Source organism: Notamacropus eugenii, chromosome 4, assembly GCF_028372415.1.
Source record: "Notamacropus eugenii isolate mMacEug1 chromosome 4, mMacEug1.pri_v2, whole genome shotgun sequence".
NCBI classification, from domain to species: Eukaryota; Metazoa; Chordata; class Mammalia; order Diprotodontia; family Macropodidae; genus Notamacropus; species Notamacropus eugenii.
The window spans coordinates 163,957,410-164,018,357 of record NC_092875.1 but is presented as its reverse complement, the minus strand read 5'-3'; the positions used below and the strand labels follow the sequence as shown (position 1 = coordinate 164,018,357).

Below are 60,948 nucleotides of genomic sequence, written 5' to 3'. Positions count from 1 at the left end.
AGAAATGATTGTCTTAAATTAATTAGTTGGTGTTGACATCACATCTGGCTGTGTTGGATCATTTGGAATACTGAATCATTTGAAATTTACCATATTGGCCAAAGTTCTAATAGAAGAGTCTATGATGCAGGTGTTCTTAATCTGGATCCCATCAACTCCCCCTTCAATCTCCTCTGCCCAGTATCTGTACATAGATTTCAGCGGATTTGTGAACTTACGTGGGGGAAAAATGTACGTCCTTATTTTCACTAATTTTTAACTGAAATTTATCATTTACTTCGATTAGGAATGAAAAATTATTCTGAGGACTCTTGGTTTCACTGGAGTGCTGAAAGGGTCCATGACACGAAAAAAACACCCTGGTGTAATGGATAGATCCCATAGCATCATTGCAGTAGAATTGCAAGGGTTCTCAGAGACCACCAAGTTCCATTTTTATTTTACAGATGATGAAACTGACCTAAACTTGCTGTAAAATCCCACCTTCTGCAAGAATCCTTTCCTGATTCCCCTTAATGTCATTGCCTTCCCTCTGAGATTATATTCAATTTATCCTGTATATAAGGTTACTAGTTACTATATATCTACTTTGTAAATGGTTGTTTGTATGATGTCTTCTCCATTAGATGTGAGCTCCTTATGACAGGGACTGTTTTTGCCTTTCTATCTCCAGCCCTTTGCATAGGTGCTTGATAAATGCTTGTTGACTTGCCTGTAATTAGAGAAGTACTAAGTGGCAGAGGTGGGATTTGAAGCTGGGTCCATTGCTCTTTCTACCTTAACATATTGCCCACCTGGTTTTCCCAGAAAACTGATTAAGTATCAGTCCTCTAATTTTCTTAACAGTTACAATGCCTGAGGTTTTTAACAAGAGTGTTTTGGTTGAGGGCTGGAATAAAAATAGTCCATTTGTAGTACTCTGGAGAAGATACTATTTTAATACATCATTTTGAAATGACATTTCCAGCTTGGATTGGTGAAATTTCTTTCCTGTAAATCTTCATAGTATCCATTCATTCTATGAACATATAGTAGAGATTTTAGTTCATTTAAATCTTTTGAGCTAAAGAAGTAAAACATCTTAGTTTGGATAGGTCATAGAAAATCAGACACTTTATAGAAGGAACAAAAAACTACAAGGTGAAGCCATTTCCCCCCTTTATTTGCTCTTAATAATTAAAATCAGCCTAAATTCAGTGTGTTCATATACACACTAAGAACAAAACTTATCTACAATTCATTTAAACAGTTTGGTGAATGATATCTCTTAGTAGATCTCGTTACCTTTCATTAAACACACCCATTTTTGCCTCATTTAGGTAAAGGGAAGAAATAATCAGTTGAAATATATGGAATTCAGAGCCATCATTGACTGTCTTCTCTGCACATAAATAGCTCTTTTTATCCTTTCAGTATATCTGTCTCATGATTAGAGAATCAAAAGGCTGTTAAGGTCCAACAGTAACCACCAGAATTGGTCCAGTTAGTGTTATGTGATATTGTAAACCAGTTACGGGTAAAAGAATATGCTAGTAAAGATCATCTTGTTAATAAGGTAATTGAAAGGAAATAAATCTTCCCTTCAGATAACAATATTTTTAACTCCTTTTAAGCACAATATACAAATAGAACCAGACTATTTTGAATGCTGATTTCACAAGATGGAATATAGAGTTCATGGCATAAACCAGAATATTGACAAGTTAACATTTAACCATTTTTTAAAACATGAATCTTTAAAATTCAGTTACTTAGTGGAATAATTGTTAGAGCTAGGAAATATTTTCAGAGGCAACAGAGACATTTATTGAAGATGATGCCACCTTTAGATGAAGAAAATACAGAATATATGGAAAACTAGACACCAACGTACTTAGTATATTAAATTTAATTACAAGTTTCACAGACTATGATGTAAAAACAGCAGTTTACTAGAATAGTTATAATCTGCAACATGTGAAAATAGTTTAGAAAATGGATTAGGTTCATCTTCTTTGATGGCAGGCTTGGTGAGACATACATTTACAGAATGAGACGGATCCATGTTTCTACCCAAGTGCCAACTTTTTTCACCTCATCACCAAATTAATTAGGACCAAGAGTTTGATGAAGAAAGCTTTATGTGGTTGGGTATTTCAGAACAGTGTACATAGAGGGTTCAGTCCAGTAGATTGTAAACTCCTTGAGGCAAAGACCATTTTTCATTTTGTATTTTTATCACTAGCACCTAACAGTGCTTGGCACAAGCTCCTCCACTGTAAGCTCCTGAAGGGCAGTGACTGTCTTTTGCCTCTCTTTACATTCCCAGCACCTAGCACAGTGCCTGGTACATAGTAGGTACTTTATAAATATTTATTGATTGATTTTTAAAAATTTTTGTTAAGTGCTAATTGTTCTGAATAAATGCAGTGTTGTCATGGATTCTATTCCACAGAGTAGATGTGTTGATTGATTTCTTTCTTGCTGTGACTTCATAGGCAAAAGTAATTAATTTTCCTAGATATTTATGTTTCAGTGAATGATTTAGCTCTAACAGCATTCTTCTGCCTATGACTGTGGATATGTTATATAAATGCTTTGGGTGTCAGACCTGTGATCCCTCCTAAAATAAGACTTGCTGGTCCTTTGTATGCAATGCTTCTAATTGGGGAGAAACATGAATTGAAATGGCAGAGGATAATTTTCACAGAATAGCCCTAAACAGCTTTTTTTTTCTTTTTGAAATCTTGTCTAGCTATATTTCAGAAAGCAAGAACAATTTTAGGTGGTTTTATTGAATTTACAGACTGACCCAGACAGAGACATTCTTCTTATCGATTGATCATAGAGTTACAAAAACTGTACATTACAAACAGTATAGAAACAAACTGAAAAGAATGTGCCACACATCCTGGATAATCATCTATATGCAGGTAAATTTACAGATATAAAAGAAAGTACAGCCTACTCCCTTAATAGTGCACAGTTATTGTATAGATACAATGTATCACTAGTGAATAGATATAGTTGTGGATCTCTAATTATCACCAGCACAGAGGATGAGAGCCAGATCTGTTCGGTACAGCTTGCCACCATCTGACAAAGCCATGATGCTTTTTTTGTATGTTGAAATGCTGTTAACATCCAGATCCTGTTCAGGGAACAGATACTTCTTTATCAATCTCAAAGCCAATGAAGTTAATGAAAAGTGAAGACAACCTTTTTTTTTTTTTTTTAACATCAATCCATTTAAAGGGAAGTTATACTCCATCCTTATACAAATAGAATCAACAAGAATTATTTCTCTAAACCAGTGATTCTCAAACTTTTAAATCTCGATTCTCCTTTACATTTTTTAAAAAAAAATTATTGAGGTCTCCATTATTGAGCTTTTGTTTTCTGTGTTATATCTGTCTATAATTATCATCAGATGAAAACTCTTGGCTTTGCAGACCCTCTAAAAGGGTCTCAGGGACAATAGGCACTGAGGAGGGGTTCTTGGAAGACCACTGTACTAAGCTATTAATGAACCCGTGTTGGTTCAGAGCAACAGCTCAATATATTTAGAACAGAAACCTATGTCTAGGACTCATCTCCAAATCTGTAAATATATCTCCAGTAATGATGCTTATCTAACAGCTGCATCTTGGTGCTTTGTTTTAACTGAGTGGACTTGAAAAAGTCTTTAAAAAGCCAGGATAATCAATGGATAAATTACCTGCTTATTCTTTTCACAGAGGTCTTTCAGTAAAGCATCTAATTCATTTTCGTCTATGTATCCATTGCCATCCTGAAAGGGGTCAAACAGCAAAAATACAGTCAACGATAGATTACTCACAATTACATGAACTGAGGTTTACCAAGACAATTGAAATTGATAGTCTTACGAGGTCAGTATGGTAGGTAGAACTGATACAAAACTGACATGGGGATTAAATCTTTCATCTCCATAGTATAATGGGAGAATTAGCACTAGGAAGAACTAGAAGGGAGGAAATGAGAAAACAAAAACCAAAGGACCAGAATAAAAACCCTTGAATAACAAAGAGTAGGCTACGTTCATTTTTTGTCTTTATACTTTTTTAATCTGTGAATCACTATTTCCTAACATACATTTTCAAAATGTCTCTCAACAATCAAATGAATAAGGAAGACAAGTTACCTGATCGTATAACTCAAAAGCTTTATTGAACTCTTTCCCACACATTTTGATTCCCTATAAAACATGGAAAAGGTTAGATTGAAAATTACATTAAAATGCCAGATTATTGCACTACTGCTATGCATGTTGATATCTTTCATTTGAGAACTCTATAGATTTTATCTTTAATAAGACAAATACTATTTGAAAGTTATATACCTGAAATTTAAGCAGGAAATTCTCTTGTACTGGTAGCAACCTTTAGGTTAAAAAAATTGTAGTGTTAGTTTTTTTTTAAGTGAAAGTTGATATGAAACTACATTTGCAGAGTTCTTAAACTTACCTGGCCATTTCAGTTAATTCCAGTTTTCCATCATTGTTTGAGTCAAACATTTTCAGCTGAAAGACAGTGTCATGATTGTAACTGTTAAATAGCAAATTTGTTGCACTGAGAAAAATAAAATTCCAAGTAGAGTAAAAGCTGAGTTGCAGCCACTTCATCAGCTGCAAAGGTCTAGAAATCAGCATATTTCTGAAATCTTTCAATACAAACACATTTCAGACACTGGTATGGATCTGAAGCTAACAGAAAGAGACTAATGAAATAAATAGTAGAGTATTATATAAAGAGAGTGCCCTGGCTCTTAGGTTAGAGGCCAGAGGCCTGGATTCCAGTCTCAGCTTAACTACTTTTTACCTATTTGGCCTTGAACAAGTCACTTTTTTTGCTAAGTCTCATTTTTCTGTGAAATTAGATTTGTTTAGGATAGAGTTAACCTTTGACAGTCTGGTAAAACTTATAGATACTTTCTCAGAATACTGCTTTGTTGCCTACATGCATAATTGAAGGAAATGATAAATTTCATTTAGCAATTCATGAAAATAATGATTTTGTTTACACAAGTTAATCCTCTTCCTTCCAGGTTAAAAACCTTTTGTGATGGTTGTTTTCTGAAGTTCTTCATAGATCTAAATCTAAGATTTACTATTTAGTATTCTTGCTATTCTGGTGTATAGAAGTTTATTTATTTATTCTTTTAGGGGGGAGAGAGGGAAAGGAAGGGAGGGTTAGATATTTATCCCCAGGGCTTTCCTATATAATGGTATGTCAGTAAATATTGATTTACCCTTTCATGAAGAGGAGTGAGGATAGTAGTTAGAGGAGCAGTATGAATTATGAATATGTATAAGTATATATTTAGAGTTTGGAACATTGTGCAAAAGGTATTGCTGTATTTGCGTTTAAGGGAAGGGAAATAATTAGGATTGGACTGAGACAATCACCTCTCTTACCACATTTTACGGAGATAAGAAAGGACAAGCTGTAATTAAGCTGGGGTTATTTTTAAATGTAACAGGGCCACTAGCAGTGATCCTTGATTGGTGTCATACCTCTAGCAGGGGATCTTAATCCTTTTTTTCGTGTATCATAGATCCCTTTGGAGATCTGGTGAACCTATTGACCTTTTCTTAGAATAATATTTTTAAATGCATAAAATAAAATACATGGAATTACAGAGAAAACCATTTGAATTGAGATATTTATCAAAATATATTTTTAAAAAAAAATTTCCATGGACCCCAGGTTAAGAACTGGAATTAATGAAATGGAATGGAATTAATTAAGAAATGGTATTAATATCTGACTTTCAAGAATTTCTTTAAAACATTATCTTTGTTGTATTTTTACGAATTTTGTTAAAGACTTCCCAATTGCATTTTAATCTGGTTCAGGTCACACTCAGGAGTTTTGTGGGCTGGAGTTTGATACCTTTCTTTTAAGATGTGTTGGGGTGTGTGTATAGAGACAGACAGAGAAACTTTTCATTTTGCTTTTAATTCTTTTATATTCATGAACCACAATTTATCTAATCATTCCCCCAAATAATCAGCACCTACTTTTGTTTCTAGTTCTCTGCTACCACAGAACAAGTACTATAAATATGTGTATGGAACTCTGAGAAAGGCTACTTGTTTCCTACTAATACCCTCATTAAGGATACCCTTGATTCATGTATAGATGATTCTCAAAGATTTTGTATATATGAGAGAGTAAGCAAATTGATCAGTAACTGACGTATTGTTAGTTGCATTGTTCTGAAATTAGTAAGGTCTGAGATTTTTTTTGGCATACTTTGTATCTTCCATTTCTTTAAATATCTTTTACATCAATCTTTTATAATTATCTTACTTCTAGTATGGATCATAAGCACTTGGTGTAATCTGGCTGCTCTCCCCATCTTTGGAAAATTTTCTTCCCCCTTCCTCCCATTTTTTATCTTCCTAGCACAGGACTATGATGAGATCATTTTTTAAAAACTTCAATCCAGTTTACATTTATCAAGTGTATACTACCTGCAGTATGCTATGCTTGGTACCTGGGATAGAAAAATGAAGCCATGCATGCATGGCCCCTGCCTGTAAGCAGCATACAATCTAGTAGGAGGAAAAGATTAGATAAGTTACAGTATGCTAAGTATATAGGAGAGGTTCAAACAGATTGCCTTGGGAGATGTAAGGAGGGGAAAAAAGCTATTGCTGTGGGGGAATCTAGGGAGGTTTCTTGGAGGAGATTATTCCTGAACTTGCCCTTGAAAAAAGAGAGGATTTCAGCAGATGGCGATGTGTAGGGAGACGATTCTGATCATGGAAAAGTCTTAACAAAACTATAGAAATAGGACAAGACAAGCCCTCTAATCTGATTTGCTTAGGACATGTAGATGTGAAAGGAAGTACTATGTGAAAAGAGCATAAAATGTAGGCCAGCCCCCAGAATGAACGTCAGACTAATTTTTTTTTTAAGCTTCTATTTTTTACAGCTCCTTGAAAGATTTCTAATAACGGTCACAGTCTCCTACATTGGACAAGTAGATCAGTTTATTGTCCACAGGGAAATATTTCCCCAAATATGCATTTGTTTTAATTAGTTCTTGATTAATTTTGCTTACTGAATCTGAACTGGTTTATGACACTAAATAAGATATCCCAGGCCCATTACAGCAGGGAAAAAAAATCCCATTTGTATGATTTTTTTCTTTTTTAAAGGCCAACTTCAGATTCTACCTGGCAAGGAGTCCTTACTTTAAATAGACTTCACTTAAAACTGGAACAAAATGGGAAATTAATAATTTTAGGTATTTGATATTAGCTGTTACCCATAGAGCAAATTTACCCATCATGACACCAAAAAAGATAATTTTCCCTATTTGAATTTGAGTGGGTCATGCTTAATGAAGGTAGAAAAAAGATTTATTTTTTTCCTCTGGGTTCAGTGAAACTCTCTTATATTAAGAAACACATTTTTTATGCAGGAACCTACTTTACAAGTAATTTCACGGTGAACAGTATTAGAGTAGGTCCCAAATGAGTGCAAATAATGACTCCCTCAAAGTAATTCCATGTTTTAAAATATGCTCTATTCAAAGTTATAATTATGTCAAATATGGTAAAGGTTCCAGCCCAAGGAAACTATGCTGGGTGAATTAGAATAATGCAGCCACTTTAGAGGAGTCATTATTAGAACTAATTGAGACCTAGTTAAAGTTTTCTTGACGTTAGACAGGCCAAAACAGGACATTTACTTACAGCAGATATAAATGGAACCCCTTTTAAAAGACAAATGTTAGGGACCTATATAGGGCATCAGGAGTAACACCTGCCTAAAAGGCTAACTTGTACTAGAGAGCCATGGTGTAGCAAAGAATCTCTAGTCTGAAGACCTGGGTTTTCTTTCTTGCCACTGCTGCTAAGGGCTATATAAACTTGGATAAATCCCTTAACCTTTCTTTGCCTCAGCTTCCTCATATGTAAAATGGGGTCTATCTCACAGAAGTATTGTGATGAATAATGTATGGAATGTTTTTGGAAATCATAAAACCCCTTATAAAGGGCAGCTAATCTATATTCTTTTTATGTATCCAGGAACACATATTGATATCCATGTAATTAAGAGCGATATGTTAGGGGCAGCCAGGTGGCAGAGTAGATAGAGTGCTGTACCTGGAGTTAGGAAGACCTGAATTCAAATTTAGCCTCAGACATTTCTGAGCTATGTGACCATGGGCAAGTCACTTAACCTTCATTTGTCTCAATTTCTTCAACTCTAAAAAGGGGATAATAATAGCAGCTAAATCCCAGAGTTGTTTTTAGGATCAAATGAAATATTTGTAAAGCACTTAACACAGTGCCTGGCACATAGCAGGAGTTATTATATTATTATTAGCTATTATTATTATTATTAGAGGTCTAACAATATGATGTACCTCAGTTGCCTATAACTTTAAATTTATAAAGATTTACACAGGAGCTCTCTTATAAGTCAGAACTTTGCATTTGGGAAAATAGCTATTGTGAAGAGGATGAGAATTTAAATCAACAAACATTTATTAGGTACCTAAATATGCAAGTTCCTAGAGATACAAAAAAGAAATAAAAGGAAAAAAGAAGCAGTCTCTGCCTTTAAAGAAGTTACATTCTACTGGAAATAGGGTAGGGAAGAAGAGGGAAGATGTATATTGTAATATCTATCCATCTATCTATCTATCTATCCATCTATCTATCTATCTATCTATCTATCCATCTATCTATTTATCTATCTAATACACAAGCAAATTTAAATTATATAGAGAAGTCAAGGCTAGTAAACTGTCTATTATAGCAAATTATCTTCTGAACCAAATGCCTGTTAGCCAGTTACATTTTTTCAGAGGTCCAAACAATGTCCTGTTTAATAGAAGATTTAATAGATCTCCATGGTCCACTTACCTGGGTCAGTTTATCTTTGGCTCTCTTTACCCAGAACTGAAAAGCAGCTATTTCTAAGTAACCCATCAGAATCATTGCATAGCTGTCAAGACTAATGTGATGTAGTGTATAATGAAGTGTAATAGTGTAGAATGAAGGAGAAGGAAAGATGGAGAGCATATTCAGTCTTATATAATTTTAAAAAGTGGTACCTAGAATGCCTCTTCTGACTCTAAAATTCTAGTATTCCTAACCCAAAATCTGATTAGGAAACTCTTAAATAATTTACATAACTTTTCTGACATAGTTATAGTGATTTAAAAATAACAATTGACCTTTTTTTTAGTTTTCTGAAAGAAAAAGTTCTTTTAGAGCAGAAGTTTTTTGGGTTTTTTTTTGGTGGGTTATAGACCCCTCTAGCTATCTGAAAAAACCTATGGACCCCTGTCCCTGACTAATATTTTTAAATGCATAAAATAAAACATGTGGGATTAGAAAAAAGTCAGTTATATTGAAATGAAGATGACATTTTTTTCCATCCAAATTCATGAATACCCAGAATTATTTAGGGGTCCACGTATCCCAGGAAAAGAATTCTTATTTTAGCAGCAATGCTGCTACTCCTCTGGTTTGCTTGGAATCAAATGAGGAAGAAGAAACTCACTGAACTTTGGGGCCACTACTTAGAGAAGGGCCCTTATATGTTCATTGCTGAATGCTTTGGGTGTGACTGTGAATTCACCAAAAACAAATAATGTAAACTCAATGACATTTCACATCCTCGGGGATGTAATATTTTGGAAGTCCATCTTACCATCAAGTCTGTATATTCAGCTAATTTCGTGTCATCAAAAGTCTTGTTTGCTTTCTCTAGCAAGTCCTTTAGAAAGTTCTGTTAAGAAAAAAGGGACCCAGGTAAAGTAAGCCAGTAACAAACACCTTACATGTCAATATTTCTGAAAGTTGAATATAGTTGTCCTAGTATGGTGTTGAAAGGACAGGTGAAGAAGCAAAGGAATAGGGAGGCATTTCATAGCTTGAGATCAACTCATTCTGATGTTTTGGAATTTCAGTGTAAACTCTCCTAGCTGAATGGAGTTCAAGACTTGCCTTATGCTATAGCATAGGAATTATTGTGGAATAGTGGAAAGAGTACAGTTTCTTGAGTTGGAGGACTTGCATTCAAATCCCATTTTGGCACTACCTGTGTGACCTTGAAAAAAATCACCCTACATTTCATGACCTCAGTTTCCTTATCTGTAAAATGGAGAAGATATCCTCTTAGGTCCATTCCAGTCATATATCTATAATTCTGTGAAATCTAGAACAATTAGTATTCTTGTTTTTTCCTATTTTCTCTGAATAATTACTTCAATGAATGATTTCATTCATTGATTTCAATGATTTCATCCAGTTTAGATACTGATGTATCTAAATTTTATTTTGAAAGTCTGAGGGGGAAATATCTTTTGGTCTAATCTAATGATAACTATAGTGCTACATAGTGAGAGCTCTATAAATATTTGTATTTTCCTTCTAAATGAGACACAGGAACATCTCAGTGCCATATTTAATATCTTTTTTTGCCTAAGGGAACCATTATTAATACTTACAAGAAGATAGGAACAAACACCCCCAGATTTGCCTATGTTTAGCTAGTTCTACAAAGACCTGGAGTTGCCAGGATGATCCCCTATGAACCCACACCAGCCAATTTATAATTGCCCTCATCCAAGGGTCGCCTCTGTTCCAACATCACCGTGTCCCTCACTACCAGGATAATGGCAAATTTCTCAACAGATAAAGTCAGGTTAGATTGACACAAGCCCCTCCCTGGCAGTAGCACACAGCAGAATGTTCAACAGAATTCATTACATATGAGGCAGCTTTATGCTTGAAGAATATATGAATCATAATCAAATAGATATTAATGTGGGAAAGATGAAAGAACATGATTATTAAATTGACAGTTGGAGTGAGGGAGTATCTATTTTTTGAAAATGGGATATGAAGGCTTTATAGAAGCTTGCCATAGTCAGGATGAGGCAAGTATTTAAAGATATAATAAGCTTCCATTCCCTTTAATGATGTTTATTCCCAGGATCTTAGTTTTATTTCTTGAAATTAATGAATCAATGACAAATACAGGTGAAACGTGCATTTATAGTGCATGCAGATAAGTGTTCCAGTTGTCCTATGCATTTATGGAATTCTTTACTGCCCTCAAAAACTCCCTGATTCTGTTGGTTATCTTGATTTTATCCTGTCAGGGCAGAAAGGCACTTCACCTAGTTTCAGAAGTTTATTCTTATCTTTAAATTCCTCTATAGAAACCAACAGGCATGAAAAGCTCAAAGGCGTCTGCTCGAAATAAATTTGTATTTTTCTCAGTGGAGTTTTGGTGCAAGATTAATTGGGTTAAGGAGTCTCATCAGAGCTAATATAGTCGTCCCAAGAATAGCCTGGGAGAAAACTTGGGACTCTTTGCAAAAGTTAGAGATAGATAAAGCCCTGGCCATTGCAGAACTTAAAATGAGCTTTCTAGAGATATTCTCTCTCTGTCTCTCTCTCTCTCTTTCTCTGTCTCTCTCTGTCTTTGTCTCTCTCTCATTCTCTCTCTCTTAATGTCATAGATTCTTAGACATTGAAGAGGTCTCAATATTCATGTAGTCTAACTCATACCACCCAAACTGAAACTCAACATACTCAATAAGTAGTCATCCAGTCTTTGTTTATTGACTATCAATTTAGAGGAATCCATCATTTTCTGTGGCAGCCCATTCAATTTCTGGATATCTCTAAATGTTAGGAAGTTTTTCTCTGACATCAAGTCCAAATTTGCCCTTTCGCAACATCCATGTTCTCCAGTGAAGACAACTCCTGTTTAACATCTTTTTCTAAGGATAAGACTTAAGGCAACAGATCTTTGTTTTCATTGCTGTTCAGTTGTGTCTAACTCTTCAAGACCCCGTCTAATGTTTTTTCAGCAGAGATACTGCAGTGGTTTGCCGTTTCCTTCTTCATTTTACAGCTTATTTTACAGACAAGGAAACTGTAGCAAACAGGGTTAAGTGACTTGACCAGGGTCATATGTAGTCATATGCAGATTTGAACTTGGGTCTTCCTGACTGTACCACCTAGCTGCCCTTAGCAGATCTTTAGGATACTACAAAGTCAGGAATGGGTATGAGTTAAGAGTGAACTTGAATATATAGTTTTGAGACCCAATGGAAAGAAAGGTAGAAAATGGGAAAGACTATTTCATTAGGCCTATTGGCCTTGTGATCTGCCTCTCTGGGCCTTGACTTGTCTGTCAAATGAGGACATCCATTTTTTCAATGAGTAAAGGACAACATAATGGAGTAGACAGAGCACTGGACCTGGGAGTTAGGAGGAGCTGGCTTTGAATCTCACTTCTGATATTTACTTGCTAGGTGACCCTCTCTGAGCCCCAGTTTCCTTATCTTTGAAATGAGCTGGTCTAGATGGTCTCTAAGGTCCCTTCTAGCTAAAAATCTATAATCCTATAAGCACTTATTAAGTGCCTATAATATACTGGGCTCTGTGTGGGATGCTAAGGATACATCAGCCAAAACAAAAACAGACCTAATCCTCATAAAGCTTGAATTCCACTGGTCAAAGTAGAGAGATGGAGAATATGTACACAGCTAAATTAATGTAAAGTGTATTCTAAAAATACATATGTCTTAGGGTAGTGGTGGTGGAAGGAAAGACCCTAATTACTAAGAGTTCAGAAAAAGTTTCTTGAAGGAGGTGGCATGAGCTAAGCCTTGAAGGAATTTAGTTATCCTAAGAGGAAGATATAAAGAGGGACTGTGTTCCAGGCATGAAGTGTCTACAAAGGCAGAGAGGTGGGAGGTGGATCCCATCTCTAAAGTCCCTTTCAGCTTGAAAAACCTATCAGTCTATATAGGGCAGAAAACATAAAACCTATTTTTCTTGGATGATTTATAATAAAAAAGCTTCCTTACTGCATTTCTACATAATAAGAAAAGTTCACTATATTATCACATCTTTTCAGATGTGAAGTCCCTTTCTGATTCTTTTTAAAAAATTATTTTAATGTTTAATTAATAAGAATTTATTTTTTCTCCGTACCCCCTCCCTCCACAATTGTTGAAAAGAAAAGAAATACAAAGCCCTTGTAACAAATAGAGATAGTTAAGTAAAATAAATTCCCCCACTGGCCCTATTCAGAAATTTATGCCTTGTTCTGCATCTTGAATGGATGACCTTGATGTCAGGAGGTAGGCAAAATAGTTCATCATCAGTCCCCTGGAATCATGGTTGGCCATTGTGTTCATTAGAATTCTTATGGCTCTAAGGTTCCTCAACCACAGCAAAATTGGAAGAAAATAATATTGGATGATCATACTCCTCTCCCCCCACAATAGAAATGGGCCATCATTAATCATTCTTGAAGATTTTCTTAGTCAAAAGATAAAGAAAACATGATCATCTAGACTGAGAACTCGATATCCATAGAACTATTCAAAAGAATAATTCTTCCATACTTTTCAATTCTTAGTAAATGATTGCATTTTGTATAACTATAAGATCTGTGTTAATAAATTTATTAAAAAGGGACAATTCTCCTAAAGTTTGGCCCAAATTTTAGAGATTTCTTTCTTGGGGAAGGGAGAAAAAATGTTAAGTACATAATAATGTAAGTATGTAAGTTCTCAAGTTACAGATACAATATTAATAAGTGTGGCCTAGTGGGTTCACATATGTCATTCAGATGTATTGCTAGTCTGAGTATAGGACCTGTGCAAAACATTCAGTTCTTACAGTTTTTAATTTGGTTTGAGAAACAACACACTAAAAACAACAGTTTTTATCCTCGCAATAAGGGGAAAGGGGGACCTCAGGAAAAGACTTTCATTTCTATTCTCTAGCACTTATTGCAGATGTGAAAGTCTAGGTTAAAATAAGGGTTCTTCACCGTATTTGTGTCATTGGCCTATTTTTTACTCTGGTGAAACCTATGGACCCCTTCTCAGAGTAAAGCTTTTAAATGCATAAGGCAAAGTGCATAGGGTTACGAAGGAAACCAATTATAAATGATTTTTAAAAACAAGTTCCTAGACTTCAGGTTAGGAACTCTTGGGAGAAAAAAATGCACCATTGACTGGAAGCAGTTGATACATGGATTGCCCCACCCCACCCCCACCCCATAGCAAGTCCTTAGCCTTTTAGAATTCTGTTAGAAAAGAAAACGAGTTCACATTTTCATCACTTACCTTCAGTTCCTCAGTTTCTATGAAGCCACTATGATCAGTGTCATACTTTCTCCATGTCTGAAAACAAGGACATACAACCATTTGAATAAAATAATTATAATCATATTGCTTGACATTTATATCACACTTTGAGATTTACAAAGTGCATTCTTTCATGTACCATTTCCTTTGCTCCTTAGAACAACCAATCATTAGAGCTGGAAGAGAACTTGGAGGTGCAACCCCTTCATTGTACAGAGATTCAGAGAGATCAAATGACTTTCTCAAGGTCACACAGTAAATATAGGGAGCAGAAATTGCCTCTACTTAGCACCCTGGCATATAGTGTGTTCTAAAACGTTTATTGATTCTTGATCTTGGCAATTTCCCCTGAAGGAGCTTTTCCTGCCTCCCAGTACCTGCATGAATTCCTCACATGACTTCAGCTGCTGACATCTAAAGAGAAGCAGGAAATTCTCCTCCGTTGGTAATACATGAGCCAACTGTAAAAGATCAGAAAAGAAGTCATGATGGTTTTGAGAAACTTGAGAGTAACGATCTTGCTTGAGTTACTAGAATAATAATTTGCACCTACATGGCATTTTAAGCTGTGCAAAGCATGCTCTCACAGCAACAAGGTAGGTGATGCAAACATCATCCCTGTTTTATCGATAAGGAAACTTGCCTGGAATACACATAGCTAAAATGGTTCGGAGTCAGTATGGCAACCAAGGCTCCTCTTTTTTTTAGGTTAAATATTCTCTCCAATATGCCTGATATTTTTCTTTCCAGAATTAGTCTTACTAGACAGAAATACAAGAGATGAAAAAATTGTTAATAGCTGCTTCTTTTTTAGTGTCTTGTTCTAGGAATATTATTGGTATGTGGAGTGTTTGCCCATGTCACCAGCAATTTAATTCCAAACCTTTTCTTTTCAATGCTTTAAAATAAGTGGTCTATACAAAAAGCATTTTTCTGCCTAGCCATATACACTATATGTTTTCTCCTTATTCTTTTAAATGATGATAGGTGTGGGGTAGGAAAAGAGAAACAGAAAAAGACAGAGATAAAAAAGAGATGGAGAGTTAGAAAAGATAAGCCTTCTACTTTACTGTATTTTATTATTAATCATCTGGTACACAAACCAATAGGTACCATTAGAGACATTCTATACCTTTTGTGCTGGAAGTGTTATACTGCCAACATCATCTTCCCTCTTTCTTTTTCCTCCCCAATACAATCTGCGCCATGTTTCTGACAAGTCAAGAGGTAGAGTGAGACACAACAAAATAATTTTCCTTCATATGTGAAGATGAGACACCAAAGCCTCTACCTAAAGTTAATGAATACTTTCTTCAAGAGGAAAGTTAAGAATCATCGGACATGGCAAGCACCAAATGGCACAGGAAAAAAAAAATCGATTATACTTTAATAGGCCAGAAATGATCATTTACCTAGGTCACAGTCATTTCCAAATCAGCTAGCTGTGTACTATTGAACCATTGACTTGTTAGAACCAAGTAAAAAAGTCATATTGGAAAAATGGATAAAAATTTAGGAGGAAGATATTGTTTATGATTGAAGCAACTTTAACTTAACCTATTTAAACAACTTGTTAAAAACAAAAATGGGAAAGAGATAAAAGAACAGAATTGAAACAGACTTTTATCATTTCCTCAGGAAGTTTAACCAATGTCAATATAAATAAACAAACAAACAAACAAACAATAATGAGGACAAAAAGACTTAGCTACTGCCTCCACTAGCAGACATTGATTTCTTTGTCAAGACTTGGCAACACTGATTTATAACACAGACTTTTTTGTAAAGGCATATAGAGGACAATAGTGGAAGTCCATGAGCAGTATCACCTCATGAAACAGTGAGAATCAGTGGAGAGAAAAACAAGTTTACAGAAAAGATGTTGAGAGATCCAAGTTAGACTAAATTATCCTGAAGGAGATGAAACTAGAAGGAGGACAATGAACATACCTCAAATGAGAAGATATATAAAGATTTCTTTAATGAACTCTTTTTTCCATTGATGACAGTGGACTACAACATCACAATCTATAACATATTCTATGAGGAAGGAGAATTGGCAATAAAGATAATAAAAATAGGAAAAGTAGCCAAAACTATCCAATAAAAGTGGTGGGTAGAGGTAGGTCAAACTGGGAGTGATAGAGACATCATTTTGAGGACACTGAAATATTAATTCTCAAGTTATTTGGAAGAAGAGAGGATCCTAAATTCTTAGGGAAAATGATGGGGTTTATGAAAAAAAGATACCAAGAAAATATCAACAACTACTAATCATATACCCATTTTATTTAGGGTAACCAACATTGAGGGTATCTTTGATGAAGTTATGTAAAGGAAATAGGAAGACTTTTTCAGATGGTAATCTATAGTTCACCACAACTTACAGTCATATAACTGACTGAAAAGTGTAGGGAATACAGGATCCCACTGTGCTTGTGGTTTGTTGACTATCAAAACAAATTTGATTTGGCATAGCAAAATAGTGCCTTAAATACTCTCCCACAAGATGTCTCATGAATATATAAAATGCATATAAGAAACAACATTTTAAAAACCATCTTATGGTTATTAATATTAAATGAAGTGCCAAATAGAGAGATGTATGCTTACCACAGATGTGAAAAATATTTCAGTCAGTCAGCCAAGCATGCAAGCACTTAGTACATGCCAGGAACCATGCTAACCACCACAAGTACAAAGAAAAGCAAAAACATGGTCTCTGACCTCAAGAAATTAACATTCTGATGGGGGAAAAACAAAATGCGAACAACTAGGTATATAAAGATATATGCAGAGTAGACAGATGGCAAACTCAGAGGGGAAACGCTAGCATATGTCTGTCACAGAGTCCAAATGTAAGAGGGACTCTAATAAATGAAAAAAAATTATTATCCAGAGCTCTGTTTGCAGAACATCAGCAAGAATTCATCATCTACTAGAAATTCCTCTCCTATTTGGAATCTGTATGAGACATGAGATTGCATAAAACCTCTTAAATGAGATAAACAATTGCTCAAAGGAGTTTGTGACATACATACATACATATACTTATCTATCTCTATATCATCTATGTCTATGACTATGTCTGTCTATCTATCTATCTGTCTGTCTCTCTCTCTATCTATCTATCTGTATCCTCAAGTGGATTGATAACCCATAGTTCCGGTCCATCACATTTCTTGGCCAGACATTGTAGACAGAAAATTAGTTGGGTCCAGAAATGAACAGAAGGAAAAGTAAGTTGGATTGTCTTTGGGAATTTGTTCAGTACTTTTAAGAATCCTGAGTTTCTTCTTGAAACAAAGGCTAATCTTGACATCAGAATTCTTCTGGTAATATTGTATGATTGCTAGTCTTTTAACAGTTTACCCCAAAATGTCTCATTAGCAAGACTTTCCCCTGTCTCTAGTACCTCCTTGGCCATATTAGAGGTGACACAATTTTATTACCTCCGTGTCTGAAAAATTAAGATTGAGTGTCACCCAAAGGGTAATAGAGAGATACGTGGGGATTATGAGTAGGTTATAATGTATTACTAGTGAGCAGTGATGTAGCTGAAGCAGCATAAAATATTTCTTTAGAGAGCTATGTGATGTAAAAAGAGGCTGGCTGATCATGTAATGAAAATGAGGGATAACCGATAGACATTCCATTCCATTGGTATCAATACCATTTCAGGAGATCTAGAGAAAAGAGCCTAAAAAGGCGGAAGGAAATCTCTATGAAGGACTATATGTTCTATATGAGAACATATACAAAAGGTTTGCAGGTTGGGAAAACATGTATATATTGTGATAATTACTGTGAAAAAGAGTATCCACATGGATGAAATCACTGTCTTACTGAACATGATACTACTGAATATATTCTTGACCCAGTTTCTCACTATTAAGGTAAGAGTTCATTAAGTTAGGAGAAAGAAAGTAGAAATGACAAAGAAATCCCAAATCTCTAAAAGACAAAATGGGTCATGGGGGGAAGGAAGGAGGAGGAGTATGTGGAGGTAATAAAAAAACACACAGACGGGTTAAGTCATTAGAAAGAGATGTAAAAGTCAATTGAGGATATCATTCCTGCTCTAGTCTTCTATGATTCCCTATTATCTCTGCAGTAAGGTTACAAGTCCCTAACTTTTCAGACTTCAATTTCCCCTTCATACACTCTGTAGTTTATTTTAAATGAACAATTATCTACTCTCTGTAATCTGCACACTCATGCCCCTGTGATTTTGCTTCAGTTGTTCCCTTGGTCTGAAACGTTCTCTTTCTTTTTACCTGTTGAAGTCCTATCCTCTGTCAACATGAACATAGTAGGTGCTTAGTATATACTTGCTGAATCAATTTAACTCACCACTGGATTTCAAGGAATTTAAGAATTTAGTAAAAGGATGAGACAAAACTACAGACAAAATTAATAATATCCAATGTTGGTCATTCAGTCAACAAAGATTTAATATGTACTTTCTATGTAATGTACATTTGAGAATTATAAAACAAGGAAATATTGCTTCCTTCATGGTGATTAATGAAAACTTCCTGAAAGAGGTGGCATTTGAGTCAGGCTAAAAGATAGGTCTCTGTCTGTCATTCAAACCTCTTCACAACTTGGGTCTTCCCTAACTTTCCAGTGTCCTTCCACTTTATTTCCCACCACACACTCTTTCATCTAGCTACATCCATCTAATTGTTATTCCTTGTACATGTCCTGGCTGTCCTCCATGCTTGGAATACTCTTCCTCCTTCCCTCTACCTTTGATTTCCTACCAGACTCAATTGAAATCCCACCTCCTATGGAAGATATTTCCTAGTTCCTCCATTTACTAGTAGCTCCTCCTCTGAGATTACCTTTACTCTATACTGTATTTATACCATATGTACTTATTTATATGTGGGCACTGTTCTTGCCTTTCTTTGTATCTCCAGTTCTTAGAACAGTGCCTGGAACATAGGAGGGAACTACGTGACAAAGTGCATAGAATGCTGGACTCGGAGTCAAGAAAACCTGAGTTAAAAATGTGCAGCAGAAACTTAAGGCATTATTCTGAAACTGTCCCTCATTAATTAACTAGCTGTGTTACCCTGGGAAAATTGTTTAAAAATCTTTGTGCCACAGTTCCTTAGCTGTAAAATGGGGATGAAAAATAACACCTACTTCATAGGGATGGTGTGAGGGTTCAATGAGAAAAGAAAGCTCTGTAAATGTGGTGTTATATTAATGCTAGCTACTGTTGTTATAGCAAGTGCTTAATGAATGTTTGTTGATGGATTGATTGGCTTTAATTTATCTTACTTCCCAAATAACTGAGGAGTTTCTCAGACTGGAAGAGTTCTGTTCTTGGTTGAGTGTATGAGCATAGAATTAGAGGGAAGGGCTAAATAACTCTTGTCATAACCCACTTCCCACACTGTTACCACTGATTGCCTAGGTTAATTTTCCATTTTGCTTGCATTATAACTTTAGTTATAATGGAGAGGACAAAAATAAAAATGTCACTATATCTTAAAGCCAGTGATTGAGAAAAAGCAAGATACGTTTTATGTGTGCACACATGTATGTGTGCGTATGATGGTGCTGGGTTGATTGGGAGAATGGGTATTAGAATAAGAGCATCCCTGATGAGGATGTGGGCCATTGATCAAAGTGTTTGAGAGCTCTTTCAGTACAGGGAGATGTTACAGACTGATGATGTCCTCACAAAATAACTTATAGGAGTCATTTTCTAATTGAGAATTATACAGAAAATTATACTTGTATAGTCTCAAATTTATTATGTCCTTGCTGAATTATTTAAATACCAGCTTGGTAAGATTCAGTTTGAGCTTTTCCCCAACGTTGTGGGAAATAATTCCAAAAATGTGCCTGGTAGATACAATATTCAAGTTACAGAGTTCTGGGAATGGTCATATTAAGTTTGTCATTCATTTCATACAAACAGCTTCTGTTCCCTATGTGAGGAATACCCAGAACTGCACTGACTGGAAGTTCTTTAAATAAAAGATTTCATGTTTGCATAACATTGTATAATTGTATAATTTTAAAAGTACAAGGTATTTTTATATTTATTTACTTTTATTAGAGAAATTATATATATATATACATATACATATATATAAACCTATTTGTGTCTAATGGAAGCCATCTCTAGGATGGGGGGGTGGGAAGAAAAAATATACAAGATTATTTTGTTGTATATTTGAAAGGAATTACAAGTTGTGTATAGTAGGTTTGCAGTAGATTGCAGTACAATCATCTTTTTTATCGCATTATTGTTGTGGAAATGCTTGTTTTATTCCATAAATTAAAAAAAATATTTTTATATCTGTGGCCTTTGCATTTCATTAATACAAATTTTGCACTTACTATTTCTTTAATTACTATACCTTGTGGTGAGCTAATGCAGAAACACATTTGCTGATCATTGAAGTCTTATGGGCACAGAACTTGACTCAAGTATCTTTCATATTAATTTTCTCTAACCTGCACTCCAAATCAACTTGGATATATTGGATTATTGATTTTTAAACTGGCATTATCAGATAGATATTGCTAACTAGGCCAAATTAGCTTTTTGTTCACTAAATAAAAGTACTCTAACTTTATATAAAACAACACATTTCAGTTTCAGAGTGGTAGCATAGAGTATTAGACTTGGAGTCAGGAAGACTTGTAACATTTATTAGCTGAGTGACATCGGACAAGTCTAATTCCCTAGGACTTATCTATTAAGATATAATTGTCATCTGGTTTCAAGTGGTAGACTGGGTTCCCACACTGCTGAGATCATAGATCCTAGACCTATTATCTTACTCCATTTCATATCATAATTTGATCTGCCGATGAAAAGAGGCTGCCATTTATTTTTGTCTTTAAAGGAGCCAGATTTGTGATAAACCAATATGTGACCTGAGGAATAAGCCTGTTCAGTCCAGTGCCTGTTTGGGCACACTCCTTTCCTGCTATACTAGCCTATTTGCTATCCTCCATATTCCATCTCAAATGACTTTCACAAGCCATCCCCATCTCTGGAATGTTCTCGCTCCTCATCTCTCTATCTTATAATTCCTCCCTGTCTTCAGGGGCCACCTTCTATCTGAGGCCCATCCTTACTTGTTAAGGATCCTTCCTAAAATTATGTGGTATTTACTTTGTGTATATTTTGTACTTATTATGCACTTGCCACTTCTTTCAGTAGAGTACAAACTCCTTAACAGGTTGTTTGTCTTTATATTCTCAGTGCCTAGTGCATAGTTGGCTGAACTGACTTGACACATGGTCATCCACTCTCTGCTTAAGCACTTTCAGGGACAGACAAATCACTTTTTCACAAGGCTTTCCATTTCATTTTTAGACAGAGCTGTTAGAAAACCATTCCTTATATGAATCTCAGATCTGCTTCCCTATGCTTTGTCATTGACTGTGCGGTAATTGTGCCTTCTGGAGCTGCAGAGAATGTCAGCTCCCTCTTCCAGATGACAGCTCTTCAAACATTTGAAGGCAGCTTCGTGTCCCACTTAGTATGCCTTTTTATGTCTCTACTACACGTTTTGTAGTTCCCCAAATGCTCTCTCTTCTGTTATATAGGGATGAGAGAGTCAGGGAATCCATTTTCCTGATTCTCTAGGGCATCTCTAAATTTTTTGATCATGTGCCCTTAATTTTTTGTGCATGTAACTCATATTTAGACATATATAGATCTGTATGTATGTATGTGTATATGCACACACATATACATAACACACATGTATATATACACACATGTATGTGTACATATTGTATATGTATACATATGCTCCAGTACTAATCATTTTGTATATTATAAAACACAAAAATAGAAAAGGAAAAAGTATGAGATAAATTTGAAATGATATTTAATTACAGAGTCAATAGGAGTCACTAGAGTTCATTGGGTAGGGGAGAGGTGATGTGGTCAGATCTATGCTTTAGGAAAATGACTTTGGCAGTTGAGTAAAGGGTATAATGGAATGGAGAGAAACTTGAGGAAAGGAGACCAATTGGTAGGGTATTGCAATAGTCCAGAGTGAGAGATGATGAAGCCCTAACTAGGGTGATGGCTGTGTAAGTAAGAAGGAAGGGAGATATAGGAGAAACATTATAGAGTTGAAATGACAAGATTTGTCAAATGACTGGATATGTGGGGTGAGAGAGTGAAGGATATGGAATAATGCTAAAGTTAAGAACATAGTTACTAAAAGAATGTTGATATCTTACAGAAATAGGGAATTTCAGAAAAGGAGTAGGTTTGGGGACAAAAGTAATGAGTCCAATTTTGGACACGCTAAATTTATTTGCCTATGGAAAAATCTGGTTGAAGTGTCTAATAGTTTGTGAGGTTGGAGTGGAGCACAAGACAGATTAAGGATGCATATGTAGATCTGGGAATTATTTGTATGGAGATAATAATTAAACCCATGAGAACTAATTGTCATCAAGCGAGAAAGGCCAAGGAAACCTTTGGGAAACTCACAGTTACATGGCATGATGTGGATGATGATCCAGCAAAGAAGACTGAGAAGGGGTAATCAGACAGGTAGGAAAACCAAGTGTGTCATGACAACTTGGAGAGGAGAGATCATTTAGGTGGTCAACAGCATTAAATGCTACAGAGAGGTCAAGAAGGATGAAGATGGAGAAAAGACAATCAGTTTTGGAAATAAATAAATTATTAGTAATTTTGAAGAGAATATCTCCAGTTAAATGAGGAGTCAAGGCTAAAGGAGAAAGTTGAGAACCTGGAAGACTGGAAGAATGATGGTGCCCTCTCAAGAAACAGGGAAATTTAGAAGAGGTATCAAATTTAGGGAAAAGAGAATATAATATGATACTAGAATGTAACATATCCATGACTGCTCCTCCTGTACTACTCATTCTTTCCCACCAAAAAACTAAAATGTTTATGGGATATATGTATGTGTACATATGTGTCTGTGCATGTGTGTGTGTGTGTGTGTGTGTGTGTGTTTTGGGAAGGCTTACTCACTGGTCATTTCTTTAAGGTAATAGACTGATACTGTGGTGATCTGGTAGACATGGAATGTGGATGCTGTTGGGCATGGGCAGTTGAAATTTGCTTGAGCAGCTACTGCAGGTATCAAGCCAATACCTAAGGAGCCTATGCCCAATGTAGCTATAAAAGTCCAGTTATGGAGAAGGCAAAATGAATGAGTATTGAAAAGAGTGATATCAATTATGTTGGAGACAAATCCATGTTTGATAAAGGGGGAGAGGGTGGGATGAGACCCATCATTCTACCCTTTGGTTAATAACATACTACTTGGGGGTCAAGTCATGGTACCCCAGGGTTTCTAGTCCCCACTTTGGAGATCACTGTTCTAGACAAGAAAGACATGGCAACAACATGAGTGGAATTAGGATGAGAAGGTTGACTGAGGAAAAAAAAGAATATAGTATTTGTTTATTAATTTTTAATTAATTTATTATTTTTCATAAGGATATGATATCCAAGATATTTAGGAAAATATTTAGGCAAATAATAGAAAGAACAAAAGCCACATATCTATAGGCAAATGTTGAAAGAATATGAACAAGTAAATAAAAAAAGGAAATTGATTATTAACAACCATGGGGAAGACTGCTCCAAATGACTAACAATAGGAGAAATGAAAATCCAAATAACTCTGAGGTTTCATATCACACCCAGCAAACCGACAAAAATGACAAAGGATGAGAATATTTTATATTGGAGGAGATATGGAAGGATAGATACATTATGGTATGGCTGTAAATTGGTCCAACCATTCTGGAAAGCAATTTGAAATTATGTCTAAACTCTTTAATATAGAGAGCCCGATGCTAGGCACATACTCCAAGGAGGTCAGCACAAAAAGAAAAGTCTCATATATACAGCAATATTTATAGCAAAACTCTGTGTTAATCAAGAACTGGAAACAAAGCAGGTGCCCATCGATTAAGGAATGGCTAAACAAGTTGTAGTACATGAATGTAATTAAATATTACTGAGATCTAAGAAACAATGTAAATGAATACAGAGAAGCATGGAAAGATATGTTAATTAATACTAAGTGATGTAAGCAAAACCAGGAAAAAAACATTGATAATGACTCCAACAATGTGAATAGAAGGAACAACCTCCAAATTGAAACAGAATGCTATGAAATTATAATGGTCATGTTTGGCCCCCAAAAGATGTGAGAAAACACCTCTTCCTCTTCTTTGCAGAAGTGGGGGACTCTAGGCATGAGGCACTCCAGATACTGGCAAGCTTTTAATGTGTTGGTTAATTTTGCTGAACTTTTTCCCCCTTTCCTTTTTATTCTTTGGTATAAGGGATGGCTCTTGGAGGGTGAAGGGATGGGCAAAATGAAATATGTTGATGCATTCATTTTAATAAACTCATGAGTGGCATAGAAATACCTCAATTGGCTCCAATGGATCAAAAAGAACTGTGATATTGTGCTCCTTCTTGGTGAAGACAGTAAATTTGATACTGGACAAATGTGTTTCTTTGTACATGCCATTTACTCAGTGACAACAATGAGGGTTGCATCATAATAACAATAATAATTATGAAGTTTACGTAGCACTTCAAAGTTTGTAAAGATTGCTCATACGTTGTCTCATTTGAGTTTTAGGACAACTGTGTAAGGCAGGTAGCACAAATTTTATTTATCCCCATTTTGTAGATGAGGGTACAGAAGTTCAGCAGGGTTAAGTGACTTGCTTGATCACATGCATGGTCATACAACTAGCTAAATGTCAGAGGCAGGATTTGCATTCAGATCTTCTTGACTCCAATTTTGTCATATTAGTTATTATACTACACTCCAATTCACTAATCAAACTGCCAACTCTCCTTTCTTTTGGTCACATTGAAATGTCTATGTTAAATGTATAAGGCAGCACAGAGCAATCAGTAATGCCATATAATCACTAAAATGGAATCTTTTAAAAAATTGAAAGAAAACTCACATTTACTGAATATTATATTGGTTGAACTATGTCACATTTAAGATCTCTTCCAGATTTGACATTCTAAGAACATTTAACAAGAAAGTATATAGGGTATGGCTATGATGACCCAAGAAAATCATTGAGTTCCTTTCAAGTTCACTACACAAGAATGAGAGTAACCAGCATTTATCTAATATTTGAAGATTCATAAAAGGCTTTAGATATGCTATCTCATAAATGATTTTGTGATCATTTTAACAATAAACAATCTTCTTATCTCTTCTCTGTCTACATGTATGAAAAGCACACTTACTTGCATTTAATAGATTTAATGATTATCCCAATACGATTATTCCCATTTTAGAAACTGAGGGCAGCCAGACTTTCCTCCCTTAAGGCCCTTAGCTCCCTCATCTTTGAAGTACAAGAGTGACTTCATATTCCCTGAGGGTGGAGTTGTTAAAACTTTTTTGACTTCCCTAACAAAAGGTTCCTGAGACATAATCAACTTCTTTCTTTGTGTATTCCTGTAAAGGTTCTGTTCCATGGGTTCCCTTAACTGAAGGGTGGAGCCAGATGACTCTTCTTTCTTCTGCTTAAATCATGTCTAGAAGCTTTAAGAGGCCTTGGAGCCTCCAAGAATGGAATATAGAATTTCATAACTGCTCTTGAGTTATAGGACCTTGTATATGGAGTTGAAAAGGATTTCAGAGGTCATTTTATCCAACCTTGTTCTTCAGCAGATGAAGAGACTGAGGCCTGGAGAGGTTAAATGATTTGCTCAAGGTCACACAGGTAGTTAAGTGGCAAAGCCAGGACCTGTGCCTACTCCTTCTGATTCCAATTTGAGATCTTTTTCACAGACTGTCCATTCTACTTCTTTGGGAGCTTCTTGTACTTCAGGACTTCTCACACCCTTGCATTTTGACTTCTGACCTCATCATTCAACTAGCATTGCTCTTTCCAATATTACCAATGACCTAAGTCATTGCCAAATCTGATGGGCTAATCCTTGTTGATTCTGTGGTATTTGATGTTGTTAAAAGTCCCCTCTTCTTCCAACTTTTTCTTACATTACTCTTTTCTGGTTCTTCTCCTACCCTTTGGACCAATCTTCAGTCCCTTTTGTTTGATCATTGTCTTTGTCTCCAATCCTATGGGTGGGTGTACCTCAGGATTTTGTCTTGGACCCTCTACTCTCTATACATTCCCTCTGAATAATCTCAGCCGTTCCTATGGATTCCACTATCACTTCTTTATAGTCTTTCTTCTGAACTCCATTTCCACATCTCCAATTGCCTGTTGGAGATCTCTACCTAGATGTTACATAGGCATCTCAAACTCAAATTGTTCAGAACAAAACACAACCCATGTCTCCATTGGTGAGATTTTCCTGAGGCCTCTATTTTGCTGGGGGGTCTAAGACAGACTTCATTCTTTTCCTGGCCTTATTCCTTACTTCTGGATTTTAAAACCATACTTCTGCTACTATCTCATCCTAGGAATTCTCCAGCACCTGTGATCTCTTCTCCCTGAAACTATCTCTGTGGCCTTTTTAACCTAAAATATCCTTCTGCAAGACCTAACTCCCTTTCCCACTGGTAAGTCCCTCTTGGGCCTCCAGGCCTTATTATTCACTTCCATACTTCAAAACCCTTCTAGGATCCTTCATTTCCCCATCTTCCTGCCTTTCAACTCCCATTTAGATGTTGTCTTCCCCCATTAGAACATCAGCAACTTGAGCAGAGGAATTGTCTTTCTTTTTACTTTTATTGACATTTTCATTGCTTAGAACAGCGTCCTTCACATAGTAAGCACATGGTAAATGTTTCTTTTCCTTCCTCCCTTCCTCCCTCCCTTCCTTCCTTCCTTCCTTCCTTCCTTCCTTCCTTCCCTCCTTCCTTCCTTCCTTCCTTCCTTCCTTCCTTCCTTCCTTCCTTCCTTCTTTCCTTCCTTCCTTCTTTCCTTCCTTCCTTCCCTCCTTCCCTACTTCCTTCCTTCCTTTCTTCCTTCTTTCCACTGTGTTTCTCCCAATGCCCTCTATTTTCTTAGTTTTCCCTATTCTGTCAAGGGTAACCATCATTCTCCCAGTAATCTTTGAACTCTTCCTTTTCTCTGCCCTCTCACATCCAAACAATTGCTAATTTTTGCTGATACCACCTCCCAAATATACCTTGTCTCCTTATCGCCACCCACAAAACTACCCTCCTTTATTTCTACTCACATAACTATCATCCAAGCTCAGGCCAACTCTCAGTTGGACTATTATAATAGTGGGGAAGAGGAGGGAATAAACATTTATTAAGCACCTACTATGTGTCAGATGTTATGCTGAATGCTTTACAAATATAATCTCATTTGATCTTAACAACACTGGGAAGTAGGTGCCATCATTATTCCCATTTTACAGTTGAGGAAACTAAGGCAGACAAAAGTTAAGTGACCTGCTCAAAGTCATGTAGCTAGTAAGTGTTTGAGGCTGGATTTGAACTCAGGTCTTCCTGACTTGGACAGTACTCTATCCACTGTGCTACCTCGCTACCCAATTGGTCTCCCTGCCTCCATTCTTTCAATTTTCTAATCTGTGTTCCACAGAGCTACCAAAAATGACATCCTAAAATTTAGGTTTGATCATATTGCCATCTGCTCAAAAATTCTAGTGACTTTCTTTTGCCTCTGGACTAAAATACAAACTCAGTTATTTGCCTTTTAAAAAAAAATCTCTTTGAAGCCTCAACTTCAGTTGACATTCCTAGGTGAATTGTACATTGCTTTCCTTAATACGCTATATTTTAGCCAAATTGACCTGCTCGCTGTTATTTCTATACAACATTCCCTCTCTCCTCTCTGGGCCTTTAAAATAGGCTGCCCCCATTCCTGAAATACATTATTTCCTCTCTACCTCATTGCATCCTTAACTTCTTTCAAATCTCAGTTCAAATGTCATCTTTTACAGTAAGTCTATGCATCCAGTTGCTAGTTTAATTCTGCCAGAAATTGTAGCTAATTCATATCTATTTAGTATTCTGTCCTTCATGCCCAGAATCTATCAGTGTCTGGCATGTAATAGGTATTTAATACATGATTGTTTAAATAAATTAAAAGATGGTTCAGGGAGGGAAGAGAAAAAGGATAAAAAAGAAAGTTACATGAAAACTTTATTATCTTTTAAAGAAGAATAGCAAATTGTACATGAGAGAATTGCAGTTTTATGTGCAATCATATTTTTAAAAATTCCACTATTATGGAAATGCTTGTGTTATTTCATAAATTAAAAAAATTAGAAAAAAAGCTGGTGGGCCATTTATTAACACTGAAGTTGTACGGCTAGAGTTGGGTGCTAGATTCCTCTACAATTCTAGGACAGGACATGCTGAGCATAGGTTGCCTGTATCCAAGTTATACACACACACACATACACACACACACACACATGAAAGACCTCTGTTTTAATGTGTGTGCCATAGGATGAAATTTTTGTTACTTTCCTTCTAAATCATTCAGTCCTCATTTTAAATTATTTTAATTGGCCCTTTCTGTAGAAGAGCTTTTAATCAGAATGTATTTAGAACATGTTTAACTATCATGGTATTTGTTAAATTATCACAGAGGTTTGGTGTGCATGTTTTACATTCATTTTCTGACCCTCAGTGTTTCCTAGCTGCCTTTGAGGGAGTCTATCCAATATATCCACATATCTAACTTTTAAAAAAAGTATTTAATTTTGGGTTAAGCCATTTATGTATGTTTCTAGGCAGTATGTTTTTTGTCCTACACATCTGGAATTTACTCCTTTCTTTCCTCTGCCCCTTAGAGTCCTACAAAACTCAACTCAAACGCTCGCTCCTACACGAGGCCTTTCCTGATCCTCTCAGCTGCTGGGCTTCCCTCCTGAAATGATCTTGTATTTACTTTTCATTTACTTATTATTTCTGTGTGTATTGTCTCCATCAATAAAATGTAATATCCTTAATGGGAGATTATATCCCTAATGCCTGGCACAGAACCTGACAAATATTAAGTGCTTAAGAAATGCTTGTTAATTTACGTAAATATGTCAGTTACAGATCTAGCCAAGGAAAGGGCCTCAGAACCCATGTAGTCTGACAATATTACTTTACTAGTAAGGAAACTAAGGCCCATGGAGGTAAAATTACTTGCCCAAGGTTGTATTGTGGAGCCACTAGGTGGCGCCATAGTGTAGAGAATGCCCAGTCTGCAGTCAAGAAGATTGTTCTTCCTGAGTTCAAACTTGGCCTCAAGTACTTAACTAGCTGTGTGACCGTGGGCAAGTCACTTAGCCCTGTTTGCCTTAGTTTGCTCCTCTGTAAAATGAGCTGGAGAAGGAAATGGCAAACTTCTCCAGTATCTTTGCCAAGAAAACCAAAATAGTGTCACAAAGAGTTGGACACCACTAATAATTAATGAAGTGTGAAAGTTGCATAGATAGTAAGCCTCGGAGGTATGGTTGAAACCAAAACCTTATGACTTGAGAATCAGTGCTTTGTCCATTGGGCCATACTGCCTCCTCTCTGATAGAATTTTGCCAGTCTTGAATGACAAGATTCAATTCCAATGTGAGTGACTCAGCCTTTCCCATTTCTAATGTAAACAGGATGATGATTGTTCAGTTTACTTTGAATTCTGAATGAGCACTTAAATACAGGTTCTAAATGAACATTAAATATAATCAGATTTAGCTTTCACATCTCTATTGGAAGCATCAAAGTAATGTTATACTGAACATAATTAAATAGCTTATCATGATTTGGTGGAAAATCTGGGGTTCATTATCAAAAATCTCTGTTTCCCTTTGCTTCCTAGAGTAGGAACTAAGGAGGAGGGTGTCTACTGGATTCTATTTGATTTTTTAATATGTGAGTTCTCTCTCTCTTTCTCTCTTTTATCTCTCTCTTTCTTTCTCATCCTTCCCCCTTTCTCTGTTATATATACTTATATATAGTCAATAGGCATTGTATATTATATACATTTATGTTCCTTCTAAGCTTGACTATCATATCATAGTTCAGCTTGAATAAGGCAAAGACATCTCTAAACTCTCAAACTCTTCACTAAAACTTTTCTATGACACTTGAAGTCATCCTCACTTTGTTATTCTATTTACTCTTTTCTTTTCCTGTGCCCAAATTGCAATTTTTTTCTCTTTCTCTCTATTTTAACTATGTCCTTGACCAGTTCTTCACCACGTCTCCCGTAGACTACTGCAAATTCTCTAATTGTTCTCTCTGACTCTGGTCTTTAGTCTTCCAAACTATCTTGAACACTACTACCAGACTAATTTTTTAAAAAAATCATATGTATACAAAGTTGTAGTGGAAAAAATATTACTAAGAATCAAAAAACCTGGGTTTTAGTTCAGTTGTTCCCAATATCCAGCTATGAGACTTTGGGTAAGTCATTTAGCCTCCTTTTGTTTTTATTTCCTCATCTGTAAAATGAAGGTATTGGGGTAGGATATTCTTTAAGGTCTCTTTCAAGTCTAAAATTTTATGATTCTATGATGTAGTATCATTTCTTTGATTACAAAGCTTAAATGGCTTAATTTCTGCAGGATGAAAGCTAAACTCGCCATCCTGACATTTAAGACCCTTTAAAATCTTACCTCACCTTTTCTTTTCAACCTTATCATTTCTTAACACATCTCTATTAGAATTATGCAGGATTCATCATTATTCTTCCAACATTATATATAGATCTGGGCCTGGAGTCAGGAAGACCAGAGTTCAAATTTGGCCTCAGACACTAGTTATAGGACCAGAGGCAAGTTAGTCTCTGTTTGCCTCATTTTCTTCAACTGAAAAATGGGGATAAAAGCACCTACTCTGCAGGGTTGCAGGATCAAAGGAGAAAAATATTTATAAAGCATTAGGCAAAGAGACTGGCACAAAGTAGGCTTTATATAAATGCTTATTTTCTTCTTCTTCTTCTTCCCCCTTTCCATATATCTTAGCAAGCTTGGCATGCCCTTTCCTTTTTCCTTATCCTCTTTTATCTATTTAAATACTGGCTTCAAAGCTCAGATCAAGTCCCTCTTTCATAAAGCACCTAATTATATTTTAAGAAGCTTTAATAAAATAAATTACTGATATATTGCAATTGTGGTATAATAAAGTTTCATTGAGAAGGGGGGTTTTAAAACAAATAACAGTCTGCAGAATAGAGTGAAAAGTAAATATTGTATTAAGGGTCAGGAAACCTGAAATCTTATATTTAAAATGGTATTTTAAATTGAAAATCACGAATTGGTCAAAACCCACCTATGTTAATAATTTTTGTTGTTTCTGTTGTTGTCAGACTGTCTGTGACCCCAAGTGAGATTTTCTTGGCAAAGATACTGGAGTGGTTTGCCATTTCCTTCTCCAGCTCATTTTACAGATAAGGAAACTGAGGGTCACAGAGCTAGTAAGTGACTGCAGACTGGATTTGAACTCAGGTCCTGTGTTCTATCTACTGAGCCACCTAGCTGCCCTAATAATAATACCATCTAATATTTATACATGGGTGATATCTCCTTTGATCCTTTCAATAACTCTGAGAGGTAGGTTCTATTATTACCCTCATTTTACAGATAAGAAAACAGAGATTGAGAAAAGCTAGGTGACTTGTTTAGTGTCATACAGCTAGTTAGTATCTGAGGCAAGACTTTTGTCTCCAAGTTCAGCACTCAGTTCACCTCATTACCTAGCTGCCAAAGACATTAACTTCCTCCATTTCTTTGCTTTCTATTCCCTTCCTGTAGGCAGGCAAACTTTCTCTTTTCTCAAATGGCTCCATTCTCTAGTTACTGCATCTTCTTCTATGCAATACCTGACACACCTGCCAAGTGACTTTTGCCATTCACCCAATAAAAACCCTAAACCATTCCGTGAATAAGCTCAATGTTAGGGAGCATGACCAATGGATCAGATTAAACATTTGAAACCTTGCCTCCATGCAGATCTATCTAGCTTTTAATTTTACATACATATATACATACTACACATATATGATAATATAGGAAATACTTGTGTGTGTATGTGTATATATACATATATACACATATACATATACACATATACATATACATACATATATATATGTATACATACGAAATCTAGAGAACCAAGGAAATTATTTTTACATATTCTGTTCAACCTAGTGCCACTGACTAAGTTAGAAGATAGAAATAATAGCTCAGAACCCTGGAATTCTTCAGGATGGAATATATTAAGTATAACATGACAGGCTTTCTTCCTCTTTTAGAATTATAAAGTATGTCAAACTCTGAAATAGCCACATCTATAGTTTTCCTAATTTCAAGATTTCCAGCTAATTTTGAATGACTCAATTTTACCCATCTCATTTATGTTCATTTTAAAGTAATTTTCTTATCTGAGATCATTTCATTTCCAGATTCATTGGCCTCAATGTCAATGTAAGTCCCATTACTATTAATTTATCTATTCATCTAGTAATGAGCTACACGTGGGCATAAAGAGAAGCATATGCCCTAGGGAAAAATTTAATTACAGTGATGATAATAATAGTATTCTGTACCTACATTCTATTTATGGTGATTTCCTCTTTTTTTATAGTATATTTCATGTGTGATTGATCTCACTAAAGCTATTTCAACCTACTGAGTGAAAGGTATGCCCTTATTAAGTATTCTTCAGAGTCCAGGATATTTCACTTAAAAAATAAGAAAAATGTATCTATGCTTGTGTTTCACAGGGACCTTTTAATGTCTGTCCCTTGGATGAGAAATCATGCCCTGGATTTCTTTAAGAGTCATGAAAGAGACAAGAAAAATAGGATACCGATCTAGCAAAGAGAGAAAAATAAAGGCCTGCTGCCTAAACCCAAGAAGTCAAAGTGCGTTTCAAAGTCTTGTTCACAAGGAAGTCACACTCAATAAGAGTCAGAAGGTAAGATTTGCTGCTCACAATTTTAATTTTTTAGAGATTCTATAGAAACTGTTACCACTTGAAATCATAAAAAATTCAGATAGTTGACAAAAGGTACCTCTTTTCTTCCTGAGGTCAGGTCAACTGCCTGAATTCTAGAAGCCACGACATAGCCCTCCATAGTGACATTGTTACAGACAATGTGTAAGAAAGGTTTCTCTTTACAGCAGGGAAAGATCTGTTGTATTTAATGCCAGTAAGAAAGAATTGAAACCTATACATGAGTCCTCATTGTGGATGAAGGATTAATAAGGCAGCATGGTTTAATGGGAAGATCATTGGACTTGAGGGCCAAGAGACTTGGGTCATAATGTAAGATCTACAAACTGGTTATTTGAAATTAGACAATATACTAAGCCTATCTGAATTACTCTTAAGTGAAACAGTTGAACTAAAGAAACTGTATAGACTCCTTCCAGTTCTATGATTCCAAGTTTTTTTTTCAGTAGATATTTTATTTTAAGGGAAAAGTTAATCTACTCAGAAATCATATGTGTGTATGGCATGGGGGAGGAATACCACACATCATATTTGACAGTTTTGACTACCTAATGAAACACATTTGTTATAACTGTCTTTCAGAGAAATGCACAAACAAGTTGACTTACCTCTACCATTCCTATTTTTCCATCATCATTCTGCCCATATTGATCCACAAAAGTTTTCATTTCAGGTGACAAATCCTAAACATGGTCAAAAGGATTCATTAGAAATTCACAACTGCTTTATGCTTTAATGTTCATGATGTGCCACAAAAAACCTAAAACTGACAGTATTTATGTGTTTTATTAAATATGCTCTTGGAAGTGGAAAACAGTGGGCTGATGTAGAATTATTACAGATTTCAAAGGTAATATGGGAAGACAATGTAGTATGATTAATAGAGGACTGGCCTTGGAGTCAGGAATAGTTGGGCTCAAGTTCTGACACATACTGGTTATAATGAAAAGCAATTCAAAAGTGTAATTTGGTAAATTCATTTAAACTCAAGGCTGGATGCAACTTTCTCAAATAGTAAATTACAGATAAGATGGCTAGTATAATGATTTCCCCATGTTGATAAAATCACAGGTCCAAATAAACAAACAAAAAGGTTACAGTTATGACTGCCAATTTCAAATATGTTTCTCAGATTTCTCTACCATTCTTAGTTTTGAAAATTTAAAAATATTGATTCCAACACTAGCTGATGTTTTATATACTATCTTCATTTGATGGTCACAACAACCCAATTTCAAATACAGTTATACCCTTGTACAGGCATGGAATCTAACTTGAGTTACTTGTCCGTGGTTACACAACTAGTAATTGCCAGAGGTGAGAACTGAACTCATGAACTGGTTTCAAGTTCAACATTCTTTCCACCACTACACTGCCTATTCTAAGCTATTCAGCACATTTAAATAGGAAATACACATTGCTAATGTGCTTAGAGACAATGCATATGTGGAATTAGATTTGAACCAGAAGTTTTGAATACTGACTCTACTATTTGTTACCTGTGTAACCGTGGGTAAGTCACTTTATCTCTTTGGAGCCTCAATCTTTTTAGCCCCTAACATAGAAGATTTGGACAAAATGATGCTTAAGAGTTTGTCTATGTTCAATCTCTATGATATTTCTGTTGCTTATTCTTCTATGAATACATCCATCTTTAACTCCACTATGTAATCTTGTCAGCTTATCAGATATAAATGTATAGCTTATTTAAAATGTTGATATCATTAATATTTTTTTTAAACTTGGGAGAAATTAGAAAGTTAAAGAAAAATTCCTCTTTGAAACAAAGTTAGGATGTTTGTAGCAAGAAGGAAGCCATAAAGGGAGACTATTTATTTTTATGTAAGAGGACTACGTGCCTGAACCAAAAATACTTAACGACTAAGCTCATCTGAGACAGACCATAGCCGAGATCTGGGGCAACTTTTTTGCAACTTGCTGATAGCATTTCGCTCTCAGAACTTTGCCTAGCAACATAACTTCAAGACATGCTTTCCAATGTTCATTTGTTTTCAACTTATCTTGCTATGACATTCCCTATTTTATGTGTATTAATAAATATGAGCATAGAGCAGGGTTGAATTTGTGTCAGAGAATCTGGGTTTAAATCTTAATTCTGCCACTTCCTCCATATGTGATCTTGGGCAAATGACCTGAACCTTAATTTCCTTATCTGTAAAATTAGGGGAGTTTGAGTAGCTGATCTCAATATCTCTTGCAGCTCTAAATTTAAATCTGTAATCCTATCAGTTGGTTGAGGAACAATAAATCTAATTTGTTTGGTCATGTTTTGGTTTGGTCTTTCCATCTGTACCATAAGTTGTGTTAGCTCTCCAGTGCTAAAGTTATACACAGTCTTCTCATAGTCTGAATATAGGCTAGAAGCTAAGAAGCTGACTTTGTAAATATTGTTCTATAACATGGCCCACTTATGTGGTTAACTAGGGCCAAATAAACCTTATTTCCCTAATGGAAGCCCATTTTAAATAGGCCACCATGTACTAATATCTTACTCTGTGGCCTTGAGAAAATCAATTAGGCTTCAGTTTTCTGATAAATGAGATGACTGTAGTATGACTTACCTTTTACCCAGTTTGATGGGGAAACCAATACGTTAATATAATTTTAAAAGTTCCATATTGAGGCTAATTATTATTATTGCATTGGTAGTGTCACAAAGTCAATTTTGATTCAGTATATATCTCTTTCAGTAGAAGTGAGGTAACAAAGCAATTTGAAACCGAACACATTATTTCAGCTGTATAAACTACCAATAAGAAACAATTTGCAATTATTTAAATTTACATGAAAGAAAAATGTCAAAAAGTTAAATGAGAAAGCTCACAGAGGAGGAATACTGGCAATATAGAACTCTTAATTTTTGATAGAATCTAATTTGCAAATTTAATTTCCCCAGAGCCATAGATGTTAAATTAGCATTTGGGAAAACAGAATTAGGAACCAATGATTTTTAGCAACAGTTTTGTAATTAAGAATGTGAACTCATTGGACAAAGATTACAGCCAAATAAATGTTTTACAGAGTATACAGTCCAGGGCAATAATACACTGAAAATTTATCATTATAACCGAATCATAAATTCTATTAAAACATTACCTAAGTGCCAGTTTTGGCATGAAACACTAAACTTAAGACATTTACTTGGTTATTATATTTGACTTTATATCATATTTAACACAAATAAAGCAGCTAAGAGTTCATGAGTATTATAAAAAGCCTATTTTCAGATTCTGCAACCTTTTATGTCTGAACACAGGATAGGTATAGGACTCTAGTTTTCAGGTTGAGTCTTCCAGCCTTTCCATCGTAGAAAAGAACATGAAATTTTAAAAAGCAGAATTCAGTGAAGCTTCTGATGAATGTGAGCTTTCACATCCAGAAAAATTATTTAGCTCTGAAATATCCAATAATGTAGATCTATAATCCAGAAAAAAGCCCAGGGATCAGGATATCTGACAACTTCAGATGATTTCTTGGCAGTACTCAAGTTTATTATTGTGGGATTACTTGTTTTAGTAGAGCATTCCAGAAACATAGTCATGATAAAGGGGGGAAAATAAGCACTAACCATTTGCAAAATATAATATAGTATACAGGAGCAATCTATAAAAAGATATAAATGTTATAGTGGGAGCAAAGCAAGAATAATCTGCAAGCATTTTTTTTATAGTACTTGGTGAATATTTGAATTTCTAGGAGGCAAAGATGAGTTTTAAAGCATTGCGTTTGTTTCTAGAAAATCTGGTTTCTTTGTAAAAACTGCAGATTTATTTATGTGCATATTCCAGGACATCAATCTTTTACATAATTAACTCAAATATTCTCATTCTTAGAGGTTGTAGCAAAACTGAATTTTAACAACTGGTTAATTTTAAGTATATATTTTTTTAAATGAAGAACAGAACAGTTTTCATTACTGTAGAGATAAATGCCAAAGATATGCTGAGTTGCAATGGAGCATTTTGATGGATTTATTCACATGATAATTTATCAGATTTCTTTTGGCCTCTTTTTTTGACAGGATGACAAAAACGTAACAGAGAAAAAAATTATCTTCAAGTTTTGAGTAATGTCATATCTGGGTAACATAGTCCTTTATAGTGCTATATGATATCAAACGCAGTTGACCAATGACTTCCACAATCATCATTTCATGGTGAAGACCTTCAAGGGACTGATGTAAAGTAATATACGTCATGTGTAGATTTATGTCATATATTTGCAGTTAGGAAGTAGGGATTGGAGATTAAAAAAAAAGCCATGTTGAAATTGCAAAGAGTCATTCACATATAAATGTAAATTAATTATTTCAAATAGCTTTTCCTACTGAAATGCAGCCTTATATAAATCCCAATATATTAGTGAAATGTATAACCTATTTTTTTCTTTACGTAACTACCTCCTTTATATTTAAGAATATTTCTTTACATAGGAAGGCACATTCTAGTTGGATTCTGGTTGTGTCCCCCTTCCTCCTTCAAGTGTTGTCTAGGTAACAAAAATAATTCCTCATTTGTTTAATAACTTATTTTAAGCATGAGCATTCACTGGTGATTTTCTAAATGCTATTATTGATACCGACAAACATAATGTCACTTTCTGAGTCTTGTAACTCTCATTTCTCATACTTCTAACTTTTGGATTATTGTCTTACAAAGAGATACGAGGACCTTTTCAAACTAAATTTTCATTCATTGTTTCATTCACTTATTGCTCAGTTTTTCCTCCTGTCGAGGACCATGTCCCTACCCCCCCACCCCTTTCCCATTTGAACACAAGAAACAGTACCTATTGCCACATAGAAAAACCTGCAGATCTATTTCCTGACCACCAAGGGGCAGAAACAGATTTCTGCCCCCTTCACTTTCCACTAAGAAAGCAGAGTTAAAGATAAGCTCAGCCAGCTAACTCGCTATTACAGGTACTGATGTGCAAAAGGATCTGAAACCAGCAGCTCTTCCCCTTGAGGCTTTTGCATCACAAGTTCAAGGTACATGATTTTAAAGCACCCACATTTCAGCTAATAGCTTTTTATCTTCTACGAAGTGATTTATTATTTTTTTTGAAGGTATTTGGAAAACATCATGTTTTCAAATAGTGAAGAAACCTTTAGGTGTAAAATTAGTTGAAAAATAAGCTTCTACCACTCGTCTTTCAGAAGAACATGCAGATGCATTTTCCCCCCTACAGTGGCGAAAGACTTAATTTATTTTTAAAAGAAATGTCACGGACTTTTAAACAGACGAAGGAAAGAATCCCTACACAACAAAAACAACCCCCAGACCTTAAAGAACCGAACCTACCAATCCAGCCTTCTTCCGCGCCTGCTGCAGCTCCTGGATCAAGTTCTGCAGCTCCTTACCTTCCAGGTAACCACTTCCTGCAAGCAACAAAGACAATTCGCTGGTACTCTTGAGTTTTTCCTTCAACTCTTGGGTTAATTTTGTGTGTGTGGGTTGCGGGCGGGAGGTGAAGTGAAGTGCGCGGGCGTGCGTTGGTCAGAAAGAACATTTTCAGTCCCCGTATTTACAAGCAACCGAGACATTAGGGCACAATTATAGCTCTTAAAGGCAGTTAAGGACAAGCAGAGTATTTCTCAGCCGTAAGGCAGAAGGTATTTAAACTTTGATCCATATAAGTGGGGCAAAATGGATTGAATCTCTGATTCAACCACACAGCTCGCAGAGAGCATAGCAACCTACTCCCCAAGATAAAGGATCTCTTCAGAGCAGATTTTCCCCCGCCCCCAAACCCCAGCAAAGATCTTGTAAAGGCAAAAGTTTTGCAATTACATTAAAACAACCACATCCACACACCCCCTCATAGAAAAACAGCACAAACTTTTGGGCTGTTTGTACAGCCACCAGTGGTGGTGATGAAGTTACAGAAAAGACAACTGCACATCATGGGGCGAGGGAGCAACTTGGGACAATAAAAAACTAACAAAAAAAGATAGTCACCATCAACGTCGAAATGGAGCCAGATCTCGAAAAACTGTGAGGCTGTGATCAGGGATGCTTGCAGGTGGGACTCTGCCATTGTATCGGTGATCTCTGTGTGTGCCAGTGTGTATGTGTATGTGTGTGGTAAACGAGTGTGTATAAGAGACGGAGTGTGTGTGTGTGTGTGTGTGTGTGTGTGTGTGTGTGTGTGCGTGTGCGCGTGTTTGTGTGGGTTGGTGAGTGAAAAAGCAAGTGGCTATAAGAGCACTGGATCCTGGAACTGCCCAGCGCTGTCCACGGTGCTGCTCAAGTCGTTCTGCTCGTGATCCAGCACTCTCAACTCCTCACCGCTCTCAGAATTTATCAGGACAGCTTCAAGCCCAGCCACGCCTCCTTTTGCCTTCTATCCATCCCTCTCCCCTCGTGTCCCCGCCTCTTGTTCCCTCCTGTCTCTCCCCTCCCCTCCAGTTTGCTTCCTTTTCTTCACATTGAAGAAAAGCTGCGTGCTTGGTGTGACAGGAATCATCAGGTGGTGGGAGACCCTTCCTGAAGGCCAGGCTCAGAGAATTTGGTCTTTCGTCTTCTTGACTTTCCTCTGCCGAAAAACCACTACTAAAATTCATTAATGCATGCAAAATAAAATTATCTGATAAAAGTACTCATTTTAAAAAAAATTTTTTAAAAAAGGAAATTGGTCAGGAGTTTTGTTGTTGTGATTATTTGGTCTAGACCAGTGATTTCAATAGTTTAGAGAACTCCCCAGCATTTATCACAGTGTCTGGCGAATTGTAGGTGCTTAGTACACGTTTATCGACTGACTGGAAACTCCATCTTGAACTTATTGTCTTAGAGAGTTGTTCATTTCACCGAAAGCTTAAGCAACTAATCCACAACCACACAGCTGGCATATTGAAGATGCTAGACTTGAACCTAGGTCTTCCTTCTTCTAAGACTTGTACTCTACCCACTATTCTACTGGTTAAGAATGTTAGAAAAATAGAAAACATGACCATCCACCAATATTAAAATAGTTTTAATAATAAGAATTATTATTAAAACACATTCACATTTCAAGTAGAAAAGGTTAAGTGGTCAAAAGAAGTAATTAAATCATGACTATGCACTGTTAGGAATGGCTCACTCTTCTCTAGCACTTTTTAAGATTTACATAACCCTGTCTCATAAAACACTGTAGGTAACACAAGTATTATTACATCCTCATTTGAAGAATGAAGGAATAGACCCAAGGGGGGGGGGGGGGTCAATGACTTGTTCAGAGTAACATAGCTAGTATGAATGAAGATTGCAAACCCAAGTCCACTGATTCTAAGTCTAGAGCTATGTTCCACCCCATCATACAGTCTGTCTTTGTCTGTATGTTACAAAGTGAAGTAGTGATTTGGAAAACAGTTAATTTGACAGAGGTGGTTAATGGCCTTTTCGTCTCTTTGTGGAATAGGTGATTGAAGAAGACTTGAGTTCAAGAATTGCTCCAGATACTTGCTATCCATGTGATTCTGGGCAAACAATTTAACCTTTTTTCACACTCACTTCTTTATCTGTAAAATGGGAATAGTAATATCTGTAGGCCTTACTTTACAGGGTTGTTATGAGGATCAAATGGGATAATGTACATAAACATTACAAACCATAAAGGTCATATCAGTCAGCTATTATAAGTAGTAGTACTGTTGACAGAGTTTCCTGTGATTTTTTCATATAGTTTGTATAGGTCATGATTTCTTCATTAAAGGCTAATTCCTCAGTCTGATATAATCTAGAAGATCTTCCACAATCTAGTAGCAGTTTCCTTCCAAATTAATGAATGAAAAAACATTTTAAAAAGCATTGATGATGTGCCAGGCACTGTGATAAGTTTGGATGTGACAAAACAGAAGTCTCTGCCCTCCAAGAGCTAAGAAGTAAGCATATAAAGGGAAACTGGTAAGGGGGTTGGATATGGTTTGGAAGTGGCATGGTGCCTTAGTTCTGGGTAAAATAAGGTAAAAACTCATTTATCAGAAGCAAAAGTCTAGGGGTTAAGTTCAGGTTGCAGTGGGAAGGGGAGAAGGAGGATGGCCAGTATGCAGATGACATGGTTTGGAAATGGCCAAGTGTCATAATGGCTTTTCAACATTACATCATACTATACTCCTTTACTTTTCTAGCTCCAGACAAACTATTCCAGGTCTATCTCAACCTTTATACCCTTTTATTATACTGTTTCTTATACTTATAATATCCTTCTTTTTTAGTCTTCATCTATTGAAACTCTCTGCCCACCTTTCAAGAACAAGTTTAAGTATTATAAGTATAAAAACTAAAGTCACCTTCTACATGAAGCTTTCCCTGACATCTCCAAGGCCTCATTTTTTTCTTGATCAGAATTATCACAATGCATTGTGTGTGCTTCTGTTATTTTCCTAAAATTCCATTTTGTATCATATTTCTTGATATATTAATCTTAATTCCCTTAGTAGATTGAAAATTCCTTGAAGGTGGGAACTATGTTCCTCAGTGCCAAAAACAGTGCATTGAACATAGTAGGAAAATGATTATTTCATTGATAAATATTTGGTTATTGAAGATAAGAGTGGAGTTATAGTTGGAAAACTCCATTCATAAGAATGCTCTCAAGGGAAATTTCAGGAAATTTTAAGTTACCAATAGGGAAAAGACGAATTCCCACAAAGGCAAATGCTTAGAAAGTAAATTATTATTTTAAAAAAATTATAAAAGAAATCACCACTGCTATGACATTTGTTGCTAGTGATTCCTTTGAAAGTAGGAGACCAATTAGTTATTTCTTTCTGTCACCTTTTGAAACCATCTCTAATTACAATGAGGCAAGGCATGGCACAGTTACAAATGAAGTGTCAAATCTTGCCAATATTGATTTGATATTGTCACTAACCCCTATCATTTTTCTGGAGTAAAAGCAGTAGGACCCATCAGTTTCTGTTTCTGGGAAACATGACTAAACCTAGTTGGTAACATGGAAAATTTTTAAAAAAAACTTATTAAGTCACCTTAACTTGGCAATATTGAAATGGCTTTCTAACTGCAGACTCTTTCCCTCAATTCAAGGCTATACATAGAACTGCCAGAATAATATTCCTAAAGCACCAATATGATTATGCCACTCAACTGTTTAACACCTTCAGGGGTTCTCTAGTGTCTCCTAAAAGACATTAAATTTTTTAGCTTGGAATTCAAGATCCATCTTTAACTTCTCCCATATCTCGATGACTTTCATTCATTCATTCATTCATTCATTCATTCATTCATTCATTCATTCATATATGTATATGTGTGTGTGTGTGTGTGTGTGTGTGTATAAAATGTCCTAAATTCTGACCAAACTAAACCATTCTATTCTTTGAATACATCTTCCCATTTTTATTTCTGTCACCACTTTGAAAAAGCTTTCCCTGCTTCCTAGTTTATTGTGACCTCTCCCTTGTTGGAACTATTTTCTGCCTCATTTACACTTGATAATTCAATGATAGTTCAATCACAGTCTTCCTATGCCTTGTGGAACTTTTGTGTGCCTCTTTCATGGCACCTGTTATATTCTAACTTATATAATAGTTTTTTAAAATATGTGTTTATCCTCAGTATTAGACCAGAGCTCCTTTAGAACAAGCAGTCTGTATTATTCATTTGTTAATCCCTTATAGTACCAAACACAATTCCTTGAAATTGTAATGTACAATATATGTAATGAATGACTGAAAATGGGAAAAGTAATTTGTATGAATATAAAACCATAACAAAATCTTGCTATTTGCTTCATCATGTGGTCTGCATTCTAAATTCAATGAAGATTAATCATTTCTGATTTGGAAGGAATTCTTGCTGAATTTCTTGACCCTTGCATAGCCATAGTAATTGAGGTCAGGTTTAGACTGATACTTTAAAAGATTTGTTATGTAATTGCTGTGGGCACTGCCTTCCATGGTGCAGCTCAAAACCTTTGTACAACTTCTCATCTTGTGCTATTTTTGTCCATGTATTTCCACAAACTATTCACAGAGGAACCATAGAAGAGTTTGAAATGCTTTGGAGGCCTCCAAGTTGAGATCTCCATTCAACAGGCAGTTGGAGAGGTAGATTAGAATTCAAGAGAAAGATATAGGCTAGATATGCAGCTAGGTGAGTCATTTGTGTAGAAATGATAATTGAATTCATGAGACCAGATGATTGATGAGAGTGTAGACAGAGAAAGGCCGTCTTTTAGAGGGCCAAAGAGAGAGTACACTGAGGTACATTCACACCTGGAGGCACCACAAGGATGATGAGCCTATAAAACAGACTGAGATAATTGGTTTGCCAGGAAGGAATAGAACCCCTTTAAGGTCAAAAGTGTCATGAAAACCAAGGAGGAGAGAGTGCACAGAAGAAGGAGGTGGCTTACAGTGTAAAATTCTACAATGAAATTAGAATGAGGAGATGAAAAGACAATTGAATTTGGCAATATTGAGATCATTGGTGATCTTTGAATATTTTTGGTCATGCATGTGTGTATGTGTGTGTGTGTGTGTGTGTGTATGTGTGCATGCATGGACACGTGCAATTTGAAGCCTGTTTTCAAGAGATTTGAAATGTGAGTGGTATAAAATAGAAGCAAGTAGTGTAAATAGTTTTTTTCTCTTAGAAATCTGGTTTTGAAAAGGAGGAAAATGATGATAGTTTGAGAGGATGGTAGAATCAAGTTTTTTTTTTCTTAAAGTAACAGAGGTGGGGCAGGTGAGTAGGCCACTGGTCTGGGAGTCAGGAGGACCTGAGTTCAAGTTCAGTCTCAGACATGACACTTGCTAGATGTGTGACCCTGGGCAAATCACTTCACCCTGACTGCCTTACAAAAAATAATAAAATAATAGAGAAATGTAAGTAAGGGGTGACTGCAAATTAATGAGGGAGAAGGGATGATTGAAGAAGTAAGGTCCTAAAGGCAATGACATCAAGCAAATACATAGTAGAGTGGGTGTTGTCAAGTAGATAGGAGGGGTAAGACTGATAATGGAAGAGTATGAAGGAGAAGGTAGGTAGCAGCCTAAAAGGGTAACTTTTGCCTAGGAAACCTATTACTTTGAATCATAAGGCACATGTACACAAGAGTAAGTTTGCTAACCATAGGTCATCAAATTTTCATACCCTTCCCAGTCAAAAAGGTAGATTGGGATGGGGCCTAGACCTGTGATTTCATTGGTAAAGGAATCCCCCAGGTAAGGAAACTCCTTTGACCAATACAAATTGGTACCTTCTTTGTGGTTCTTAGAGAGTTGCTTAGAGCCCTGAAAAGTTAACTGATCTGCCCAGGGTCACATAGCCAATATATGTGAAAGGCAGGACTTGAACCCTGGTCTTGGCTTTTAGACTGACTGCCTCTGCACCATGCCTCACTGCCTTTCATGAAGCCTGTGTTATAAAGGCCCTTAGCCTTGTTTGGTGGCCAGGTAGAGTAACAATTAGTGGCAAGGAATAGAAGTTAGGTGGGAAACGACCTTAGTCTGAGGCTTGGGGACAAAGTGATGATTGATTTACTTACTTTCAAAGCATCAGATTGGACAACCCCAAAGTTGAATTAATAAGTGATGATGTCTAGTGCTGCTGTAGGCCAAATGCCTGGGTAGAGAGGGGCAGGAAGGGTAGGATAGATAGCCAAATCATAACTAGAATAGGTAGTGTTTATATAACCTTTTCAGGTTTGTAAAGCGCTTTACATATATTTTCTCATTTGATCCTTACAATAGCCCTGTGAAATAGGGGCTGTTGTAGCCCCATTGTACAGGTAAGAAAACTTAGGCTGACAGAAGTTAAATAACTGCCCAGTTATTTAAGTTGTGTCCAAGGCAGGATTTGAATTCAGGTCTTCTTGACTCCAAGTTCAGTACTCTATACTCTGTACCACCTAAATGCCCACTGGCTTGTTCTTCATTGTAGAACAGAATTTGAATTGCCCCTCTATCATCCCTGGCTCTCATTACATCGTAAAATGTTTTCATTTCCAGTCATATGTATATTTGACCATATATTTTTCTAATGATGCAAGTCAGTTTTGGTAATACGGCCATCCCTACTTCCATCCACCATGCATCTTCCCCTTGATTTTGGGTCACTGGAAATTCTGATTCTGCTGAGATCACGGCATTCCATGCTTTGTAGCTACATAGCATTAACAAGAGACTATCGCTGTAAAAAAGAAAGATTTTTGTGGCAGCAATAAGCACGGGATGGTTAAAAATATCATGTCACTTCCCCGATTTGGAAAATGTTGCAGAGATTACACTTAAAATAATATTGATGTTGAGTCAAGTCGTTTGGAGCTATTAATTCACTTCCACCATCTGGGTGGCCTAGTGGTTAGAAAGCTGGATTTGTTATCAGCAGGACACTGACTTTGGTTATCTGTGTAACAATGAATAATCACTTAGTTGTGCTGATTCTTAAGTTTCTTCACCTACAAAATGGTGATAGTATCAGTGCTAGCTAACACCCAGATTTGTTGTGAATCTCACAGGAGGCATATAAAGCACTTTGTAAACTGTAACTGTATAAATGTTAGCTACAGTTGTTCAAGGATCATAGATTTAGAACAAGTAGGGATCTTAGAGGCAATATAGTCTAAACCCCCTCATTTTACTGTTAAGGAAATTGAGGAACAGAGAGGTGAATGACTTTTCCAAGGATACAGAAGTAAGATTTGTACCCAAGTCCTCTGACTCCAGAACATCTACTTCCCCCCAACTAATGTTCTTTCTCCTTGATTGACAAATCAGCCAAGAACTCCATTAACTCTTAGAAAATAAGCTTTTATTGATATTTTTTGTTATTTTTTTACATAACTTAAATTTTCCCCCTGTATCTTTCCCATTTCCTCTCCCAGATAACCACTCGATGTAACAATTTACATCCTTGGATTGGCTCTGAGGAGTTTCCATCTTTCAGTCCACTATCAGTCTAGAATAGGTGGCAGTGCAGGGAAAGGTAAAAAGCCTTTCCTTCCCCAATTCATTACTTCAAGAAGCCTGTGGTATGGAAAGCTCTGAGGTATCTTCCTAAACCAGACCTAAGATCAACTCTGCTCTGTGATCAGCTTTTTTGAACTTTCCTGACCTCTTAGGAGCTTCTCCACTGTTCCAAATCAGGATCTCTTCAGGGAGATGCCTCAACTCTGTCTTATGGGGATAAACCAAAAACAATATTTCTACCAGCTAAACCATAGCTCGGTAACATGCATTTTTCCCCCACAGTCACCAGACTGTTTTAGGGATGTGGGTTTTTCTCAGGTTAGTTACAATTAAGTTAGATGCTGGGAAATGGGACATTTTTGCCATCTTTCCCCTGAATATCTTTTCTCTGTGGGGCTAATTTTTCAGTGTTCTCCCATAACTGTTCTTGTTTTTGCCCCCTTTCAATTAGCACAACTGTATCATCTGAAAGGGTCATCTTATATCACCGATAAAGATTAATGTGTTTGGTTGTTTCTCACAGAGGCAAAAGAGGGTTCATTTTGTCAGTGAGTATATAGACCAAATCACTTTGTGGTGGTTCTTTGACATCATTCAAAATTGATAATGAATACTTTTGTTTAATGGTGAAAGGGCTAGGCTTTAGGAGACCAAAAGAGAATTATCCAGTTCAGAAGGTTAGACTATAGTGCTAAGGAAGTCAAGGTTGTGGGTTTTGTGTCTGTGCAGGCTCATTAGCTTCTGCCAGAAAATAACTTCATGATTACCAATGACATCCCATGTAGCAGTCAGACATTTCACAAATAAGTGCCTTTGGTCATCAGAAAGTCTAAGCAGACAATTATAAACTCATTAACCTTCCTGGAAAAAAAAAAAAACAACTCTACTGACCAGTAATCTCATCTTCATACATCTAGGATAGCACATGTTCCATCCAAGATGAATGCCAAAAGAGAATAAGAGAGGCAAATGATTACAGAATAAAAGCATAGATCTAAAGCTGAAAGAAACTTCAGTGACTTTCTTTTCTAATTTCCTCATTTTACAGATGAACAAATTGAGGTTAAATGATTTGCCTAAGGTTAGTCAGGTAGTCAACCTCATAGGTTGTATTTGAACACAAGTCCTCTGAATATAGTCAGTGCTCTTTACACTATACTACAAAGCTAATAATTTCTAGCCTACTACAGATCTGGGAAAATATGTGGGTAACACATCAGTGAAGAAAATGAAGACCTCTGGGTTGTACCAACTGCTGAAGAAAAAATGTGCATTGCTACAATTTCCAATAGCTTTTTTTTTGATGAAATGAACTATTATATCTAATCCCAGTAATAATAATCATGATAAATAATAATAAAATAATGTCAATAATGATTGGTGTCATTTGCATAGAACTTTCTCTAGAACAGCCCTGTGGAGTAGGTACTACAGGCATCTTATTTTCATTTTCAGTCTCAGGGAGGTTGAAAGATATGCTAGTAATTATTGGAGACAAGACCTGAATCCAGGTCTAGCACTTTTATCTACTACATAGTCCTACTTTTACTGAATAAAATTTTACCCTTAAATACTTTAGAATTGTTGAAATGCAGCGTAATATTTGATTTTAAAAATGGTTTTCATAAAAAGTGATTCTGGTGTGTCTGCCCTCTGGTTGATTTCTTCAGGGTGACATTTCAAATAAATCCCTCTACTAATAAGTTGGTTCTGGGTCATTCTTAGAACGTCTTATTTTATGAAACCAATAAAAATGTGAATATTTTGAAGACATATCCATTTGTATATGTTGTGGTTTTAGGGAAAAAAATCTCTCTTACCTTATTAAAAAGTACTTTGTTAGGAAGAGGGTGGTTAACAGAGCACTGGTCTTAAACTTTAATGACCTGAATCGATATCCTGGATTTTCCACTGAGCTTGTGACTTTGGCCAAGTCACTTTGACTTTCTGTACTTGTTTCCTTACCTACAAAATGGGAATGCAAATATTTTTATGACTTTGTTTTTACATAATTGTTCTAAAATAGCTATATACCAATATTATTTAAAATTTTATAGCAGTCCTATAGCGTGTACTATTCATTCACATTTACTACCTCTAGGCAAGTACTCGTATATAAAAAAGAAGCAGGCAGATGGAGATAGCAGGAGAATGAGTGAATGAGAAAGATTTTTCCATAAGATTGGCATTTCTACAATCAGCACTAGAATCCTAGCATTTCTATGACTTATAACATGAAGGTGAATAGGTTCATGCTCCAATGTCATAAAAACAGACGACATTTGTATGCAAAAAAAAACCCAACCCACTGGAGTAACTAAACCTCATTTCTTATTTTCTTGTTACTCAATTACCAAATTTCCATGTCTATTTAAGTTACCATGTTTCCACTCGCTATGCTAAATGAAAAGCTGGAGGGAAACTTCCTAGGTTCAGTGAACACCTAGCTTCCATTCAGAAAAGAAAGTTCTGAGAGAGGTTTTTAAAATGTTATTGCTTCTAGAGAATGTAATGGCCCAGCCTATCTTCAGAGCATTGGTCCTTCACCAATAGTGAGGTGCTTAGGCAGGTGCACTGATTCTGCCACAGGGAGACCATTTACTTTCTTGCAACATTGTACCATTCAGTTATGAAGATTATAGTGCTGATCCACAATCATTAAGGGCTTGTTATTTGAATTGTTTTTCCATTTGTGGGGAGGGGTGTGCCCAGATTTATCCATACTGCACCTTGAGCACTGGTCAGATCCATTTGGAGCATTGTGTTCACTTCTGTATGCCATGTTTTAAGAGGGGGAATGGACAAAAGGGAATGAATCCACCTAGAGGAGTTGAGTAGAATGAGCTTTGGACTTGAAATGAGAAGATCTGTATTCAAGGTTTAGCTAATAAACTTACTAGTTGCATGATTTTGGCGAAGTCCCTTGATGTCTCTGAAACTCTGTTTTCTTCCCTGAAATGTTTAGTACCCAGTTTTCAAGTGAATCTGTGACCTTGAATTGGGCATTCCTTCAAATGATGCAGAAACTCATTCATGTCTACTCATCTCCTGACATCTTGTCTCTGCCTTCCAATAAATTTGCCATCTAATGTGCTGGAAGCTTTCCTTGCTTTCTCCTGACTTTGCCAGGTGGTACCAGGGAAAGCTCTTCCTCTCCCTCTGTAATGCTCTATTTTTGCCCTATGACCAAGCATGGTCTTTTTCTTGGTGGCATTTACTTTTGTCCTCTTCTTCCAACATTCTTCTGGGTTCTGTTGCAGCTAGCTCACACCCACTACTGCCCTTGGTGTAGTCCTCATGTTTATTTAGATCTTTAGAAGTGATTGTATCCCATACCTGGAAACACTAATAGAATATTAATATTTTGTAATCCATGTAATGGGGGTAACACATCAATGAAGAGAATGAAGACCTCTGGGTTGTACCAACTGCTGAAGAGAAAATGTACATTGCAAACAATTTCCAATAACTTTTTTTGATGAAATGAACTATTACATCTAATCCCAGTAATAATAATATGCCCTGACTATCTCAAAATGTGGAAAGATCAAATGAGATAATAGGTTCATAGATTTAGAACCAGAAAAGATTTTAGAGGTTACACAGTCAAACTTCTTCATGAAATTTGGTACCAGGAAGTTTAAGGGACTAACTCAAGGCCACACAAGTAGCAGGAGAAGGGGAAGGGAACATGTTTATATAATGCCTTCTAGATGCTAGGCACTGTGCTGAGAGCTTTGCCAATTTTATCTGATTTGAACCTCAGGCCAACCCTGTGAGATAGATGTTATTGTTATTCCCATTTTACAGTTGAAGAAACTAAGGTAAAATGGTTTAAATGACTTGTTTAAATGACAGAGTCACACAGCTTATAAATACATGAGGCTGGATTTGACTCAAGTTTTTCTTATCTTGGTCCAAATGGTCTATCTACTGTGCCGTGTAACTGCCAATAAATATCAGAGGTGAGATTGAACTGAGGTTTTTTGACTCCAGAGTCAGTATTCTTTTCAATGGACCAAGCAGCCCTCATATATGTAAAGGCACTTTGGAAATTTTATCTGCTAAGGGAAAGTTTTTTGTTATTTTCTCCATGACACATAACTAGGATGTTTGAGGAGATGTGTAAACCACTTAAAGGCATTTATTACTATTGTTCATTTGCTTCAATAATCTGACTCTTTATGATCTTATTTGGGGTTTTCTTCACAAACATACTGAAAGGGGCCATCCCTTGGCTACTTCTTAACAGGCCTATTCATTGAATGGGCATTACCTCACCCTAAGTAAGTACCTGAAAAGGTCTTAGCCTAAAAAGGCCAAGGTCTCCCAGTGCATCCTGGGACATCTCTAGTCATCCTGCTGAATATCTGATCACTGGATTCAGATGGCTCTGGAGGAGAAGTGAGGCTGGTGACCTGCACAGCCCTCCCTCACGCAAAACAAAGTCAAAGGCAAGTCATGTCATCATTTCTCTGATGGCATGGTCTTCTTTGCCAACAAAAGATGAGCACAATAACAACAACTGAAGTGGTTTGCCATTTTACAAATGAAGAAATGGAGGCAAACGGTGCTAAGTAACATGCCCAGGGTCACACAGCTAGTAAGTATCTGAGTCCAGATTTGAACTTCTTGACACCAGACCCTGCTCTCTATCCACTGTGCCACGTAGCTGCCCTAAGGCATTTATTAAGTACCTACTATGTGCCAGACACTATTTTAAGTTCTAAGAATAAAAAGGTAAAAACCAAATAGTGTTTGCCCTCAAGGAAATTAAATTTTTTTTGGGGGGGTAGCAGCAGGGGAAACAACATATACATAGATAAATACAAAACAAATACAATGCAGTTTGGGAAGAAGGGAGAGAGAGGTTCTAGGATGAAGGAACCAGAATTAGCCTCTTGTAGGAGGTAGTACACGACCTGTGCTTTAAAGAAACTGCTTCTTAAGTAGTGTAGATTGGGAAGGAGTGCATCATTGGCATGAGGCACAGTCAATACAAAGTTATGGAGACAGGAGATAGAATATCATATGCGAGGGACAGCAACAAGGTCAATTTGATTAGATTGCAAAATTTAAAAAGGGGAATAATATCTTCTAAGTCTTGAAAGGTCAGCTGGATGGCGTCAGATTGCGATGTGCTTCAGATTTCAAAGAGGAGTTTATATTTGCTCTTAGAGGAAATAGGGAACCGCTTTTTGCATAGTGATTGACACGGACAGACTTGTGCATTAGGAATATCATTTTGGCAACTGGAACCAATAGGTTGAAGTTGCAAAGTGGCAAATTTAAGATCGATGCCAGGAAAATCTCCCTCATAATTAGAGCTGTCCCAGTGTAAAATTAATTGGCAGGATAAGTAGCGGGTTCCCTCTCTGGAGATCTTCAAGTAGAGGCTGGACAATCACCTGTCAGGTATGTTACAGTGGGAATTCTTTTCATATATGGGTTGTACTACATGGCTACATGGACCCTCTACAAGCTTTCAAAGTCCCTGTGCAGCTCTGCATATGGAGGGAAAAGAAGGCAGAATGATTATGTAATGAGAGTGAAGGATGGGAAGTGTATAGCCCACCCCACTGATATTCATAGGATGTCAAGAAATCTAGAGGAAGGTTCTCAGCACTTTAGAAGTTTGCCACAGTGACAATTCTTTGTGGACAGGTAAAAGAATCATAGAATAAAAGGCATAGCTGTGTAATGGTCTGTGCTGGTAGAAGGGGCACTGTATCAGGAAGCACCCCAACAAATGCAAGGGGGTCTGCCATCACAGGTTCTTTGATTTGCTTTTCTAAAAGGAAAGGCAACTTTTGAGGGATTAACAATCTCCTTTAATCAAGCACATATATCATTCACCTAATTCAGGGGAAAAAATTACTCCCCTGAACTTCAGAAAAAATACAGAGAAATCAAAGATCAATAGACATGGCTTCCAACTGTCTGACCATAATCAATACATATATCACAAAGCAACAGACAGGTCCAGCTATCTGACCATAGTTACCAGAGAGGGAAGCACCAACATCTGGGTTTTCAAGGGGGGTGGGGAGTAGGTGGGGTGGAGTGGGGGGGACTTCTTGGCAACTTCCCAGAGTCTCCTCTGGCTAAACCAACACTTCCAGTCAGTAAATCCCAAAGTAAAACCTCACCTTTCAGAGTATTTATATCTTTTTTAGAACCAGAGGGCATCCCAATCCTTGAAAACCAGTGCCTCATTAACAAAAGGTGTGGGCCTTCCTACAAATCCTCCCTAAACAAACATCCCTTAATGGAGAGGCCCATTCATGGGTGGAAAGATCTTTAATCACATTAAAATAATGAACAATACAAATACATACACTGTTTCTAGTTAAAGAAAGTCTAGTTTCTGTACGTTACTCATAGTAAAGACTCTTGGTTGATAAAGGCAAGAGTCAATCAGAGGAACTTGGTATACTGAAACAAAAAAAGCAAAAGATCCTATTTTGTTTGCCATCACAGGCACATACAATGAAATCATAAATACATGGAAATCTTGAAGTTTTCAGGAATTCAGCAAACCATGCTGCACCTTAGTGATAGTTTTAGATAGTATTATCTAATATTTAGATAATAAATAATATTTAGATCATATTATTAGATAATAATAAATATATAATATTAGGTAATAATATTATCTAAAACTATCACTAAAGTGCAACATGGTCTCTCTCTTCAAGGAGCTTACAATAAAGTAAGGAGGGAGTATAAGATGTGCAAACAAATAACTTTAACAGAAGATAGTATGTATTAAGGGTATAGAAGAAGTTAAATAGGGAAGATTTGAAGGTTTCTTCAACTTCTTCTAGGTGAAGAAATCAAGGAAGACTTCATGGGGTCTACTCACTGTTGCTCACCCACCATATCTATTATGTTGCCAAGTCCTGCTACTTTCAGTTTTGTAACTTCTCCCAGTACACTCCTCTGCTCTCCTCTGAAACTGCCTCCACTTTGGTGCAGGGCCTCATCACCTGATACCTAGATTATTGTAGTAACCTGCTGATGCGTTTGCCTGCCTCAAGTCTCTCCCTGCTCTGATTCATCCTCCGCTCAAAGGTCAAACTAATCTTCCTAAAGATGAGAACTGACCAAGTCACATCCCACCTCTTCACCCCCTGTTCACTAAACTTCAGTGGCTCCCTATCACCTCCAGGATCTTATACAAATACTTTGTTTGGCATTCAAGACTTTATAATCTAGCCCCCTTCTACCTTTCTAGTCTTCTAATATCTTATTCCCCCTACATACTCTTTGATTCAGTGACACTAGCCTCTTTGCTTTTCCAGGAATAAAGCACTTAACATCTCTCACTTCTGGACATTTTTGTTCTGACTATCTCCCATGCCTGGAATGCTCTCTCTCCTCATCTCCACCTACTGTCTTCTCTGGCTTCCTTTAAGTCCCAGAGAAAATCTCATTTTCTCCAGGAAGCTTTTTCTAGCCCCTCTTAATTCTAGTATCTTTTCCTCTTCTTTGAGGCAATTGGAATTAAATGACTTACCCAGGGCCTCACAGCTAAGTCATTGTCAAGTGTCTGAGAATGGATTTGAATGCAGGTCCTTCCGACTCCAGAGCCACTGACCTATCCCACTGCACTCCCCAGCTGTCCCCTTTCCTACTTTTACTTATTTTCTGTTTATCCTGTGTTTAACTTATTCATGCATATTTGTTTGTTTATTGTCTCCTCTGTTGGACTGTGAACTCCTTGAGGACAGAGACTGGATTTTTTTTTTCTGGGTATTCTGAGAGTTTAGCACATTCCTTTAGCACATAGAATTTGTTTAATAAATGTTTATTGACCAACTAACTGGAGGATACTATGTTTGAACTGGGTCTTACTTATGGGGGTTAGATTGTAGCTTATGTCTTGGACAGGCTTTTTCTTTTGGCAACCCTAAATGACTGGTCTGGGAAGCATTCTTCTGCCTTTGCTTTTATTAGCCCTATTTTTTTTTTTTAACATCCATGCTCTCTGTAGCTGTAATGCTCACATATATTTCCCTTTTGGAAATATCCTTTGACAATTAAACAAAGGTAATATGAATTATACTTCTCATTCCCCTCCAATCGCTTTAAAACACATTATCTTAGAACTAAAGATATTATTATCTTCATTTTGACAGATGAGAACACTAAGTATAAAGAAGTTGTGACCATGATTAGTAAGCACCAAAAATTGAATCTGAACTCAGTTCTTACCTGAACAAAGGGTTGTGTATTTCTTCCCTATGTCAACTGCCTCAGTTGAAAGTAGGAACATTTTCCCTACATTCCTTATGCTGTATTCTGAATGAATGAATCAATGATGGAATGAAAAAGCATTTATTAAATGTTTATACTGTGCCAGATACCACGCTAACTACCAGGGAAACAAATTTTTAAAAAAGAAGTTCCTGAACTTGGGGTCCATGAACTCGTTTTTTATAAAGAAAATATTTAGATAACTATATGTCAATATTGTTGGGCCTCTTTGTAATCTTATGTACCTAATTTAATGCATTTAAAATATTATTCTGAGAAGAGATCCAAAGGCTTTATCAAATATAGGGAAGTGGTGACCAAGGAAGGGATTTTTGGTCTAAGAAGTCACTGAGAGTGGAACAATAGGCTGGTCAATTGACATGTTCTTTTCAGTGTTGATTTGATTAAATTTCCTATCATAAGAAGCGGAAAATGTGTGTGCAAAAGGGGGTGTGTGTGAGATGGATGGTAGAAGGAAAGTGTATGTATTCAGGGCAGCAGGTGAAAAATGACCAGGAAGAGAGAAACATCTTGGATCAATTCCTTTTCATTTTATAGAAGAAGATATGGAGGTCCAGGGAGATTTACCCAAGGACATACAGGGAGTAAGTGTTGAGGCAGGATTTGAATCCAGGTCTTCTGCCTCCAGGGGCAGTGGTCTTTTAAATGAACCAAAGGAATTTAGGAATTGGGGGCAGGAAGGATGAGACCTCAGTAAAACGTAATAAACTCAGTTTAAAGAATTAAGCAATCAGGTGTATATCCCAAAGACATTTTTTTACAAAAGGGGAAAGGACTTATTTGTACAAAAATAATTATAGTAGCTCTTTTTGTGGTGGCTAAGAACTGGATATCAAAGGGATGCCCATTAATTGGTGAATGACTAAACAAGATGTGACATGCGATTGTAATGGATTGTTATTGTGCTATAAGAAATGAAAATCAGGTCGATTTCAGAGAAAAAAACTGAAAAGACTTACATGAACTGATGTATAGCGAAGTGAGGAGAACCAGGAGAATGGTGTACACAGTAACGGTAACATTGTTTGATGGAGAATTGTGAATGACTTAATGATTCTCAACAATACAGTGATCCAAGCCAATCCCAAAGGATTAATGATGAAGCATACCATCCACCTCCAGAGAAAGAACTGATATTGATTGAGTATAGACTGAAGTATGTTATTTTTCACTTTATTTCTTTCATTTTTTCTTTTATCTTAAGTCATCTTGTACAAAATGACCAATATGGACATGTTTTACATAATTGCATATGGATATATAATTTATATCTGATTGCTTACCATCTCAGGGAAGGAGAAGGGAAAGAAGGGAGGGATAAACAGAGTTTGCAACTCAAATTTTAAATAAAAATGTTAAAAAGAATTGGAAAAAAGAATTAAGTCTTAATGAAATTAAATTCTGTGTAGGCTCTGGTTTAGCCCCTCAGATTATAGGTAGGATTACAATGCTAGGTTTGAAGTGCCAGCATTTCCCCTCCTCCACCCTTTTTTTTGGGCCCACATCCTGGTGTTTAGGTCCCCCACCTACTCAGATTACTTTGGTCATCTTATTTAACTGCAGCTCCTGCAAACTCCTAGAAATGAGGACTTGTGTTTGTTTTGATTTGTTCATACAGCACTCAGCTGTGCTGTGTACATGTGGGAATTTAAAATATGAATTGACATCATCCAATGGTGTTTTGGAGCTAATCTCTTGAGACTCCAGGTCTCAAAATGGACCTATTTCATCCATACTTATTGTGTGCCCTTCCTGGTTCATCAAAATTCCATGGATCTTCTTCAGAGATGATGCCCTGGGGAGTTTAAGAAGATAGATGGCAGTAGCCAAAGGCTTTACTATTTATATTAGCAAGTGAAAGCATGTGTTTTTACCCCCTTCATTGTCTTATCATCCTCTTGTAGGGTAAGGGCTGGCCTGGTTGTGAATAGGAGTACTTAGTCCCATCTCTTGACTACTAGATAACCTTGAGTAGCTCTTTAGACTTTGTTATCCTCTCTCTCCATCAGGGAAAGCAGCTACTTATAAAGAAAAAATACTAATAATATGTAGATTTACCACACTTAAATTTTAATCTGAATTAATATTTGTTCAGAAGAAAGCTCAGGTGTTAGATGCTAGGATCTGTGAATAATATTTATTTTTCTCTCTGGAACTTTTGTTTCTTCTAAAAATGCATGAAAGTGATATTGTTCCACGGTAGGTAGCCCTAATCCTCAGATGGCAGAGATTTGAGAGGCATTTACACAGTTGTCAGCTAACCTCTTTGTGTCTCAGTTTCTTCTTATGTAAAATGAGAGGGTTGGACTGCATGACTTCTAAGGTCTCGGGCTCTAAATCTATGATCCTTTGATTAATTTATGACTCAATAATTAAATCATAGAAAATTGCCACAAACCCACTGGACCAGGGCCACGTGGTTCAAAGAGGGCCACATAGTTAGTAAAAGTAACAGGCAGGATTTGAACCCAGGTCTCTCTCACTGCAAGTGCATTATTACAATTGCAATATTACCAGTGCAATAATTCACAATGTCATAATGTTATCTTGAATTTTGATAGAGAAGGGAAATAATTGGGTTAACCAGTAAGTCAATGAGATCTCTTCATCTATATCAGAAAAATTTGGAGCTGGAAGGAATTTTAAAAGCCACCCAGTCCAGAGGGTAAAATATCTTTCTCAGGCTTCACACAACCAGTAAGTAGCAGACCTCAAATTAGAATCTAGGTTCCCTGACTCCATGTCCAGCAGAGAGAGAGAGAGAGAGAGAGAGAGAGAGAGGAAACACAGAGACAGAGAGAGACACAGAGACAGAGAAAGAGGGACAGAGAGGGACAGAGAGACAGAAAGACAGAGAGAGACAGAGAGAGGGAATCTTGAATCTATGTGGCTCACCTCACATCCAACTGATGTCAAGCTTCCTTCCCTCCAGGAGCTAAAAATCAGTTGGGAAAGAGGGTCCAAACATACATGGAAAATCACATGAGACGAAGAACAAAGCAAATTAAAAAAAACCAAAAGCCAAATGCAAACCAAGATAGCCATCTGTATAAAGAAGAGCGTGGAGGCTGTTAGCTTGCGCAAACGACCAGATTCTAATGGGATGGGTCAGTGGAAGTTTCAGAGGGAGCTGCCTCTTGATTATGGTTTGGAAGGAGCTGGAAGGGCATTTCACATATCAGGGAATGCGAAGGTTCAGGAGCAGGCACTTTGCAACTTCCAATCTACAGCCACGGCTCTAAGTACAGCCAAAGGCAATGTCCCCATCCTCCCCTGAACCATTCCATTACTTCTTTGATCCTGTATTTAATATCGTGCCTTTGGGCAGCGCAGAGGCTGAATGTAGAACACTGACTTCCTCTATCTTGCCCTACAGAGCCCAGTTTGCAAGGAGGAGAGTTTGTTCGAGTAAATAAAAGAAATAGGGAGACAGAACAACCAGCCTTTCTTTTGTTGTGTTTTATTGGAACAGAAAAACAATCTGGGCTCATCAGTCATTTTTCATGAAGATCACAGACTCTGCAAGGGTGAAGTATCAGGCAAGGGAGCAGGCTGCCATGCCAACTAACACCTCCCTCCTACCCAGAGCGGGAGGGAAGTCAGACTAAAAGACTTTTAGCAAAAGATAGGCCTTGCCTTTCTATTCCTTTTGGTCAGGATTTGTTTGCTTTTTTTTTTTATGGTAATAAAGGGTGGGACATACAGGGTCAAAGTTCAGGGTATATTTTGGACAAGCCTAGTAGCAGGGATGCAATTGGGAGCAAGGCCGGAGAAGTGAACAGGTAGAAGTGTCACAAATATACGTTTGCTGGTCTGGAGATTTTTTTTAAATAAATTTTTTCTAATATCTTTTTTTCTACATGCCTTACATTTTCCCCTGGATCTTTTCTTTTTCTTCCTCCCAGAGAGTTACTCCATGTAACAAAGATTAAAAAAAAAAACCAGAAAAAAATCAGCAAAACTGATCATTATAACAACAATAATCTGACTATATATGATATGTTTCACGCCCGTAAACATCCCACTTCTGCACAGAAGTATTGGGGGGAGATATCTTTTCATATCTTTTCTTTGTGGAGTTGTTTTTTTAACTTGATTTTTAAAAAGCTACAGTTGGTGCTTAGTACCAGCTTTTGGGAAGCAATGGGAGTAAGTGCTGATGATTACTGACATTTTTATTTTTTTTCTTTCAATTATTCAATATACTGTAAATGGATGTCTCTGATAGGCATCTATTTATGTTATAGAATTGAAGTGTACAATTAAAGTGTCAGGTCCTCAACTATGGTTAAATCTAGTATTAGACTATCTTACCATGAACTCATTATCATACCTACTTCTTCAATATTTCAGCTGTGGGGTTTTTTTGGGGGGAAACTAGGTCTGTGATTTCATTTCTGTACAAAACTATTGATACCAATATATGTGGGCAATTTCTAGTCTTAGAGAATTACCTGGGGATATTGAGAGATTAAGAAACTCACTCAGAATTACACAGTATGCATTAAAGTTGGTACTCAATATTTCTCACTCAAAGAAATTTACTATTTACTATATCATGTGGCTTCTTCAAAGATATGTAATTTCATCAGTGTGGCTATTTATTCATTCTACTGATGTGGATTAATATTCTTCTTTGATTCTAGTAGGTGATCTTCTTTAGTTGTTGCAGTTGAAAAATAAATCACCTTGAGGCCAACTTCCTGGTGATGAGGCTCTCTGTGATGGGTCCTCCAACAAAAGACACCTAGTTCATTATTCGACCTGTACTCAGAGCCTTTCTAGCTTGGTAGCATCTTCTAGAACTTGTGCTTTCTCTGACATAGCTTTTCAGAAGAACCCAGGGTCTCTTCTCTACCATCATGAAGTGTCATATTAGGATGTCAGTGGCAATCCCCTACAAATTATGTTAGCAAAATTTGTTATGAGTTTTTGCCAGTAAGAAGTGTGGATCAGGATGGTTAAACTCTGAGTCATTAGCAGGATGTGCTATTCTGAATGATTCCTTTCTTTCACAAGGTCTTAGTGGAGTAGAATGTGAAGGTGAGGTATAGAAATCAAGACAATTTCTCCCTCTCTCCTCTCTCTCTCTCTCGTTTATTAAATCCTTTCTGATTTTTACTTAAATTGAGAATGTTGTCTTAAGTGACCCCAGGATACCTTCATCAGTTAAGCCATAAAATAGAATCATCGAGGTTCCTGACCCCAAGAGTAGACTCTGTTACAAAGAGAAGCAACCTGGCATAGTGAATAGAGAGCCTCACTGGAAGGTGGGAAGAGCTATGCTCAAATCTTAGACACATATTGGCTGTATAATTCTGGGCAATTTAGTGCTCTAGGCAGTTCTCTAAGACTATAAGTTAAGGTGTGTTGGTAGAAGTATTTCTTTACCTGCGAGCTCCCTATACCAAGAAATCACAGGTCCAGTCCCTTTCTCTGTAACAAAAAAGCAATCTTCACATTGAGAATGGAAGAGAAAGGAAGAAAGCAAGGTAAAAAATGCTGTGTCTGATGTTAAATAAGTTTTCCTAACAATCTTGGGACTACTCCCTTTTGAAACAAATCATTAAATAGTGTTTTGAGGCCATGAGGGAAAACTTGAAAGCCTGAGCCTTCCATTTTTTTTTTTTCATTGAAGTTAGTGGAAACTTGATGCCCTTAATGTTGATATGAGGCTGAGAGATTTTGCATTATACCCTTATTTCCTTTTGGAAAATTGTTTTTGGTTTGTTTGTGAAGATCAAAAGATATCATTATTGCTAAAAACAAAACAAAACATCTATACCCATGCCCAGGAAAGATAGACAAATGCTTTAATAGCCGAATGAAAGCAATTAGAATGTGCTTAGAAATATTGAACCGGATTCCATATTGAATGGTACTATGGAAGTGAAAATTAGGGCACCGATAATCATGTTAATGATGATAAACATTGTCAGTAATTGATCAGAGGGAAAATATCAGATAAAGAGCCATAGTTATAGATGTGTACTATGTGTGTGTATGTATGTACACCAAATACAAAATAAGACAGGTGTCTGCCATTTTATGGAGTAAATGCATTCTAAAATTAGGAAAGAATAACAAATCATGGAAGAAAATTTACAATATTGTTTGTAAAGCAAATACATGCAAAGTAAATCCTCCTTTCCCATCAACTTCTACTTGAAAATCATCAGTGCATTTCTATGGTGGTGGTAGAGGAAATGCAGGTGGGAAAATTCCCCAATAGAATGATTAATATAATTTTGGTTACATGTATATGTGTGTCATATGTATTATACTTCATTGGTAGAATTTATTAATCCTTTTGGAAATCATGTTCAGTTCTAAGACTGAGAATTTGTGTTGGAGACTATCTAGTGCAATTTACTCATTTTATTGACGACAAATATGAGGCCCAGACAGGATAACTGACTTGCCTAAGGTCATATAGCTTAATTATATATAGTGGTAGAGCCTAAATTAGAATTAGGGCCTCCTGATATCTAACTCAGTTCTCTTTCCTTTCTAGAGCTTCTTTACTTTTCCATTAGACACTCCGACCCATAATGATTTCAGTAATAAATAATATAGAATAAAAAATACCTTACTTCATTATAACTCATTTGCACAATTATGTTTAGTATGTAGGAATAATTTAATAAAATACACTACAGTTCA

At 36.4% G+C, this 60,948-nt stretch overlaps 1 protein-coding gene across 1 annotated transcript; it reads right to left on the bottom strand.

Moving 5' to 3' along the window:
- Positions 1-1,141: 1,141 nt before the first annotated feature.
- On the bottom strand, positions 1,142-39,393 carry CALB1 (calbindin 1). The gene is made up of 11 exons (XM_072603614.1): positions 39,050-39,393; positions 38,393-38,469; positions 33,677-33,751; positions 14,526-14,609; positions 14,128-14,184; positions 9,678-9,755; positions 4,464-4,519; positions 4,340-4,379; positions 4,142-4,195; positions 3,698-3,769; positions 1,142-3,130 (listed from the first exon to the last, which is right to left on the bottom strand). The coding sequence occupies exons 1-11, from the start codon at positions 39,126-39,128 to the stop codon at positions 3,017-3,019; spliced, it is 786 nt and encodes a 261-aa protein (XP_072459715.1). The 5' UTR covers positions 39,129-39,393; the 3' UTR covers positions 1,142-3,016.
- Between the last annotated feature and the right edge of the window lie 21,555 nt (positions 39,394-60,948).

Excerpts from the sequence above, each read along its gene's own strand:
- CALB1 (XM_072603614.1), bottom strand. The coding sequence starts at position 39,128 with ATGGCAGAGTCCCACCTGCAAGCATCCCTGATCACAGCCTCACAGTTT. Across the intron at positions 4,380-4,463 it reads GAATTAACTGAAATGGCCAG|GTTGCTACCAGTACAAGAGA; the intron begins GTAAGTTTAAGA and ends TTTAACCTAAAG. Across the intron at positions 3,131-3,697 it reads TCTGTGAAAAGAATAAGCAG|GATCTGGATGTTAACAGCAT; the intron begins GTAATTTATCCA and ends TTCCCTGAACAG.